Source organism: Mytilus galloprovincialis, chromosome 6 (genome assembly GCF_965363235.1).
Source record: "Mytilus galloprovincialis chromosome 6, xbMytGall1.hap1.1, whole genome shotgun sequence".
Classification (NCBI taxonomy): Eukaryota; Metazoa; Mollusca; class Bivalvia; order Mytilida; family Mytilidae; genus Mytilus; species Mytilus galloprovincialis.
The window spans coordinates 76,740,952-76,813,040 of NC_134843.1; the positions used below are offsets into that span (position 1 = coordinate 76,740,952).

At 32.0% G+C, this 72,089-nt stretch overlaps 2 protein-coding genes across 2 annotated transcripts; one reads left to right on the plus strand and one right to left on the minus strand.

Annotated features, from left to right (window-relative positions):
* Positions 1-6,793: 6,793 nt before the first annotated feature.
* LOC143080366 (zinc finger protein 341-like) lies at positions 6,794-26,746 on the plus strand. The gene is given in 12 exon segments (XM_076256183.1): positions 6,794-6,883; positions 10,709-10,789; positions 11,904-12,082; positions 13,470-13,715; positions 14,962-15,202; positions 16,248-16,504; positions 17,218-17,361; positions 18,456-18,590; positions 20,662-20,861; positions 23,293-23,453; positions 24,108-24,308; positions 25,591-26,746. Coding segments are annotated over 12 exon segments (3,000 nt in total). The 5' UTR covers positions 6,794-6,852; the 3' UTR covers positions 26,715-26,746.
* Positions 26,747-37,349: 10,603 nt separating this feature from the next.
* On the minus strand, positions 37,350-42,197 carry LOC143078329 (fibrinogen-like protein 1). The gene is made up of 5 exons (XM_076253218.1): positions 41,756-42,197; positions 41,108-41,223; positions 40,767-40,863; positions 39,518-39,682; positions 37,350-38,458 (listed from the first exon to the last, which is right to left on the minus strand). The coding sequence occupies exons 1-5, from the start codon at positions 42,042-42,044 to the stop codon at positions 38,184-38,186; spliced, it is 942 nt and encodes a 313-aa protein (XP_076109333.1). The 5' UTR covers positions 42,045-42,197; the 3' UTR covers positions 37,350-38,183.
* Positions 42,198-72,089: the final 29,892 nt, after the last annotated feature.

The following is a 72,089-nucleotide window of genomic DNA, read 5'->3' on the forward strand; positions in this document are numbered from 1 at the left end:
ATCTATCATTGGCTTGCTCTGTTATTTGGTTAAATCTATCATTGGCTTGATGTGTCATTTAGATAAAATTATCATTGACTTGCCTTGTTATTTGGTTAAATTAATCATTTCCTTGCTTGTCATTTGGTTAAATTTATCATTGATATGGTGTGTCATTTGGTTGTACATTTTTGTATTTATCATTGTCTTGCTGTGTCGTTTGGTTAAATTAATCATTTCCTTGCTTGTTATTTGGTTAAATTTATCATTGATATGGTGTGTCATTTGGTTGTACATTTTTGTATTTATCATTGTCTTGCTGTGTCAATTTGTTCAATTTATCATTAACTTGCTGTGTCATTTGGATATAATTATTATTGGCTTGCCTTATTATTTACTTATATTTATCATTTTCTTGCTTGTCATTTGGTAAAATTTACCATTGACTTGGTGTGTTATTTGGTTAAATTCATCATTGACTTGATGGGTCATTTGGTTAAATTTACCATTGACTCGATGTGTCATTTGGTTAAATTTATCATTGACTTGATGTGTCATTTGGTTAAATTTATCATTGACTTGATGTGTCATTTGGTTAAATTTATCATTTGCTTGATGTGTCATGTGGTCCACATCTGTATGGAACATATATATCTGAAATCTAGTGGAGTTGTAAAAAAGTGCCTTATGTGATTAGAACATTTAAAAGTTAAGTGACAAATGTCTACATCTGTATGGATATAAAAAAAATGAGTGGTATGATTGCAATTAGATAACTCTCCACAAGAGATTAAAATGACACAGAAAATAACAACTATAGGTCACCGTACGGCCTTCAACAATGAGCAAAGCCCATATCGTATAGTCAGCTATAAAAGGCCCCGAAATGACAATGTAAACAATTCAAACGAGAAAACTAACGGCCTTATTTATATAAACTAGAGGCTCTCAAGAGCCTGTATCGCTCACCTGACTCTACTTGGGTTTTGAAATCATATAAAAAAAAGATAAAATTTGGCTACAAAGTAACAACACTTGGCCACCACCTCATTAGGAAAGGAACATTTATGCTATGTATGATTTCATTCAATTCAGTGGTTCTCTAGAAGAAGACTTTTGTATGCATTTCCCATAGAGTCCTATGTTAAACAAAGTCACCCCACTGGCGGCCATCTTGGATGTTGGATCGGCTACAAAGTAACAACACTTGTTCAACACCTCATAAGGAACATTCATACCATGTTTGGTTTCATTCCCAGAGGCGGATTTAGAGGGGGGCCAGGGTGCCCGGGCCCCCCCCCCTTTTTGGGAAAAAATTTGGTTGCTTATATAGGGAATCATTGAAGCGTGACTGGAGCGGGCCCCCTCTGAGGTCAGTCATTGGGCCCCCACTTATGAAAATTTCTGGATCCGCCACTGATTCCATTCAGTGGTTCTCTAAAAGAAGTCATTTGTATGAATTTCCCATAGTGTCCTATGTTAAACTAAGTCCCCCGCTGGCGGCCATATTAGATGATGGATCGGCTACAAAGTTACAACACTTGGTCATCACATCATAAGGAACATTCATACTATGTTTGGTTTCATCCCATTCAGTGTATGGATTTCCCATAGGGTCCTATGTTAAACTAAGTCCCCCGCTGGCGGCCATCTTGGATGATGGATCGGCTACAAAGTAACAACACTTGGTCAGCACCTCATAAGGAACATTCATGCCATGTTTAGTTTTATGGACGCCGAATGATGAGAAAAGCTCACTGGCCCTTCGGGCCAGGTGAGCTTAAAATGAACGAAAAACAAATATGCAACAAATAAACAAACGACAACCACTGAATTACAGGCTCCTGACTTGGGACAGGCACATACATACATAATGTGGCGGGGTTAAACATGTTAGCGGGATCCAAACCCTCTCCCTAACCTGGGACAGTGGTATAACAGTACAACATACGACCGAACTATAAAAATCAGTTTGAAAAAGGGTTAACTCATCAGATGGACAAACATACAAGTGGACGTGGTCGGGTACTTGTACATCCCAACAAAAGACACTAGGTACAGATCTGAGAGTACTCGAAGTTAAGTGACAGCTAGTTCAAAGCTACTAACAACTAATAATAAAATGGCACTGGCTACGGTTACATGGAAATGTAACAATAATAAAAATATTATTGTTACATTGGGGACTAAATGCCGGAATGCATGGTTGGATAAGGAACCGATTAATTACGAATGTAACAATAATTATTGAGGCTACGGTTACATTGCGTTATTGTTACATGAAAAACAGCAATGTTCGATGGGACTAGTAATATGTACTAAATAATAAAAGTTGAAGACATTATCTTATATTTACAATACATACAGGTATAACATACAATTTTTTGATTTTTTTATAGTACGTCCTCCATGGATTCTGAAATCGGACTCGGACATCTCTTAAACTGAGATTTACTATGCGTAGTGTTGTGCGTTTGTTTTTTTTTTCTACATTGGCTAGAGGTATAGGGGAGGGTTGAGATCTCATAAACATGTTAAACCCCGCCGCAATTTTGCGCCTTTCTAAAGTCAGGAGCCTTTGCATGGCCTTTGTTAGTCTTGTATGATTTTTTAATGTTAGTTTCTTGTGTATAATTCGGAGTTCAGTATGACGTCCATTATATCACTGAACTAGTATACATATTTGTTTAGGGGCCAGCTGAAGGACGCCTCCGACGGGTGCGGGTGTTTCTCGCTACATTGAAGACCCATTGGTGACCTTCGGCTGGTGTCTGCTCTATGTTCGGGTTGTTGTCGCTTTGACACATTCCCCATTTCCATTCTCAATTTTATACATGTATACAGAAGTTCACAGTGTTAGTTCACTGTTAGCAAACTTTGCTTTTGATGTATCAATTTTTGGTAAGTGCGTTTGTATAGCTGTATGAAATTTGTGTCTTGATATTGTTTCAGTTTCGTTTCAAACGCATCCCATGCAAGTTTTAAATTTTTCACCCAAACAAAATTGGTAATAGGAATCTCTTCATCTTTTGTTCAAAGTATAATGACAGTAATACGAGTAGGTGTGCAGTTAAATAATTAAAAGTGAACTGTTTTCTTAGCCCGAGTTTTCAACAACAAACCATTGAACTATGTCAGTTTTTCGCCTTTGGCACTACTAATTTCTCGAGACTAATTTGAAGTAGTATCTTTAAGAACATCAAATCCGTTAATACCTAAAACTATTTAAACACCATTTATTGAATAATAATATTTATTATTTATTATTATAACAAGTATTATTTAGTAGACATGAATGAATTAAGCAACAAAACTATATAGAAGATTTAAATTTAATAAATCTAGCGTACATTGCTGTTTTTCATGTAACAATAACGCAATGTAACCGTAGCCTCAATAATTATTGTTACATTCGTAATTAATCAGTTCCTTACCCAACTTTGCATTCCGGCAATTAGTCTCCAATGTACCAATAATATTTTTATTATTGTTACATTTCCATGTAACCGTAGCCAGTGCCTTAAAAAAAAACATTGATCAACATTACCGTGCATACCAGAGACGTGTATATATTATTGATGTCTCTGTTTTCTTTTCGTACCTAAATATGGATAATTAGATAAGGGATAACAAGAGCTGTCAAAATGACAGTAAACCGGATTCTTTAACATTTATTTGTGTTCTGGCATTTATCAATATTACAAGGACCAAAACTCCTAATAGGAAATTTTAAAAGGTTTTGGTTGAACGGTTCATGAGTAAATGCACGGACAACATTTTTGAAACTTTCAAGAACCGTAACTCCTGAACGGTAAAAGTCAAAATCGTCATTATTGAACTTGACCTCCATTTTGTTGTCAGTAACAACATATTAAAATTTTAAAAGTTTGGTTGACTGGTTCATGAGTAAATGCACGGACACGACATTTTTTAAACTTTCAAGAACCGTAACTCCTGAACCATGTGAACGGTAAAAGTCAAAATCGTCATTATTTAACTTGACCTCCGTTATGAGGGGGGATAGGAGGGGTCTTGATCCCGAAATCCCGGACTTGAAAAAACGAAATCCCGAGGTCCCGAATTTAAATAAAGCAAATCCCGACATCCCGAAATCCGAAAAAAAAGGATCCCGGATCCCGAAAGGGTCAATCCCGAAATCCCGAGCTTAAAAACACCCGATCCCGGAGTCCCGATAAAGGTCCTATTCCCCCTCCGTTATGTTGTCAGTAACAACATATTAAAATTTTAAAAGGTTTGGTTGAACGGTTCATGAGTAAATGCACGGACACAATATTTTTTAAACTTTCAAGAACCGTAACTCCTGAACCATGTGAACGGTAAAAGTCAAAATCGTCATTATTTAACTTGACCTCCATTTTGTTGTCAGTAACAACATATTAAAATTTTAAAAGGTTTGGTTGAACGCTTCATGAGTAAATGTGTAAGACATAATAGTGTCCTGTGAAAAAGTGTCCATGTGGACACTTTTTCATAGAATTTTGGTATTCAATAATGTCCATTACCATGGAATAGTGTCCCTCAAATGGACAGATATCTACTGCAAAAAGATATGAAATAGTGTCCACCCACAGGACAAATTTTCATAGTAGTTCCTATTAAATTGTGTCCTCCAAGGGAAGTAATACAAAGGTCATTAAAAAGTTTTATTATACATGAATTATCATTAAAATATGAAGGATTGATGAGAAATTGATAAATATACAAATGTAAACAAACAAATAATGGATAGAAGTGAATATAGAGAAATTTAAGTTCTAAGAAATTTCCAGCAAATGGTGATGACAATGAAATAATAACAATAAGAAGTGTAAAATCAAATCTGAAGAACTTTACTATATTTATTATGTCAGAGAAGAAAGCAATAGAAAATAAATAATGTCCATTGCCATGAAATATTGTCTCCTAAGTGGACAGCATTCAGGGCCGTAACTAGGGTTCGAATTCAGGGGAGACAGGGGTATGGGGCCGCGGAATGAGGCCCCCAAGATAGGGGGTTGGGGGCACAGCCCCCCGCCGATTTTTGTTCCCTCAGTCATTGGCTAAAAATGACCCGTTTCCCTTCGATTTCCTTACTTTAAGAATATCAGTATTGCTTGAACCTAGAAGCAACTCAAACTTATGCAAAAACAAGCTGAGATTGCTATTCGGGGTGAGCCAAGGCTCCGTCGTGAAGGCCGTACTTTTGACGTATAATTGTTAACATTAAATATATTGTGACCGCGGATTTTTTTCTCAAATGATTTTGCTAAAAATTACCCGTTTTCCTTCGATTTCCTTACTTTAAGAAAGATCAGTTTTGCTGGATTCTTGGAGCAATTTTCATGCAAACAATTATTATCTGTATTTAAAGATATTTTTTTTAGAAACTGGTAAGTTCAAAAAACATATAAAGCAAGATAATAGAACGCAAGATAATTTTTTTGTTTTGAGGATCTTGACTCGATTTCAATTGTTGAAAGCTGAACAGACATGTATATAACTACAACCAGGGACTTTCAATACTAGTCTAGTATATACTTAGTATAGAAAGTCCCTGCTACAACGAATGGGAGTGTTTACCTACTAAGGCGTTGACCATAAATTATATTCTTGTACGATCGGGAGACTTAAAAAAAAACGATCCAACAGCTGATTCAGCCGGTAACGTATTTCCGATATCTTAAAAGATTCACAATACAAAAGGAACTTCCTCTGTTTAATTGAGCCCCCAAAGAAATGTGAATAGTTAAGTTTTTATTCAAAATTATCGAAAGCAAAGTTTCATATGTGTTCTCGTACGAATACTGACCCCCCGCAATACTGAATAACAGACGGACGGCCACACAAAAAAACAAAAAAAGTAACTGAAACGGTTCACTTTCGATCAAAAATTCGAAAAACGACAGACATACCACGTATCATGATAACACTGTTAAAACTGTAAACTTGTGTTGTTTATAATATAAATTCAATTTTTTTCGTGTACATATTGTCAATATTTTATTTTATTACTTAAAAAAAAAATTGGTGTAGAAAATTCAGGGGAGGCAGTTGCCTCCCCTGCCTCATAGGTAGTTACGGCCCTGGCATTTTACCGCAACAGTTATGACATATGGTCCATCTACAGAACAAATTTTTTTGTAGTCAATGTTATAAAATTGTGTCCTACAAGGAAAATAATACTGAACAGCATCTGATACTTATTTGTGTTTGAATTATATATGTATATAATTATATTGAAAGATATAAATATGAATATAAGGATGGTATGAGTGCCAATGAGACAACTCTATGTCAACAATGGTCAAAGTAACAACAAATTAAAGTTCGCAATTAAAGTTAAAATGTGTCCAGTAATAACAAGGCAATGGATATCATTTGATACTTTAATCATATCAAAAATTGCCCAGGCGGACACAATGTCCTGCGAAAAAACGTCCACCTGGACAATATTATGGTAGTGAATAATGTCCATGTTCATGGACACTTTTTCATACCTGAGGACATATTTTCATAGGAAATTGTGTCCAGGACACATTTAAATAAGTAAATGTTGTCCATGGACAGTATTTATTACGAAAATGTGTCCGGAGGACATTTTTTCATGGGGGACATTATTAAATCCTACAAATGCCCGCCCGGCCGCCCGCGGTACATCCCCAAATCAATAACCGACATTTTTGACACAAAAATCTGGTTAATAAAATCGCCATGGAAATTGATAATAATTTGAACTAACAATAAAAAACGCAATTTTATATACACATTGAATTTCCCGCGGAATTAAGAACATTTATTATAATTACTTCCCCTTAGAAATGTTAGACGTTTCCGCCTAATTTGCATACTGAAGTTTGCAGAGCATTATGAAAAATGGCTCATGCATTTCTAGAAACGTTCACAGGTACTCAGTTCTAATGTATAATCATGATATAGTTCAATTGGTCGTCCATAATCAAAAACACATGTGTATTTTAACGACAATCCAAAGAACAAGATTCTTGCTCTGCTCTTCCATCGTTATGTTCCGCCATCTTGTCTTTCTTGTAAAATTGGTGTTTTGAAAATTATTTTTAACCCTCCTTCGCAGATTATCAAGTTTTTATGACCATTGCAGATCAATTTTAATTATGTTTTACATAGCTGTATGATATTTCATCCGTTTGTCATGCATGTTTTCCCTTTAGCAAGCGAAGCGGTGTCCCGCCCAAGTTTCACACAAACGGGTGTTGATCAAAATGTTGGAACGGCTCACAACAATCTCACGTTTCTGAACTGTCACTCTAAAACTTGTCATTCAAACAAATTGTCCTGCTCAAATAGACATAGTTTTAGGGTGACATTATTTGGAAATTATAAAGAGACAGAAATATAATCATAATACATTTGTAATATGAAAATATATATATCTTAAGGTCAAGGATCAGTAAATAAACTAGTCCATAGATTTTTTTTAAATTTAGAACTCTATTAGATATTGAAAATATACATCAGAAAATGTAAAAAAAAGTATATGTCACCGACTTCGTTTTCAAGAAAAATCCATTTTTAAAATGGTCCCAGAGGGTACTAAATTACATTGAATATATAGGGTAAATCTATATTTTCTTCTACAATTTTCGGTTTCTGGTATAAATCAGGAGAACCGCTCCATAGAATTTTTTTTTAAATCAATACTTTTTTCTTCTTTGTCTTACGAATTAGATGATATTAAAAAAAAAAATATGGTCACTGACTTCGTTTTCCCTGTAGAAGCGACGCAAACACAACATTTTGGCAAGAAAACCCATCAAAATTCGTGACGTCGTAATTTTTATTACATAACGTCAAGTTATCATGCTTATAATTTCCAACGTTCTTCGTGTTGATTATGCACGATGATTATGTGTTTCGTATTGATAGATTCTTTTTATCATAAGAGTCTGGATAATTATAATAAATTTTTATTTAGTATTATCAATATTCTTTATTCTTTATATTTTAGCACCCCATTATACACTTTTTCTTTTTTTTTTTTCTTTTTTGCATTTTATTCTGCAATTTTTGCCCATTATTCTGTATTCCGTAAACCCCTCTTTTATGGAACATGTTAAAAAGAAATTATACGTTGTAAAAAATGTGGTACATGTGTGTTCATTATTAATATACATATCTAAAACAATTACTAATTCAGACAAAAATACGTTGTAAGTACATGAACGCAAAAATGGTAAAAACTTAAAAATAGAAATCATCAGGGTTACTGTCAACAAGTTGACGCAATAAAAGATGTAATTGAAGCTATATGTTTTTTATGCCCCCTCTAACTACCTCTGTACGTCTGTCCGTCCGTCATTCCGTCTGACCGCCCGTCCTTCCGCCCCTTTATAGTTTATAGTTATTCCGCAAAACATCTACAGTTTGAATCATGGAACGTACTTTGCTGTCTGTTTGCATGTGGTCAAGGTTTTGATCTTTTTTAATATTTGCTCTAATGAGAGACAGTTGAACTTTGTCATTTTTGGGTAACAAATTCATAAATCTCTTAGACTATCTTGTAAGTCATCTGTTTACACTTTTTATCCGTTCCGATAATGATTTGGCCACTTTTGAAAAAAAAAAAACGGATTTTTTAGCAGCAGAACTTGTAATAGCTTGTGTTTTGGTACTATATCAGTACAGAACGTGTTCTGTCCATATACTGCTGCTTAATATCGCATATATAAACAAACATTATATCAATGATTCTACAAATTCTTGAAAGAGTGTTGTGTAGTTATTAATACATTTTCAAGTTAACAAGTAAAACACGTAGACAAACTGTCATCTTTGTTATTATCTTTTTTGTTCTGTATCAAATTTATTGTATACAAGTCTACAAAAACGTTTTAAAAAGTTTACTAAATGGTTATTGTTCCATAAGTGTACATATGTATGCTCGAAGTATATATATATAGAATCAGTACATGATACGCAACATGCGACAAATAAAGGGGGGTAGTAATGACAGGAAACTGAATTAAACTAAGGCTTTGATGGATGTAAACTTTAACAAAACTGGAAGTTACATTAGGGGAACAGGAAAATAAGAATATATTGCATCACTTACAACAACCTTTAAATTGACCAGTGATTTTTTATTCATTACTGACCAGTAACACCGAGATAATCCAACGATTTTTAAGGGTCTATATGAAGTGTGTACCTAAATGTTCTTTATCTTTTAATTATTATTTTATTTTCCGTTGTTATTCTTTATAATTTTGCAAACTTTTTTGTTCAATTTTTGACATTCGCCAGTATCCGTTATTCTGCAACTCCCTTTGAGATCCAATTATATGTGACAATAAATTAATGTGCTTCTCTCTCTGAATTTCGCTTTCTCTCAAGACATTGCACGGTCTTTGTAGTACAGTGTATTTTCCAGAAAATACATCGTGTAAAAACAAATATACGGAGGTTGAGATATGACCTAAAAACAGATGTACATATTTATGTTTAATATGCCTACAAAAATACCCCCCCCCCCCCCCCCCCCCCCCCCCAAACCGAAAAAAAACAAGAAAAAAACAATCGCACACAGGCTGAGACATGACTGGTAATATTGTGTTTTGTTATTTAGTCAATCTACACAAATGAGGGGGGACCTTAAACGGGACTCCGGGATCGGGTGTTTTTAAGCATGGGATTTCGAGATTGATCCTTTCTGGATCCGGCTGTTCTTTTTTTGAATTTCGGGATGGCGGGATTGAAATTTCTATAAATTCGGAACCTAGGGATTTCATGTTTTAAAGTCCGAGATTTCGGGATCATGAAATTATTTTGTACAAAAAATTGGAAAATTATTAAAAATACTGATGTTGATAGATGATTTTTACAGAAAGTTATCTTTGCCTGTTGGATGGATCTCTGAAGTCTGACATAATTTTTACCTTATTTTGATTTGAACATAATTCTGATTCATAACCATGATATAACATTTAAAAAACAAAAGGTTAGATAATCATGATAAATCAAGACCTGAAAGATTATTTTGCTTTAACCATTAGAGCTATACAGGGGACAGATTTTCAAAAAGGAGATCTAGATAAATTTTGATTTAAAAATATTGGAAAACTTTTTAACATCATTTGAAGAGAACAATTGCTTGAAAACACACATACTAGGATTTCTGGTACTACATTGTAGTTATTTCCACCTCTAACATGTATAATGCTCAATCCAAAAATCTACCCCTATTCAATATGACTAAACTTACATTGTACCATGAAATGGCATATTGCAACTTTAAACATGTCAGATCAAAATAAAGTTCATTAGCCTTATAATCGTGCAAAAAGCAAAATTTTCTGCCATAACTTCAGTTCAGGTTAAAGTTTTCATCACAAATTTAAAAAAAAAAAGGTAATTAAAAATTTATCATTGCATTCCTCATGTTCCTGGTCATTATTACAGTAATAGGTTGTTCAGAGCAAATCTAGAGTAATTCAGAGACAGTTCAGACATAAAAGAATAAATATGTTTATGCCTAGCTATATGCTAGCAAAAAACTGTTTTGTGGATAAAGTTAAGTTTGTGTATTTATAATCATTATCATTATAATTAGTAAAATTTGCAACAAATTAGAATTATATCGTTCTTTGCATTGAAGTGAATGATGCTTTTGTTTGCCAGGTGGTAACTCTTACTCAGTTTTCTTTCTACAAATTTTTCTTTTAATTCAAAGACTATAATAAGTTTTCCATTGTAGTTGGAATGGACAGCCAGACTGCTGTAGCAGTGCAGTCATTGTTAGAGTCCCAAACCTTACCAGAGCCTATACAGGCCACAGGTACATTATGAGTGAAACTTTAGTAGTCTTTACCATTTACTACATGAATGTTTAAGCACATATATATATACAACTGGTTCCAGGTACACTGCTATAAGTCCCAAACATTACCCTACCTGACACAATTACAAATGTAACATGTAACAGTAAGGGGGACCAAGGATTTTTTAAAAGGGCATCATGCTCTCAAAATGTAATTTATACTTACACAAAATGTAGATAAAAAAGAGCTATTATGCTAAAAATCATTTCAATTGGATGAAACATCAAATTAAAAAAAAATACGGAAGTCAAAAGGGGGGGGCATAAGCCTTCTTATAATGCCCTACACTAAATCCGCTCTTGTGTATATCACCAATATCTTTTTAAATTATAACATTATAAGAGCCTTAAAATGCCATATGATCTATATGGGATGATGTTAATAAAAACATTAATACAGTACACATGATACATGTACATGATGTATATAAGCTTTTGAGGCTAAAGATATGCCATAAAAGTCCTAGACAACATCAATAACTGTTAAAGCTACAAGAAAAGAAAATCACACTGCTAACTGTAAATTAATGCTGATAATAATTATTTGTTCACTCTGAAACCACTTGTATTATTCACTAATAAAAATCATGAACATGATAAAGGGCTTCATGGCCATAGGTTGTATCATTTTCAAAATTTACTTTGGCCTGTAGATCAATGAGATACATGTAGATTTTATGAGTTTTATACAATCTTAAAGGCTGATAGCCAAGACATGACCAGAGTTTGCTTAGGCTACATGTACATTGTGCTTGTCCCAAAAATACCAAATTCTATACCGAAAACTGATAGATTTTGAAAAGGATTTATAATAGAACAAGAAAAAACTCTTGGTTAAAGACATTATATTGGTAAATTTTTATGAAAAATCTCATATTTTAAAAGTTGCATTATAATTTTGTTTAACTACATGTATAAGCTATTCAGTTTTCTTTTTTGACATTTTATTCAAACTTAAGGTCAATAAAATTTAAATAACATTTATTATCATCCTCAGTCATGTCAGTTATTTAATATCTTGATTTAAACAAATTGGAAGTCAATTAAAATATATTTTAACTTTGGCCTTTAGGAGAAGAAGAGGATGTTTTTCAATGTGGAAAATGTAAAAGACAGTTTACTACACTGGGAGCCTTCATCAATCATAAACAATCTAGATGTGTACTACAGAGACAACTTAGTGCAAGCCAGAATGTTATTAACCATAGCTCATTACTCCAAGCAGTCAACAGAGCTCCACAACTCATACAGGTTAGTACTCATAGCCAGAACTCAGTACAGCAGACCACATACATGACAGAACCCCACAGCTTGTGTGCAGGTTTGGAAGACTTCCTGTTTGAGTAAATTATCTTAACTTGTATGAATTGGTTTAATCATACATTTTGTATTTCAGGTTGCCAGAATTATATGGGATACTTTCTATTTCTACTGAATACTACACAGAACAGAAATGGGACAATTCAATCCATTGTCATAGAACACATGATCAAAGGGACAGTCAAATGAATCTCTATTCCATAGAACACATATGATCAAGCATGGGACAAGGGGGACATTCAAATGGATTTCTATTCCATAGAACACATACATGTGTATGGCCAAGCATGGGACAAGGGGGACATTCAAATGGATTTTCTATTCCATAGAACACATATGACCAAGCATGGGACAAGGGGGACATTCAAATTGATTTCTATTCCATAGAACACATATGACCAAGCATGGGACAAGGGGGACATACAAATTGATTTCTATTCCATAGAACACATATGACCAAGCATGGGACAAGGGGGACATTCAAATGGATTTCTATTCCATAGAACACATATGACCAGGCATGGGACAAGGGGGACATACAAATTGATTTCTATTCAATAGAACACATATGACCAAGCATGGGACAAGGGGGATATACAAATGGATTTCTATTCCATAGAACACATATGACCAAGCATGGGACAAGGGGGACATACAAATTGATTTCTATTCCATAGAACACATATGACCAAGCATGGGACAAGTGGGACATACAAATGGATTTCTATCCCATAGAACACATATGATCAAGCATGGGACAAGGGGACATACAAATGGATTTCTATTCCATAGAACACATATGACCAAGCATGGGACAAGGGGGACATACAAATGGATCTCTATTCCATAGAACACATCTTCAAAGGGACAGTCAAATGGATCTCTATTCCATAGAACACATATGATCAAGCATGGGACAAGGGGGACATACAAATGGATTTCTATGTCATAGAACTCTTGACCAAAGGGGCAAATAAATCCATGTCATAAAACAAGCGACCAATGCAAGGGGGCAATCAAATTCTTGTCATAGATTGCATGAACAGAGGGACAGTCAAATCCATTTCCTAGAACAAATATATACTTTTGCTACATTCTCACCTAATACAGAACATGACTACTATCCATACATGCTGCCTGACTTCATACCTATTCCACTTTGCCACTGTCTCTCCTCACCAGAACACGGTGTTTTCTGATGTTTATGTATTTATATTCAATGTTTCATCATTACAAGCTGCCAGAATTCCTGCCTATTGCTCTGTGTCACCATTTAAACAGAACATAGTTATCTGATGTTTTCTTTACTTTATTGTAGGCTCCATTCTCACAAGCTGGTACCCTACCTGCCTATGCTACTGTATCTCAATCACCTCTCACACAGAATATGGTGTTAACTGATGTTTTATTTATTATATTGTAGGCTCCATTCTCACAAGCTGGTACCCTACCTGCCTATGCTACTGTATCTCAAACACCTCTCACACAGAATATGGTGTTAACTGATGAACTCATGTCATTTGCCAGTGTCGACCAGACCCTAGGAGCTTCTACAATACAACTTGTAAGTTATACTGTCAGAGCTATTTTGAACTGTTTCCTACAGATAGGAAGATTTGTATTTACTATATATGTCAAATAAGTGTGATAGGTTACATTGAACAGTGTACGTCTTCATTTACAGATTGTAATTATGCAATCTTCTTGACCATTCACCAGGACATTGTTGAGTATCTATGCTATTCAGTGTTTTTAAACAAAGTTCACATGGCCATCCATCTAATTCACTGCTTACTTGTCAAAATTGAACTTTTTGTTAGTGAAAAAACGAATGACACAGAGTGAAAGTCTGCAATTCTGAACAGGAAAAGTGTTCAGCAATACAAAATTTATGAATAATTCAAAACAATTGAAATTATCAATCTCAATTTCACATTTTTTTAAAATTATTTTTGCTTTAAATCATTTTGAAAACTAATGGATTTATAAACAAAATATCTCTTCAGCAACACAAGATTTAGGTCCACACTGTTTCAATAAAACCCTTATGAATTGCTTGCATTATATCAGCTTGAAACATAGATGCTTGGGTTAATATGTTATATATTGCATAAAGGACAAGGTTCACTAATGGCACAGAATGGCCTAAAATATCAACTTTATCATAAAACACTAAAAAGGTCTCAATTTGGCTCGTAAATGGGTCTATTTCAAAAGTATAAATGCTAGATATATCAGTTCTTTTCATAAGACGACAAGATATTCGCCAAAGTAAGCCCATTTTGGATATTTTGTCAAAATATGATGATTTTGTGCATTTTTCAGACCTAAAAGCTTTTGAAACACCTTGGCCGCCACCTACGATCCAGAATGTGTTGAAACCAAAATATTCCAATTTTGATATAGATTTCATCAATATAAAAACTTTTTGGATCGTAGATGGAGGCCAAGGTTAATTATGCCAAAAACAATTAAAATTATGGACCAAAAATACCAAAATTTACCTTTTAATACAAATTATGCTCATTTAAGGGGTAATTGCTCCATAAATAATAAAGGAAAGTGCCAGAAAAAATATTTTTGTTTTAGTAGTATTATCACAAGTATTTCTATGTGACATTTGTAATTTTTTGCCCCAATTTAAAAAACATAAAAAAATCAGGGCCAATTTTAACCCTTCGTGAACCTTCTCCTTTCACACTTCGTGTGAAATAAGTAATATGATCATGATATGTCCTCTCCATTTTTGGAAGTTTTTGAAATCATTTTTATTATGAAGCAAAAAATAACTTTTATATTATTTGTCACAGCAACAAAGTGCAGCACTACAAGCAAGTGGGCCACTGTTGTCACAAGTTGGATCCTTCAACACCCGCACTTCTAATGTTACAATATTGAACGCCCTCAATACAACATCCACACTGCCTTCTACCTCTGCCTTTACAAGTACTGTAACAGCCAATCAGGTTCCACTACAGAATGTCATGTTTACTGCCCTACCAGAGAAACCTATAACACAAACTGTGACTAAACCAAGTCCAACAAAAGCTGGTTTGTACTAATATTCAGATTACTTAAGACAGACTACTGTACTTCTGTGAAAACAAGAGCAACCATAAAATGATAATAAATATACGAAATAAGAAGATGATATATGAATGCCTAAGAGACAATCCAAGTCACAAATTTCAAAACTAAACCATTATGGGTCAAAGTACGGTCTCTTGGCTCACACTGAACAACAAGCTATAAAACCATTCAAATGGGAAAACCAGCTAATCTATATAAAAAAAACAAGAAATGAGAAACACATAGAATTACATCAACAAAGACAACCACTGAAAATCGAGATATTTAAAACATCATGAACATGGTTAAGATCAAAATTCAAAATGCAAAGCAAAATTTTATTGCATAGAGGTTCCATTATGATTGTTAACATATAAATGAGAAAACAACCTAATAAAATAAACATACAAGTAAGGAGATGTGGTATGATTACATACGAGAAAACTATTCATAATCACAGAGTGTAGGATAGGACCTACCTCAGGTTATCATACATACAAAGAGCCTTCAGCAATGAGAAAACTATCCATAATCACAGACTGTAGGATAGGACCTACTACAGGTTATCATACATACAAAGAGCCTTCAGCAATGAGAAAACTATCCATAATCACAGACTGTAGGATAGGACCTACTACAGGTTATCATACATACAAAGAGCCTTCAGCCTTCGGTAACTGTAGAAAACATTCATTGGTTTTTGGTAGGCATCAATATTTTGGATTCCAATTTATCTACGTGAACATTGAAAACATATAACTGAAATATGAACATTTTTATTGTTTCTATAAATATTACGCAGTAAGAATCTATGCTGATTTTGAATTTTTCTATGGCCTTGAGTTTAACTTTTTAACACTTGAATTATTTATTGAGTTACTAAATGCAAAATACTCAATATGTAAATGTAAAAGTAGTTCGAAAATTGGTGACTTTCCTGAGCATACAAATAAAATTCCATGGTAGGGTTTCCTTTCATTTCTAAGTTGCATAAAAAATTACTAATTTTGACATTAACGTATTTCAGGTAGGAAATCAGCACAAGCTAGTATGGTCAATGCTTCCTCTAATGAAGATCCAGCTATTTTAAGGAGAAAAAAACCTGGCGAAACTGAAGAGAAGAAAAAGTTACGATGTCAGTACTGTGACAAAGCATTTGCTAAAAACTTTGATTTACAACAACACATTAGAGCACACACGGGAGAGAAACCATTTCAGTGTATTGTGTGTGGACGTGCCTTTGCTCAGAAATCTAATGTTAAAAAACACATGTCAACACACAAGGTATGTCAAACAATTCTGTGGTTCATGAATGGGCCTTTGCTCAGAAATCTAATGTCAAAAAACACATGTCGACTCACAAGGTATGTCAAACAATTCCATGGTTCATTAATGGGTCATTGCTCAGAAATTTAATGTAAAAAAAACACATGTCAACTCACAACGTATGTCAAACAATTCTGTGGTTCATGAATGGGCCTTTGCTCAGAAATCTAATGTCAAAAAACACATGTCACCTCACAAGGTATGTCAAACAATTCTGTGGTTCATGAATGGGCCTTTGCTCAGAAATTTAATGTAAAAAAACACATGTCACCTCACAAGGTATGTCAAACAATTCTGTGGTTCATGAATGGGCCTTTGCTCAGAAATTTAATGTAAAAATACACATGTCAACTCACAAGGTATGTCAAACAATTCTGTGGTTCATGAATGGGCCTTTGCTCAGAAATTTAATGTAAAAAAACACATGTCAACTCACAAGGTATGTCAAACAATTTTGTGGTTCATGAATGGGCCTTTGTACTTTAATTGGCCTTTGCTCAGAATTCTTATACAGATGAACCTGGATATGTTCAATAAAGTGTCCTGAACAAAGCAGTACAATCTAATGTTAAAGAAGATATAATTGATTTGAGTTGAAAAGTGTTAGTTTATAGAAGTAGGTTGGGGGTATATGCAAGTGTGCATTCAACAATTTTACAATTTTACCCAAGGTTTGGCCAACAGGTGCTGGTTCCACCTTACCTCAGCAATCACCAACTCAGGTATCACAGATAGAGGTTCCAGTAGAAGAACCGCCTCCTCCACCTCAAACCTCCGAGGTAGAACTAGAAAAAGAACTTGAGGACAATCACATGGTAAGCTTTTATGATTTGTTAATAGCTGGTTATAAGTTGAAGAGGTTAGAAGAATTAGTAAACAAAGTACTGTGCATTCATTATTGTCTAGTTGGATACCAATTTTCCAGGTTTTTGAGGGTACAGGTGAACCATGAATTCATATGTTCAACGAATAACACATTTTCAATAAGCTTTAAATGCAGAGATTGGCAAAACCATGAAATGAAATATCCATGAAAATGCTGGCTTTCCTCAATCCACAAAAAATGATACCCACAAAAAAATGAATCCACAGTAATAAGATTGATCTTAACAAAAAAAAAATCAAACAAAAATCACAAAATGCAAGGAAACCATCATTTAAAAGGAATACTGACCGATAAGATTAGCTGTTTATCTTAAGACTATTTTTCATATATGAAAAAATATTTGTTCACACAATAATGCTTTCATGAATTGTAAGACAATTGACACAAGACTTTTCTTGATTTCGTTATACAACATTTCATCCACGAGGGTATCACCAGGCTAGTTGCTACAAGAATACCTTAGTGTTGGCATGAAAATCTGGATATTTTTAACAGAAATTGTTGCTACTATGGTTAACAAATATGACAAATTAATGTCAAATGAAGGTTTATCTCTCTTATACATATATTAAGCAGTAATTCTTCCAACCTGCTTATTCTTTTTATTAGTTACTTTCTGTTAAATCAGGTCTTTATCATTTATATATACGAGGGCTGATAAAAAAAATAAATGTATGGTGGGAAGGAAGGCACTTTTTATTTGACCCCACCATGCATATATATTAAATTGGAGACAACATTTGAATGTTCAAGCAATCTTTCTTAAAAAAAGCACCACCCATCAAATTTTAATAAAAGTGCCTTCCTTCCTCTATACAATTAATTCTGGAAAAGCCTGGATGTAGGACAAGATTTAAACATTATGAATAGCCTTGATTCTTGTGACTGATCTATCTATAAATAGTTTGTCTAAATGTTAATCTGATAAAAACACTTGGTACTTTTATATAATTAAAGAAAATTTAACAGTTTTTTTTCATATTAGGTTTAGAACCAGAGATTATTCATGTGCCTTTATTTCAGATTGAGCATGTTGAAAAGGGAGACAAAAAGAACATTTTGGTGATAGATAATTCATACATATGCCAATATTGTAACGAGAAGTTCAAATCTTACTTCCAGTTAAAGACACATATGATTAAACATAAAAGTGAACAGGTAAAGAAAGGATATACCTAATATATAAATTTGTAAAGTATTTACAAAAAATTTCATCCAACATTTTATATACTTAAAAACATAAAAGTTATTTATTTAGTGCTGTCAATTTTTCATATTATTTACATACATAAAATGTATCTCTATTTAATTAAAAAAATGTAGCTTGCAGAGTTATACAGCCATATGAAACATAAAGAGACTGGCCTTGTGCCTCAAGATAATAGACATATGACCAACACTGCTGTAAAATTGTTTTAATAATAAAATGATAATTACGAAAATTTATAAAGCGCCCTATTTAAAAAATAAAAATTATTCTAAGGCACTGTGCATTCACATAGAAATTAAAACAAATCAATGACAAAAACATAAAACATAAAACATACATCGTGTCAAATTCAAATACTGAAATAAAAGGTCAATACGAAATACATGTTAAAACAAAGAATTAAAAATTAACAATATAGGCTAAAAGCATGCAAAACAAGCAAAAATCCTCAACGAAATAAAAAAAAGTAAAAAAAGCCGTAAAAGAGATAAGAATTCAATCTAATTAAAAAGCAATGCGATAAAAATGAGTTTTTAGCTGAGATTTAAAACACTCTAGGGACTTGCATTGTCTTAAACTGTTCGGGAGAATGTTCCATAAAGATGCCGCTGTCCAATCAAATTGTAGTTTGCCATAAGTTTTCGTCCTCACTTTTGGAATGGTGAGAAGTTTTGTGGAGCATGAACGCAAAGATTGGTTTGGCACCTGTAGATTATCTAGTTTCCAAATGTAAGCAGGGCCAATGTCATTCAAAGGGCAGTACATATAAGTCAGTATTTTGTATTGTGGTCTATATTGGACAGGTAACCAATGTAAATCAGCAAGTATCAGTGTAATTTGTTCATGTTTTCTTGTCCTGGTGATAAGACGAGCTGCTGTATTTTGTACTTTTTGTAATCTGTTCAATATAGTCTTGTTGATACCGTTCAGCAGAATATTCCCATAATCAAATCTGGATGTTGCTAGACTATTCACTAGTGTCTTTCAAGCAGTTGTTGTTATGGAGCTGTGAATGCGTCCAATATTACTGATGTGAAAATGATAGGATTTTACTATGGCAGAAACTTGCCGTTCCATCATAAGGTGTTGATTAAAATATACACCTAGGTTTTTCACGCAGGATACACTTCTAATAACAGTTTTGCCGACTTTGAGTTGGAGATTTGGTACACTAGCCTTCAGATGTTTCGGTGTGATTATGATAAGTAAGGTTTTATCTTGATTCAGTTTTAACATATTTGTTGACATCCCATGAACTTATGTCGGAAAGACATAGTTCAAGTATTGAAAAATAGTTCTCCCAGTTGTCTAGCAAATTGATAACCATATACACTTGTGTGTCCTCCACATAGCAGTGATATGTCATGCCATAGGGAAGGCATATTTCACCTATTGGTCTCGAGAAAAGACAGTAAAATTTCGGGCCTAGCACGGGAACTTGTGGAACACTGAATGTTAGATGAATTTCTTGGATGTAGTTGTCCAAATCACCACATGCTGATGTCTATTCGTAAAAAAATTTTTCATTTTCAATCTTGACTACTTAAAATTCAGTTCTCATATTTACCAAGGGATCATAAAGTGGGTTCTTGCAACTATCAAAATACCCTCAGCCTAAATCATATGCATGCAAAAAGCAAAGTTTCCACCATAACTTAAAATCACAAGTTCAGCTGTAAGTTTTCGTCAAAAATAAAAAATAAAATTTCATGATGATTAAAAATTTATAATTTTTTTATAATTGCCAATAAGACAACTCTCCACAAGAAACCAAATGACACAGAAATTAACAACTACAGGTCGCCATACAACCTTCAACAATTAGCAAAGCCCATACCTCATAGTCAGCTATAAAAGGCCCTGAAATGACAATGTTAAACAATTCAAACAAGAAAACCAACAACCTTATTTATGTAAAAAAAAAACAACTTTTGATATTTCTACAAGCATCATCCCACCAATGTTTGGGAAGAGGTGAACTGTTATTGTATACTACATCTGATCTATTTTCTCCTATAGGTGTACAAATGTGTACAGAAAGACTGCAGTCTCAGCTTTAAAGATTTAGATGCCTTTCTACAGCATGTTAAATCACATGAGAATGAACTACAATACAGATGTCACATGTGTAATAAATTCTTCTCATCACTTTATGAACTAGGTGTTCACCAGTACACACACAGCTTATATCCAAATCATCCAGTTAAACCGGGGCCAAGGTTTGTATACACTTAAAGTTTCATACAGCTTGTACTCAAATTACACAGTAAATCTGGTCCAATGTATGTATAGACTTGGTGTAAACACATTTGTAGATTTGTACCTACTACTTATGAATTTTACAATAATTCCAATTATATCATCTTTACCACACATATATATACATTTAAAAAAGAAACTATTGCTCTAATTTTAGAAAATATTGTTCTCTAATTTGTTTTGTACATTTTTTTATGAGGTGAAATTCATCTTCTACAGTTCTACTTCTAAAAGACACAAGGGACAAATAATTTCATCAGAAGGAGATAAAGAGAGAACTGCTTTTAAACTTTATTGACATTTTGATAGAATGTTTGGATCATTAAAAACTTTGTAATTTATTTTTAGCTCACCTGGCCCAAAGGGCCAAGTGAGCTTTTCCCATCACTTGGCGTCCGTCGTCCTGCGTCGTTAACTTTTACAAAAATCTTCTCCTCTGAAACCACTGGGTCAAATTAAACCAAACTTGGCCACAATCATCATTGGGGTATCTAGTTTTAAAAAATGTGTCCGGTGACCCGGCCAACTAACCAAGATGGCGGCCACGTCTAAAAATAGAACATAGAGGTAAAATGCAGTTTTTGGCTTATAACTCAAAAACCAAAGCATTTAGAGCAAATCTGACGGGGTAAAATTGTTTATCAGATTAAGATCTATCTGCCCTGAAATTTTCAGATGAATCAGATAACCCGTTGTTGGGTTGCTGCCCCTGAATTGTTAATTTTAAGGAAATTTTGCTGTTTTTGGTTATTATCTTGAACATTATTATAGATAGAGATAAACTGTAAACAGCAATAATGCTCAGCAAAGTAAGATTTATAAATAAGTCAACATAACCGAAATGGTCAGGTGACCCCTTTAGGAGTTATTGACCTTTATAGTCAATTTTTAACCATTTTTCGTAAATCTTAGTAATCTTTTACAAAAATCTTCTCCTCTGAAACCACTGGGCCAAATTAATCCAAACTTGGCCACAATCATCTTTGGGGTATCTAGTTTAAAATATGTGTCCGGTGACCCGGCAATCCAACCAAAATGGCCGCCATGGCTAAAATAGAACATAGGGGTTAAATGCAGTTTTTGGCTTATAACTCAAAAACCAAAGCATTTAGAGCAAATCTGACACAGGCATATTTGTTTATCAGGTCAAGATCTATCTTCCGTGAAATTTTCAGATAAATCGGACAACCTGTTGTTGGGTTGCTGCCCATAAATTGGTAATTTAAAGGAAATTTTACTGTTTTTGGTTATTATCTTGAATATTATTATAGATAGAGATAAACTGTAAACAGCAATAATGTTCAGCAAAGTTAGATTTACAAATAAGTCAACTGACCGAAATGGTCAATTTCGGTCAGTTGACCCCTTTAGGAGTTATTGCCCTTTATAGTCAATTTTTAACCATTTTTCGTAAATCTTAGTAATCTTTTACAAAAATCTTCTCCTCTGAAACTACTGGGCCAAACTAATCCAAACTTGGCCACAATCATCTTTGGGGTATCTAGTTTAAAAAATGTGTCCGGTGACCCGGCCATCCAACCAAGATGGCCACCATGGCTAAAAATAGAACATAGGGGTAAAATGCAGTTTTTGGTTTATAACTCAAAAACCAAAGCATTAAGATCAAATCTGACAAGGGTAAAATTGTTTATCAGGTCAAGATCTATCTGCCTGGAAATTTTAAGATGATTCGGACAACCTGTTGTTGGGTTGCTGCCCCTAAATTGGTAATTTTAATGAAATTTTACTGTTACTTGAATATTATTATAGATAAAGATAAACTGTAAACAGCAATAATGTACAGCAAAGTAAGATTTACAAATAAGTCAACATGACTGAAATGGTCAATTGACCCCCTAAGGAGTTATTGTCCTTTATAGTCAATTTTTAACAATTTTCATAAAATTTGTAAATTTTTACCAACATTTTCCACTGAAACTACTGGGCCAAGTTCATTATAGATAGAGATAATTGTAAGCAGCAAGAATGTTCAGTAAAGTAAGATGTACAAACACATTACCATCACCAAAACACAATTTTGTCATGAATCCATCTGCTTCCTTTGTTTAATATTCACATAGACCAAGGTGAGCGACACAGGCTCGTTAGAGCCTCTAGTTTTCCGATCACTTTTACCACAGCAAACTTATGGTAATTAATTGTTGGAAAAATATATATTGGATGTACATTTTGTTGGCAATATTATATATAGATATATTTTGTGGAAATCTTCAATGACAAAATTAGAATATGTGGACATTTGATATTTCAATATATCAGTTAAATTGATGTTCAAGTTTAATTTGGGTGAAAAAAAAAAATTGTGCTGCATTAGGAACAATTTTTGAAAAATTGAAGAAATGGTAAGGCAGTTCTTTCCCTTTATTGCAGACATTTCCAGTGTACCAAGTGCATGAACAAATATTCTTCCCCTGAGGCATTAGAACATCACATGGCTACTTCCTCACACTCTCATCCCTGTCCTTATTGTGAAAAAGTCTTCACATGTGAGAGATATCTCAGGCGACATTTACCATCTCATGGATCTGAAGGTGAGCTATTGACTTTAATTCTTATTGTGAAAAAGTTGTTACTTGTGAGAGATATCTCTGTTGACAGCATTTACCATCTAATGGATCTGGAGGTAAACTAATAACCTTATTTAGACTTTTTTTTAATTGTGAGAGATATCTCAGTCTGACAGCATTTATCATCTCATGGATCTGAAGGTAAAATGTTGACTTTGAATTCTCACTTCTCATATAAGACATTGTTTGACTTATGAGCTATACCATTTTGTCTATAGTAAAAAGGCAACATTTGGAAAAGATTAAATGTTGCCTATGTAATTGTTCAAATGGGGAACATTTCTCTTAGTGAGGTCACTATCTTCTAATCAATTAGACAGTAAATGTTATTTGCAGTATCAATAACAAGTAAACATTTTCTCAAGAAGGTCAAAGACCAAGAATTTTAAAACATACAACACCATGAACAAAAAGAATAACAAAACAAAACAGCAAGTGACAGTCTACAAAATGGTGAGCAGTAGTGTTTTCTCCACATGACACCTGTAGAGATTCTCCTGTTATAACATTGATTATACAGAACAAAAGATGGATTAACATACAAGAAATCTCTGATTGACGTAAGAAATGGTAATTTTGAACAGGTTAATGTAACACATGCATCATAATATCTTTTAGGTCAGTTCCAGTGTACTATCTGTCAGAAGAGGTTTAAAGCAGAACATTATCTTAAAATGCATCAGATGATCCACAGTGGGGAGAAACCATTTTCTTGTCAGCAGTGTGGCGCTTCATTCAACAGGAAAGACAAACTCAAACGTCACATGACTATACACGATACTGCTAAAAGGTTCAAATGTCCATTCAAAAGTTATACAGGTTTGTTACATATTGTAGTAGAAATAAGTACTTTTTTGCATCATTGACACAATTATAAAAAACATTACAAAATAGCCTATACAAGGAAGAAATATCTGTGAAATTTGTATTCAATGCATAATTTTTTAACCCACAATCAATTTTTGTTTTTTTATATAGGAATCATGGTGTCTATACCTCTGTGTGTCTCAACTTCTGTCAATCTGTCCATCTACATGTATCCATCCATCTGTCCATCTACATGTATCAATCCATCTATTTGTCCATGTGCCTTGTGAACCATTTCTTCATCAATAGCTTAACAGATATCAATTAAACTTTACACAGTTGTTGAACACTATCTGAGGGTGACCTTAAGGTGGTACCCAACACTTTCACTTAAATTAATTTGGCTCGTTTAATTTTCATAAAATTTTGTCAAAGTATTTACTTTGAGACTTTAATAAAAATATAAAAATTTAAAAATTTTTGAACCAACCGTTTTGTCAGAAAAAATACACTGGTTATATAGCAATTTGACAAACACCAATTTTGATCATTGAGAAGCTTAATATTCCTTTTACAACACAGCGTAATTAAAACGTTTAGCTGACTTTACAGAGTTATCTCCCTGTAGTGTTAGGTACCACCTTAAAGGAATATAATCCCTGTCAAATTTGTTGAAGCTATAAAGGGCCCGAAAATGTCCAGTATAAAACAATTCAAACCGGAAAACCAACGGTTTAGTCTATAAAAAATGTGAAACACTTATTAACCACATCAACAAATAACAACCACTGAACATCAGGCCTCTAACTTAGGACAGATGCATAGAAATGCAGCAGGTTTAAATGTATTTGTTTTAATCTTTCCACTGCTGAAATAAGGAAGAGATACTAGATTGCTATGAAAACTGAGAAATACCACATTGAAGTTACTTTTTAACATCAATGGATTTTTTTGGACACTTTACTCTTTACTTTTATTTTGTAACAGCAAACAATAAAACCATAGAGTACTAGTGCAGTTATGAAATTTAAAAATACATTTGTAGTATCATGTTTTAGTTTTGTATTAACTTTGTTATATTTCATTATAATTGTAACAATGTCTAGTCATTTATTTTAAAATACTAGTTATCTCTCAAACAATTCATCAGTGTTGATGATGTTGCAGGATTTCTTGATTTGCTTTATATGATACTGATACATAATTTACCACTTTTTATCACATTTACTTTTGATGTTGATATAAAACTTTTTTTCCATACGAATTTTAAAGATAATTTCATATTTATCTCCAGGTTGTGATAAAGAATTCAACAGACCTGACAAGTTAAAGGCCCACATCATTACACATAGTGGGGTTAGACCTTTTGAATGTAAAGACTGTGGAAAAACATTTAGTCGTAGACCACATCTGAGGGAACATGAACGTGGACATGCTGCAGATTACAAATTTAAGTGCGAGTCATGTGGTAAGGGATTCTGGAGACCAAAGACATTCAAAGATCACAAATGTCAGCCATTAAAACCGGGTCAGACACGTGTATATGTTTATAGACATAGAAATAGAAGGAAAGTTGGAAGGCCTAAGAAACGTATGATTACAGTAACAAAAGATTCTTTAAATAAGGCATCGGAAATAAATACAAGAAAAAGAAGAAATAGAACTGTAGTCAGTCATGATCAGAAAACGGAAGAGGAATCTCAAAGCACTGAAGCTGCTCCAGAACAGGATCAAGCTGAAATGCATGTTACACCAAGTAGAGGTAGAATTATCATTCAACCACATGAAGCTGATTTCAGTTTAAAACCCGAACAAGATTTTCAACAGCAGATGAATCCACCTGATAGATTAATGGAAGGTGACGTGTCTTCAGTGGATAAACAGGATTTCTGTGTCAAGGTCATTCCACCAGAAAATTTGCTTAATCAGCAATATGTTACAGTGCACATACAGAATCCACATGCAGGCCAATCAGAATTTCAGACTCATCTTTTACCAACATCAACAGCACAAATGTTATCTTCAAATGTAGCCTCAATGCCAATAACAATTATAGAAACCCAGAGAGGAACAATGTTACCAGTACATGTGGCATCTGTTGAAGGAGCCACCGATGGCGATGCACTGCCACTGCAAGTTACAGCTATGAGTGGCATGGGCGTGCATGGAGCCATGGTTTCTGGTGTTGGACCCTGTATATCTGTGGAAGAATTGGTTCCAGTTCAAGTGACATTACAAGATGATAATGATGCTATGGTTGAGAACGGTATAGTTGTTTCATCAGCTGGTCAGCACCACCAACAATCATATGTCAATCAACTAGAAGATTTTGTGGGCTCAGAAGGGGACCCTGTCCTTCAGGGGACAGAGAGTATACTTAAAGCCCATGCAGAGATTCTTCAGTCTGCTCATCATTAAGAAAAACAAATTAAAATAAGGTCATACTTGAATTAATAATTTTGTTTTCATTGATATGAATAAAGAATGGTGTAGGGTAAAAGTCAAATTACATAAAGGAACATTAAAAAGTGAAGACAGCTGGAATGTTTTAATGTTATATTGAATTTATATCATCTAATTGGCTATGTTTTAATTAGCTATAAGAAATACAGATAATGGAATATTCTAATTAAGATAAGGTTTATTGTGTGATACTACTTATTTATTTTATATAAATTGATATATTATTGTATGGAGAAATTAAAGCATTAACCATATATTTTTAACCAATTTTCTTGTGCATAATCAATTCTACTATATAAGTTTATGATAAGATTTGTGTACATGAATATTATATTACAGAAAAGTAATATGCTTAAAAATTCAATGTGTCATATTTTGGCTCACTGATAAATAATTACATAATTTACATTGCATGTAAGTTTCATTATGATACATTATTTTGATTGGCTGACAACAATCTTGTGCCCTTCTGAAATTAACATTCATTACACAATGAAATGTAACATGTATGATGACACAAGCTCCCACAATAGAGTGCACAGGTAAACAAAAGAAAAACTTGATAAAAATAGTGTTTTCATGATCCTAGCTAAAAAATGTAATTATAAGTATGTAATTTCATAGGGTTTTAAAAGCGTTGACCATGCCCACATTTTTAGAACGAAGTGCTCTCTCGCTTCATACTAAATTTACTTTGGTCAAAGCTTTTACACCCAAATGAATTTACAAAAAGATGAATTCAATTCTAATATAAAAAAAGGACTAAACTCTATTTACTGCAATACATTGAAGTAAACATTTTATTAGTTAACTGTAGACCAGTTTTCTCAATAATCTTGTCTGTTGCAGAAACCTTTTTGAGTAATTGTTAGATATAAGAGATTATTTATAAGTACCCCTCAAAGGTTGATTCAAGAGTTGAATTCAAATAACTTAGCAGTTAGACTAGCTGAAAATAACAAAACTACATTTTTTTGTAATTCTTGCTTTTTCTTGATAAAAAAGTGATGTGAATCTATTTGTTTTATAAAATTTATTCAGGATGTGTCCAGTTTCTATTTAGATTGAGGGCTTCCTCTTAGTATTTATTTGAAAATGAATCTCCCTTTTAAACTATGCATTTCCTTTCATTGTATCTTATTCTTTATAATGTGGACAATCTTAATATTAGAAGCACCTCAGAAATGACCTTTGTCCCGAGGAATTCTGAAATTTTGCATTTAATTGATTTGATTTTTTCACTCAAAGATTTAGGTCTAAAAATAGAAAAATATATTAAAAGTTCATTTGAAGTTGTTTAATGGAAAGAAGTGTTTCATAACAATCCCTTATCCCATTACTAGCATAATTTTAATATTAATATATATATATATATATATATTTATATATATTCAGGTTGTATATGAAATTTTAAAAATATTTCATTATTTATTCAAAAGCGAAATACATTAGGTAAAAGTTTAGGTTGGAAATAAATTGTTTGGAAAAATTAATGCATGTTATGTTCTTATTCGTAACCTCAAACGAACATAAAACATTTATCAATATAATACAAAACTCTCACATGGGAGTAGCCACTTGCAAAAGTCAAGTGCATTTTTATTCAGGTAATAAGTACACATAATTCATTTTATATCAATGAGAATTATGAAAATTGTCTCGTCTCTAACTAGCACCGCAACATCAATATTTGCGACTCTTCTTGGACTATCAACCTGTAAATAAATAATTTTCATAATTATTTATTTGGAAAAAAGCATCTAGAGCACTTGACTGCAATGACTCGAATGACTTTAATTACTATCAAACCACCCGTGCATGAAATTCTTCCTGCATACTTTATATATCCAATCAAACAGATCTTTCTATAAATAGCATAAACACATGTTCCTTACCAAACAAAACAAACTAACATCGATATATGTACAACTTTGATAAATATAAGTATTACATTATTGTCTTGTCAATTTGGATATTTTTTAAACCTAATTTTGTCGTTTTGAATATTTTTTTTTAGCCAATTTTGTCAGTTTTCCGAAAATATTTAAAACAACTGTTACACAAGTTTGATGTTATTCAGCTGTAAATCAGGTTTAACCTCTCTATTCTAGTGTCTGTACCAAGTCAGGAATATGACACTTGCTTTCCATTTGTTCTGTTGTCTGATATATTATCTCAATTTAACATTAAAAATGTAAGACTAAAAGTGTGCTGGTCCAGACAGTGTAGCTGGCCTTGAAGTAAAAAAACTTTGCTCAGTGCTCATGCACAAAAATCATGCTCGAAACATGAAATCCAGTATTTTGATTGGTTGAATTTAGAGTATTAGTACAAAAAACTTACTAGAAAGTTTTATGACTTCAAGGCCTGTTGTGGTCATTTGTTGACGGTTGTGATTAGGTTAATAATTAATATTTTCGTTTGCAGTTGTATGAGCATTGGAACATCTCATTTCAAAGGAGATATTTTTACCCAAGTCCCTCAGTCATGGTCTATTGACTTTGGAACTTTAGCATAGTTGTCAAAATTTGTTACTAGTGTTATTTTAAGAGAAATCTCATGATAAGTCAATGAAATTTTGTTTGCAATTGTATTATCATTAGCATATCTTATATCCTTGGAGAAAATTATTTTGTACGGGTTCAAAAAGTTGAATATTGTGCATATTTACATTGGAAGTATTAAAATTTTGATATCATTTTCAATTATAAACTCGAGTTTATATATATATATACAGATGAACTTTTTTTGGGGGTGCAATTTCTGTGGATTGAGTACAAATTGTATTTTTGTGCATATTTTTTTTTTATTCCAGCATCACTATTGAGTCTTTTGTAGATGAAACGCACGTCTGGCGTAAATTAAAAATTTTATACTGCAACTAGATTAAAAAAGCTATCACTTTATTCATTTAAGTTGCAGTATAAAAACAATATTAGGTCAATGTCATAAAAATATAAACTTTTTTGTACCCGACTTTTTTGTATGAGGCTGAGAAACTGGGGAAGGGTAGAACCTCGCCCTTCCCCAGTTTCGTACAAAAAAGTTTATATTTTCCTGACATTGACCTAATATTATATATTTAATCCTGGTATCTATGATAAGTTTATTTGGATATAATGGTTTTGTAAAAGACTTTCCAACTTTGGTCAAATATTATGACAGCATGTGTATGAATGCATTTGTTAGTTTTATATTTTGTTGATTTTTTTACATGATTCTGTTATGATGTCAGAACGTTACATTAGAGTTATTTGTTTGTTGATAAATCAATATAATTTCAAACATTAAAATGTTTACAGTATGTGTTGAAGTACGAACTGCTGACCAGACAAGTTATTTGTGAGGATAGCCAAAATGTCCATTTAGGATTTGTTTGTTGAAATGTTCAATCCAAGCGCTTATCAGCTTATATCAATAAATTGTCCTTGTAGGTCACATGATAACACATAAGAAACAATATGTTCATATCCACAGCTTTGATAAGCTTAAATTTTACCCTCACTTTGGATGGTTAGAAACAAGTTACATAAATCTACTTGGTACTGTAATATTGTAATTTTAATTTCAAAGAGGTTCAACAGTTGAACACAAAGCATATGTTTTCAATGCCTGTTATATTTTACAGAAAATAATTGTTAAACTATTGTAATGTATTCTGATATACAGATTAAATGAATTCAAATGAACACATAGACACATTTTTATTTTTAGAAAAAATAATTATTAAAGAAGACTGACTTTGTTTGAAATTGTTCAGTAGAATGTTAACATATATATTCATTTGTATTGTAATTGGAAGTCCTGAGGCAAATTCAATAGGAAATAAACAAAACAATAGAATATATTGAAATAAAATGGTTCTGTGTCTGTCATTATGGCATATTCACATGGGAATTAATTTGGTGCAATAAAGTTGCTGTAGTTTATGTTTTGGATTTTTTTGTAAGTCTGATGCTCTTTCGATGTTCATGTTCATTGGTTAGATATAAAAAGATGTGGCATGAGTGCCAATGAGACAACTCTCCATCCAAGTCATGATTTGTAAAAGTAAACCTTTATAGGTCAAAGTATTTGTCATTAGGAACATTCAAACTAAAACCTGAGCTTATTAACCTCAATTATTTGAAATAAACATTGTAGTATATTGCTGCAAACCTATTCCTCTAATTATCATCATTGCTACAGAATCAGATTAATTTTTAAGTAAATGTATATCCTAGAGTTTAATTCATCACACTTAGCAGTGAGACTAGAAATAACCACACTCTTTGTAATCCTTGCATTTTCTATCCAGTAAGACTAGTTTATTTCAGCCTAAGGGCTTCATTCATTCTAATATAATATTGCAAAGGAATCTCTACTATTACCTTTCTTTATCTATTTTCCTGTTAAATTTCTTTGTAATGTGAACAATTCAAGCTTTGGAACATCTCCGCAGTGACTTTTGTCCTGATGAATTCTGAAAGTTACGAGTTTATCGTCTTGTCAAAGGTTTATTGTCATTAACCTCATTTTCATGGTTCATTAATGAATGTAGAGTTTTTGTCTGTTGGTCTTTTAAACACTATAAACAGTACATTTAAAGGGGAATGTATCTGATAGTCAGTATTTATGTTCCTGGTTTTACCGCAACCGATATAAAGAATATGTCAACTATATTTGGTGTATAGAATAAATGTATTTGTACATGTCTGTCTGATAGGATTTATCTGACCATGATCGCATTGTCATTGAACTTTATAAATGTGATGTTTATGTGATACTTGTAGTTAAACCTTTATCTTTAACAAAATCAATGGTCGGTAAATCAGTCCAGACAGTTCTGCATGTGCACTTGTTAAATGGGAATGGATATGATATATTGAAAATATATTTAGAATTCAGTTTGAAGCTTTTCTATGGCCCAAAGTGCTCATAAAAATCGAATATCCCATTTATATATATTGTATCCATGTAAAGTGTAATGAGAAATTATCTTCAAATTTCAAAAACGTTCTCATAATTTATTTAAAGGAGAAATATATTGGGAATGAAATCAAATAGTGGGACAAATGCATCCAATTAAGAACATTGAATATATAATTAGATGAAGGTAATTCATTAGATGTATTTTATCCAATATCAAAATTAACAAACTGACACAATTGGCATTGATAGCTTGATTCGTATTTCAGAATAACAAATAACAAACACTAATTTTGTTTGGATATTGAATTTTCATTGCAAAAATTAAAATTCGAACAACAACATCAGCACACAACATAATTTTTTGTCGGTCAATGAAATTCTAGTGACGATTGAAGTAATCACTGTATCATAGCTTGCTGATCCAGTCAGACATACTCCACATGTAGCTGCTTTGATATCCATAGTCTGCATACAATCAAGAGAAATATATATTAACCTTCTGACTATAAATAAAAAAAGACAATCCACCAAAAATTTAACCCATGACAATTTAAGCCAAAGAAAAAAAATTATTTACAATTTATCAACATTTCAAACAATATGAATAATCAAAGATCTTGTGTATTTATCATTGAAAACAGCAACCAACTTTCGCAAAATACTCTTTTCTTTTTCTCTATTCTTTAGTGCAAACAAGATTTAGGTTTTCTGGTAGATTACACCTGATCACAAGGAAATAGAAAACAATATGGATGATTGATAAATGTTTCTAGTGATGATTGAATTTGTCTGAATATAAGACTGGATGACGGTCGTCAAAATCAAACCAAAACGGAGGTAAACACATCAACTATAAGAGGAAAACAAAAACAAACACCAACATACATAGAAACGATTTATTTGATAACAACTGCCATATTCCTGACTTGGGTACAAGGACATATTTTAAGAAAAAATGGTGGATTGAACCTGGTTTAATGGCATGCCAAACCTCCCGCTTTATGACAATGTTAACAATTATCGCCAAAACACTACATAACAGAAATACAGCACCAACACTTCTAAGAACATTCACAACAGAGAAACGCACTAACAATTAGTATAATAGTCTACACAAAATGCAAACCGCAGTACAACAAACATTCCATCAACAGGATATAAAAAAAAATTGCAATTTCGAATTTTATACAATTATTTTCTTAAAAGAGGGACGAAAGATACCAGAGGGACAGTCAAACTCATAAATCGAAAATAAACAGACAACGCCTAGCTAAAAATGAAAGAAGACAAACAGACAAGCAATAGAACACATGACACAACATAGAAAAATAAAAAATAAGCAACACGAACCCAACCAAAAACTAGGGGTGATCTCAGGTGCTCCGGAAGGGTAAGCAGATCCTGCTCCACATATGGCACCCGTCGTGTTGTTATGTTATATTGTAATCCATCAATTGGAAATACAACTTTAAAATGTTAAATTGTAATCCATCAATTGGAAATACAACTTTAAAATTTTGATGGATTCAGTCGAGGATTATGCCAGGCAATGGGCTAAGCGCGAGAAGGAAGACGTAGACACTCTTTCCGAATGGATTAAGGCAGTGAGGTCGTTGATACAAATCAGAATTAAGAAACTGAATGGGTCCATCAATGCCCATGCTACGTCAATCTTTAAAGACCCAAATGTTGCAAAACACCTATCCGACCTCCATGACAAATATGTTGTTGTTCCTGCAGATAAAGCCCCAAATAACATCGTTTTTGTGTGTAAAAGTCACTACATCAACTGCTTGATAAACGAATTAGGTATTGACAATTCACTTGGTAACTCAACATATACCCTCACGACACTTACCAAAGAGGAAATCCTGGATAATCATAGGTCTGTTCTATGTTCCTTTGGAATTTCAACCAAAGATGAAGAACTGGATCTTCCATCACTGTATTGGATACCTAAACTACATAAGTGTCCTTACAAACAACGGTATATGGCTGGGTCTTCCAAGTGCTCCACGAAACCTCTTTCTAAATTATTAACATCTATTTTATCAGCAATCAAAGACGGGCTTCAAAGTTATTGTGAAACTGCCTATTCTAGAGGTGGCGTGAATCAGATGTGGATACTTAAAAATTCAAAAGATCTTTTAGAGTACATACAATCTAACTCTCTTTCATCTTGTAACAGTATTAAAACATTTGACTTTTCTACCCTGTACACAAGTATTCCACATTCCAAACTAAAAGACAAATTGAAAGAGTTGATATTACTTTGCTTCATAAAAAAGAATGGCCAACGTAGATACAAGTATCTTGTCTTAGGGAGGGATAAATTCTACTTTGTAAAGAATCACTCTGATTCAAACAAAAAATTCTCTGAAACTGATATTATCAAGATGCTTGATTTCTTGATTGACAACATATTTGTTACGTTCGGAGGACGTGTTTTTCAACAGACTGTCGGCATTCCAATGGGAACAAACTGTGCCCCTCTACTCGCCGACTTGTTTCTTTATTATTATGAGGCTGACTTCATGCAGGAACTTCTTAGGAAGAAAGATAAGAAGTTAGCAATATCCTTTAACTCTACTTTCCGCTATATAGATGATGTTCTTTCACTAAACAATTCAAAATTTGGTGACTATGTGGAACGCATCTATCCAATCGAACTAGAGATAAAGGATACTACAGATACAGTTAAGTCGGCTTCATATCTTGACTTACATCTAGAAATTGACAATGAGGGTCGGTTGAAAACAAAACTTTACGACAAAAGAGATGATTTCAGCTTTCCAATTGTGAACTTTCCATTTCTAAGTAGCAACATTCCAGCAGCACCTGCATACGGGGTATATATCTCCCAATTGATACGATATTCCCGTGCTTGCATTTCCTATCATGATTTTCTTGATAGAGGTTTGCTGCTCACAAGGAAGCTATTAAACCAAGAGTTCCAAATGGTGAAGTTGAAATCATCCCTTCGTAAATTTTACGGACGCCATCACGAGTTGGTTGACCGTTATGGAATAACAGTTTCACAAATGATATCGGATATGTTCCTTACGTCGTAACTACAATCCCCTTTCATGAATATGACCTACCGAATTAGACTATTTACCGGATTTGTAATCACTTAAGCAACACGACGGGTGCCACATGTGGAGCAGGATCTGCTTACCCTTCCGGAGCACCTGAGATCACCCCTAGTTTTTGGTGGGGTTCGTGTTGTTTATTCTTTAGTTTTCTATGTTTTGTCGTGTGTACTATTGTTTTTCTGTTTGTCTTTTTTATTTTTAGCCATGGCGTTGTCAGTTTGTTTTAGATTTATGAGTTTGACTGTCCCTTTGGTATCTTTCGTCCCTCTTTTATAACAAATCCGGTAAATAGTCTAATTCGGTAGGCCACATTCATGAAAGGGAAGGGGATTGTAGAAACGATTATTCCATAACGGTCAACCAACTCGTGATGGCGTCCGTAAAATTTACGAAGGGATGATTTCAACTTCACCATTTGAAACTCTAGGTTTAATAGCTTCCTTGTGAGCAGCAACCCTCTATCAAGAAAATCATGATAGGAAATGCAAGCACGGGAATATCATCCAAACAATTTTCATGCCAATGATGGTATGGAAAAGAAATTTTATAATTATTTGGACTACTTTAAATCTTTCCAATTTTAATGTATTTTTTTTCATTTAGCCCTTAACATTTTTCCCATGACGTTGTCGGTTTATTTTGGAATTATGGCTTGTTTGAATATCCTTTTGGTATCTTTAGCTCTTATTTAGTTTTGTAGATAAACGTTTTTTTTTCTTTTTTTTCCTGATTTCGGTAAAAAGGAATTGTGATAGTGTAGTTTTGTATTTGGATACCAGGATGCATGTATTTTTCGTTAAAAATATATTTTTCTTTAAAAGCAATATGAAATATGTAACAATTCAATTTGTCAGGAATCTATTATTACAGTAAGAGTTTCAATTTCACAGCACCAGTTTATTTTTGAACAATTAATTACTCTTCAATGATACTTGAGGCCAGAAATTTTGAAAGTCCGACCACTAAAACAAACATAAGCAAAAGTGATCAAAGGTGTTACTCGGACAAAGTTTCGGAGATATACATGGGGGGAATACTTCTTCAATTTAAAATGGTCTTGAAAAGTTGTTATCAACACATTTAATTTCGATAAAATAACATCCAATTTTTTCATGTCGTAACTCTAGATCTTTTACAAATGTCGGGGAATTAGTCTATCATTCATCTTAATTCACATCACATTATTTAATGCAATGTATCATTCATTTAAACATGCACCCGTTTTATTGAATGCTGAAATAACTAGTTTGATGAACCAAACTTATATTTTGCATATTTACTACTAACTACTGATAACTATTATCATCAAACGCAACAATGCATGCTAAATATTCCGAAGGACAGTATTGAACTGATAAAATGAATATCTTAAAACAGAAATTTACATACGAAGTGAGACGAACAAAAGAAAGTCACAACAAAATTTGTTCTGGTCATTAATTTGGTGTATTCAATTAAAAATAATACTCTAAGAGTTTTTTTTAAAGCTGTAAATATTTCCTAGTATATTATTTTGTTGCTCGATAGTAAGTCACAACACAAGTATGGTAAACAACTGTCATATCCTTGACTCGGTACAGACACTTTCTTTTGTAGGAAATGGTTGATTACACCTTGTTTTATAGCTAGCTCAACCTCTCACTTGTATGACATTTGCATAAAATTCCATGATATAGACAGTAAAATGATGGACTCTTTGATGGACAATATATTGTTTGATTTCTTGAAATTATATTTGCCGTTATTTTGTGTATATTGATAAGAACAGAGTTCATACAAAACCTTCTCAAAGACAAAACGCTTTGCCAAGTTCTTAAATTTATTCTAAGATGTATATTTGGAATGTCATGTCACTTAGTTAACCTAATTATGTTGTGTGCTTGTATCTCTTATATAACCTTGATATTCATTTAAAGGGCACTGCAAAACTTGCAGGTCAACTTCGTACCTGTTTTCTTCAGAGACTAGGATAAGTATATCAGCTCAGCTGTAGCATTACTTTCTTAATGATATACTTAGCAATGATATGTTCAATTTTGCATTTGTATTAAGTCGAAATCGCTGCTTGTAGAATGCTAGTTCCGAAAGGAACAATCATCTCAGTATTTACTACTTCGGTACTGACATGATTCATAACAAACCATAACTTCGCAAATTCCCTCTGGCAAAGTTGACCTTAGATGACCTACAACTTTCTTTTTTTATATCCCTTTTGGTTATGACCATAGATCATCTCAAATTTGTGGTATTTATACATACTTGCATTGCAAATGTTTGGGTCAAGTTTTCTTGAAGGTAAGTCCAGAAAAAAAGCTATTTGGGGGCATGCTATTTGCAGTGTTTTTGTTATAACGTGTTGTGTGAACTTTAACTTGGTAATATGCAACACCAGCAGGGCATGTTAACAGATTGGTCTGATTTATAAGCATAGGAAAGTTTGCATCAGTTTGTCTCCAATCAATAATTGAACATGTAACATACTTTGTAACAAAAATTAACCCAAGGGTAAAACGGTTAACAAAGAAATTGAAAAGTTCTTGAAGAATTGTTTGATTTGTTTTGTTTATCTGATTACTTGGGAAGATACACCAAACAATAAATTGGTTTTCTGGAATTCGTGTTATACTTTGATTTTCGGAAAGGATAAAAATATATGTCAATGGATTGATAAGATGTGTATCAAAATAAAATGTATGATCGCCAATGAGACAGTTTGTTCTTCACCATATTACACGTGAGGTAGAAGAAAGCAACTATAGGCCACCGCACGACCTTGAACAACATTAACAATAAGCAAATATATAACACAAAACACGCCATAACAGGCTTAATATACAAATGTATTCTCTTCGCGAAAATTCTTGTTGTTGATCGTTGTATCTACATTTATTTGTTCATTTCATTTCCCTGTTACGTTATTTATACTAGGCAGACTTTATAGTAGAGCATATCAGGAAGAATGAAAAGAAATTAGCATATCCATTTGACTTCTCGTTTGTTATATAGCTGATGTCACCTCACTAGATGATTTCCACTTTGGTGACTAAGCTGAATATATTTAACCCAACGAACTTGATTTTCCTAGTATCTTGACTTGTATCAAGAAATAAATAATGATTTCGATTGACTTACACCTTTTTTCAAATAACGGCTTTGAAATTGGTTTTGATCGGAAAATACAGGTTTTATTATTAAGATTCTACGACAACAAAAGTTTAAGACACATTTTGATATACAAATAAAAAAAGAATTCCGAAGAAATAAATTTACAATACAACAAAAACTAAATAAAAATGCAGATTGCTCGAATCCCAATTACACAAATGAATAAATTGATAAATTTAGGTCAAGGTACACTTTGTAAATTCCAGTATTAAACACATTATGGCGCCAAATGAGCTGCATCAGAGCCTTTTCCTCAAGGTAGATGTTTGATCTTCATTGTAACAGATTTCATGCGATAGTAAGGTATTGAGGCATTCCATTTGTACCAGTATATACCGGAGTGGCCAGGTTCAGTTCCAAGAAAGTAAAGTCCATTCGGATTGGAATAGGTACACCATTTGTACCACCATCCACCTTTCTGTGTTAAAGCACACTGCCCACCTGTATCATCATCATTATCGCGATCTTTTGTGGAAAATCGTTGTCCGTTTAAATTTAATGGCGGATCATTATCCAACATGGAATCACCTGAATTGAACACAGACAATCTATATTATTTGTTCATCTTAGAAGTTGTCTTTTATTAGTAATTACTCATATTTCTAGAATGATTTACATCATACATGATTTTTTTTAGGAAGAAATATTACTGAATAAATTACAAAATGTTCTCACAATTGTGTTAAACGTTGTTTTGCATAACATATCGTCAAGTTATAATAGTACGAAAAATGTCAGGTTTGAATATCCACCTTCATGTCAGAAAATTGTATGCTAACTCTTGAATCGAATTCGGCAATGAAATAATTGATAACATGCTTTCTGTAATAGTCCGTTGATAAATTTAGAATCTAGAACTAGTTTCAACTCCCTCAGTCAAAGTTTTCTTAAATGCATTGATCTGTTCTTTTTAGGTGTCTTTCATATTACTCCTCGCGTATTATTTCATTTATAAGAATGTCACAAATACATTGAATAACCACTGACAAATAAATTGAACTATTTTAATAAAATTGATTAATTGATATAAAACATATGGAACACATTTCTTTATCCTGCCGAATTTATATATTCTGAAACCTCATTTAAACTATATAGATAACATATAGTTGAGAGGATTTTAAAGCAGGTCGTTACCTCGAAAAAACATTGTCAATTGTGAAGTATAACAGAATAAAAACAAATCGCATTTATTTCACAGGTATACCCTCTATTTTTTTTTGTATACATAGAAAGAACACAACTTTCAAATAAAACCACATTTGATTTAATGTTAAAAGTTCACGAATAAATTGCCAGTACTGAATTAATTGTTTGTTATACCATGATACCATTATCATGCATGGTTCTATGAAAATTTGCTACTTTATATAAGCCAATTTAAGCCAATTTAAGCAGACATTTATTTTAAACGGAATGTGGGTACACCAAATGTAACATACCCGTCGTTATCTTTAGAACCGATGTTCCATATCGGTTAACCAATTCGTAAATTTATCAGAAAGCAATACCCTGCCAACATTATAACATTCTATCGACTCGTTTGCTATACTAAACATATCATACTGATAGTAACTGTAAACTTACCAGCATCCCCACTATACCCTGCCAATGTCAATTGGTACTCTGCAGACTCATCCGCTATACTAAACGTCTCGTACTGAGCATAGCGCCGCTCTCCATACCAGTCTTCTAAGTCAAACCTTAAACTGTACGACTTCCCATTCAATATATTGGAAATTTTGTCGTTACCTGTAGATGTCAAATAAGATACAATGATAATCTATTTTCATCTTTAATTAGATTGTTATATACAGCTTCGATAAATTAGTTTTATACTTGTTGATATAAAAAAGGTCGGTACAAATACAAATGTATATATTGTTTTAAAAAGAACAATTTGTATAAAAACACTTATACTTCTAAATGGTGAAATTGGAAAATGTGATATTAAAGTTTTCGTTCGATCTGCTTTATTCTTGATCTTTAATAATTGTAACAATGTGGGTTTTAACTAACGGTAAGATATCTTTATGAATTTTCCATATTGATGAAACATCATTCGAGCAGCACATACTAATGCAATATATATCTGCGAGTTGAAATCTTCCGTTGTTTATTTATATTTGTTTTCATAAAATGTTTATCGTGAAATTGAAGTGGTCGATAGGTGTGAAATATGACCAATCACCATCGGTGTATTCGATTGTCAGTCGCGAAAATGTTTACCTATCTTTAATTCTGATATCAAATTGCAACTTTGACTGGCGTCTAGCGCAAAAGAGATTATCCGATTTAGCTTGGATCATGTTGCTCAATCACTCAATCACGCGTTTAGCGTTTAAGTGTTGTTTTACAGTTTTTGTTTTGTTTTATTATGCTATGGTTTTGTCTGTCTTTTTGATGTTTTATTTGTACTATCCTACACTCCAATGCCTTTGATATACTTGAATAATGTTTGATTTGTTTTTACTGATTCAATTTACATTGACCCAAAAGGAAGCAACGATAATAGCTGTACTACACGCATCTGACTTGGTACATGCGCATAAAGAATGTGGCGGGGTTAAGCATGTTTGTCAGCGCTCAACCCTTTCCAATAACTAGAAACAGTGGTGTAACAGCATAATATAAGAGCAAGCTATAGAAATAGGTTGCTCTTGGTTTATTACAAAAGATCTGTGCGAAACACAATTAACACTAACATAAAAAAATTTACACACCGTGACACTGACTTATGTGTACTTGCACTTACTGAAACCGATGAAGATTAGTGACTATAAACATCGAAATAAATCTGTTTTAACAAATTTAATGTAAGTAAAAATAAATTTACCAAGCCAATATTCTCCTGACAGATCACCGAACCCATTCTTATAATCCAACCAGTCTCTATAGAAATCTGTGGAACCATCCTGTCGTCTTTGTATCACCTGTAATACAGTTATCAAAGGTAAAAAAAACCTACAAAAACAAAAACAAACAAAAGCAAAAACCGCTCGCTTATCAATCAAATTGAATTGTTTGGCAATGCATCTTTCGCGTGTGAATAGAAAATTAGGTTACCGAATATGTTTTTCTATTGTGAACTAAGTTTTATCTATTATCCAAAGATATTCAATCATCGTCTTAAAAATAGGAAACCCATACTTAAACAAAACATTAAGAACAACTCACCGTCCATTTATCCACCATATCACAGTAAACATCTATACAGTCGTTGTTTACGGAAATAGTGTAGACCCCGTCGATAGTCCCATCCGGAAATTCAGAGCAATCAGACGGAATAGTCTCTAAAATTAAAAACAAATATTTATATTACAGTAATAAGATTTTGCCTTCAATAACTCTAATAAATTGTACCGAACGTACATTTGTGTCGGATTAAGCAGGGCGTCGGAATACTCAGGTTTTTTTCTGCAAGGATATGCATATTTTTGACCATGAAAATATGTCGGTTAAAGCAGGATGTCGGAATACTGAGGTGTCGGATAAGCCAGGTTTTACTGTATTTATCTAGTTGAGACGAATAAAATTAGTAAGATATCACTAAGAAAAAGAGAGACCTTTATTTGAAAGCTAAGCATGCTTTGTCCGCCTTTATCCCCTTTAAAAAGCAGAAGCCTTACGGTTGCATAAAATCTACTTACAATAAAAAAACAAGTGTCAAAAGCATTTGATGAAATTAAAACTTTACCTAGTAACGAATCCAACTGATTCGAAAAGTAAAAAAATTTAACGAAACATTTACATATACAATTGAAACAAAAACATATCTTTATAATTCAGCATGTTAGCTAAAAACAAAATAGTTAGTTGACTCACTTAATCGAATTAAAATTCCATTTTGCCAATTTTCTGTCGTTGGGTTACAGTCGGAATCCAATTTACACTGTTTTGATATATTATAATAACTTGCTGTCATGCAATCCTTGTCGCTGGTACACAGACTTGCACACGCTGTTGAAGAGGCAGTAGTTGTTGTTATTGTTGAAAGGCTTGAAACAATTCTTTTTCCCGCTTCTGTAGTAAATAATTTTTCTTTCTTTATCTGCGATATTCCATGGCATATTGGATATATTACAAAGCCATATATAATGATAATAAGAAACATGCTACTTTAACCCACCAGTAGTCAAGGTAGAATGAAAGGTATATGCGCAAAGTTATATCGTTTTACCAAACAAATCAATTAACAACCAGGACAGCGCATCATTTAATAAATAAAGTCAATACTATGAAGCTTTTATTTAAATAAAAAAATAAAACGAATCGAAAGTTACTTGCTGCATATTATAGATATTTTATGAATAGTATATCACATCATTTTAATCACATTCCTATGCATTAGTCTATTTACGAACGTTTTGTGAATTATATTTTTTTTTATAAAAGTGCACTTAGAAATCTATCAAAAACAACTGGAAGCAAATTGACACCAATGCATTTGCTTAAATCGAAATGTAACTATTTAAAATAAATTCCAGGGATCATTATTTTGTAAAGTTCTCTTCCACCATTTTAATAAAAAATACATTTACAGAACAATAACAGTTCTATAATATATCATCGTTCGTAACGTTTAAACTGCCATGCATTTGATCCTCATACCAAATGTGTTAAAAACAAAAATGTGGCCTACAAAATGATCTGCAAAATGATAAGTCTGACGACGTCCTTTTTTGTCACTAAGAGTATCACCACTCAAGACTAGAATTCCTTGTTGAAATGAAATATCACTGATTCGGTTATTTTCTGTAATTATTTTTCCAATTATAAAATGTTGAAACAATCGAAAAGCTCAGGTTTTTCTTTATATCTCTGATTTGTTACAAATTGAAAAAAAGAGAAGTGGCAGAAACATTGAATCATTCATTTCCAACAGATCACTTAAATCATGCAAAGGTGAAAGTAATTAAGCAAATAAGAGAAAAAAGCATGAGGCGAATGCATATAATCATACCAGCTATTTGCAACATTGAACACGGTACGGATGAAAAAAAATATATATGAGTAAATAACCTTGTAAATGACATTGTCTCTTCTGACATAAATAACTGAAGCCTCTGTGTTAACACTAAATTTAGGTTGGAATTGAAAACTAATGCTGATTAGATTAAATGACATGATTATGCTAGTAAACACTTGTTAATTAAATGCATCAGTGTTTACATCCTGTTTTAAAAGATATTTGATATGAGGCGGTTGCTTATCTCCATCCTATAATAACAAGTTATGTTTTTTGTTTCTATCCTTTTTCCGTTTATAGTGCATTAATGTTTCTTGATTTCCAAATGGTATATAACCTCTCGGATACAGAGGATTAAAGACCATCCATAGAACCGCTGATGTTGTATATTATCATGACTTCTTCTGTGCATGTCAAAGAGAAGTTTTCAAAAAGTACAACTTTGTAGATACAACTAAAAATGCCTATACTATCAATTTTGTTGTTGTATTTTTATGGAATAGATGTTTTCTTTTCCCCGAATGCGAACATTTATTTTCATAAGCGTTATCGTGCACACAATATCGAATCATTTGTGGAATAATTGTTTTCTATAAAACTGACATTATAGAAGCAATGTAGTTGTTAGGAAAGTTAAAATGTTTCAAGACAACATTATTTTATACGGAACAATAACATTAATATTTACGCTGTTGATAATTCATTCTTTGATTAGTATTTTTTCTCCGACATTGATCAGTAACTACAGGTTATAATAAATACCAAACGAATCATACAATAGGCAGTACAATGCAAATCCTATTTAACTTCGTACTTTATTTGAATATTCAACTCATTCTTGTTTGATCGTCTCTGTTGAGTCTTTTGTAGACGAAATGAGAGTCATGTGTACTAAATTGTCGTGGCAACTTTGATGAGCTCCCTTCAATCATTTTGTTTTCAAGATACTTTGAAAACAGCTCAAATAAATGAGATAACACATGTTTAAACACAACAGTATGCTTATGGTAAATCATAACTAAATATTTTTTGAGACAGAATTTTCTTATACTTAGCCAAAAAGAAGATTTTACTATGCTCTTTTCAAATATATAATAAAAAGTATGGGTCACCGTGCTATTTTTCAAGCTATGAGTCGTTGAAAATTGCCTAAATTTGGTTAGATTGTTCATGGAAAAACACATAAGTGTGCATAAAAAAAAAAATTATGAGATAGAATTTGAAATAAATTGTGAAAAGATAGTTTTTGTCATATATTTTAAGAAAATAAAAAGAAAAAATGATGTCACCGAACTTGTTTTCTTGCTACAAGTAAAAAGAAAAAATTTCCCTATCAGTCCAGTATAATTTTTTTACTAAAAGAGTTATCTTCCCTTAAATGGCCCATTTGAAAAAAAATGATTCTAAAAGCAAAAAAAAAAAAAAAAATGATATTTGTTTAGATATTTTGGGTTATACAATAAATTACCAAGTTTTCTTTATATTGTTAAACAGTCTAACCTTTAAATTGCAAATCTGTCTTCAAATTTGCAGATTTAGGCAAATAACTAGACTGTCTTTTTACTGTGATTGTACAAGCCAAGATGGCGGTTTACCATGTATCTACCTTAAGGATCTTTTGTAAAATAAGTTTAAATTCTGGCAAATTTCAAAAGACCTCATTTCAACATTTTTTTTTGTACTGACTTTAAAGAAAATAACACTTTTTTGACATTTTGTTGCGTCCAAAATGCTTTTCGGTATTTACTTGTTACTGGGACGTTTAAACCAAGAGCCAGAAGGCAACGTATATATAAGGACTTAAAATAACCAAATGAGAAATAGAGGCCTAATAAAAATAGCCAAACCCAACTATGTTCTCTTTTGATTAAGGGACATGGAATCTAAAATTCTGTTTTAATTCAAAATTTCTTTACAGAAAATTTAAAAAAGGTATGTTATGAATTAATTTGTATAAAAAAGAGTAAAATCTCAAAAATACGGAAATTTCTAATCAATTTGCAAAATTAAAAGCTCAAACACATCAAATTGATAACAACTGTCATATTCCTGACATGGCACAGACAAGCACTTATTTCAGAGAAAATAGTAACCTCCAAACTGTCAGTCCACCAGAACCGGTATCGACGCAGTGCTAGTGTAGATAAAAATACACTTTATAAATTGAGTTTGACCAACGCGCATTTCTTGATTTACCTTCTTCATCAACCTTCAACCAATTAAAAAATAAATAAACAGGGACTTATAAGTACGCCGCATTTGAAGACTTGAGAAGATGTATGATCAAAACGGCGAAATAAATAGACAATCTCATTTAAGGTAAACTTTGTTTTATGTTTTTGGAACCTAAGTTGTTTGATGATTTGAAAATCTATACAGGGAGAATTGAAGAGAGAAATGTAATGAAATCATATCAGTACCGCAACACTCACTACTGAGTAAATGATATAACCGTTGATTTGTCACAGAAGGACGACAATATATCGGATATGCTAAAAAAAACCCAGCCCAAATAAGGTCAACATGTTCAATAAAACATATTTACTAAATCAATCACTTCCATTAAAGTGAACCTTTTTGTTTGAGTAAGTAGTCACTAAGTAATACTAACACTTGCCTTATCCGGACATAACCATTTACTATGAATAGATGAAAAGAAGTATAAATAATAAAGAGACGACAAGTATAAATATTGATACAAATGTAACAATTTAACGGAATATCATTTTTGTGATAATACTTTCATTCCATTTTGTTAACTATAAAACACATTTACCAAATCAATCATATACATCAAAGATAAACCTTTTTGTTTGAGTAAGAAGTCAAAAAGTGATACATACACCGGAATATCATTTTTGTAATCATACTTTTTTTTCATTTTCTTTACATGAACCAACCAAGTTTTTAAGTAGTTATATTCAAATAATGACAACAGAAGCATAATGACAGTTCCTGTGAACAATTTAAGCGAAAGGTTTGTTGTTGAAAATAAGTAATATTTTTAGATACTGTATTAGTTCTAGGACTATGCTGAACAAACATATATAGAAACAAGTTTTATATTTATTTGGTCATGAAGATATTTTTTGTGATCATTATTCAAAACAATTTTCATCTTTAAAAATAATGTTGAACAATCTTCAAATTTTCTCGATAAAGAAAAAAAAGATAAGATACAGTTTTCGAAACACTCAACTGGATCATTAATAACCTATTGTCATTTTGTTTGTTTTATTTTTCTAATTGATATCTAATGAGACATTTATAAAATATCATTCCAGTTATTTGGATAAGGTTTTCGTAACTCTTTTTTTATGTGCATCTCTCGTGTTTTGTAAACCTGTTCTTCTCCTCGTCCTCTTTCGTTAGTTACTATAGCGTTATAAGTTTTTCGACTCATGAATCTTAATTTTTGGTCCTCAATGCTCTTCAACTTTGTAATTGTTTAGCTTTCTAACTATTTTGATCTGAGCGTCACTGATGAGTCTTATGTACACGAAACACGCGTTTGGAATATTCAATTATAATCCTGGTACCTGTGATAACTAATTAAAGGTTTGCTTGGTATATCTTCCATCTCATTTTATATACCCCTCTGTGGCAGAGGAGACATTATTATCTGTTCGTCCGTCCGTCTGCACGTATACGTTTGTATGCCCGAAATTTAATTTTAATACATTTGATCATTAATGTATCTAAATTACTTGTTGCATTATTTTTTTTAAAGTATACTCAGATCTTAGTACACGAAGAAGTCCTATCATTGTTCAGGATTTTATATTTCCATAACCTAGAGTTGAATCTTAATGTATCTCATGGATCTAAGATCATGATTAAGTTTCCATGATTTCATCTGTTTCTAAGATACTTTACCCAGCATTCAAAATGTTTGGTGTATTGCACTTCATTTTCTCATATGCCGTAAGCAATAAGTCAACTATATTTGATTAATAGAATGAATGTATGGTATGTCTGTCTGTCTGGTAGTGTTCATATCAACTCTTTTTAACGATTCATTGGTAAATGTTTAATTTTGTGAGTGAAAGGTCAACGGTTTTTTGATGTATTGAATGATTCTATAGTGTAATTGTTCTTCCAGCAGAGTTTTCGTAATCGTGCTCTTATTTTTATTATTACGTTTATGTGGATAGGACTGTTTCACCTATACTAAAAGAAAGGGGTAAATTAGATTTTTGGTGTATGCCATTAAAAAAATTTGAACATTCGACAATGTCTATCAGACCATGACCTCATTTACATATATCAGTGATATTGTTGCGTATATAATAACTGCATGTTTTAATTGTATTGGATTATTTTAAATGACTATTCTTACCAAACTCGAACCCAGTAGTCTTTGTTTTGGAAATGTTTTATGCATTCAAAGTTCAAATCGTATTGAATTGGATTAAGCTGCCGATAAATGTGCTTCAGGCCTAGGGCAGTGGTTTCTTATTTAGAACAATTCTTTATTTTGAAGTGTTAATAAACAGTAAAATAATCTCTTGATAAGAACATGTTTTCCAGTCGTTTTTCACAATTAAGGAACAGCAAATCCTCCACTTTCAATGGTCGAGAGTACGTTTCCATTATAAGGATAATGATATAAAAGAAGATTGTTGATAATATACAGTTCACAATATAACAACACCAGCACTTATTAGAATAAAATTAAACTAGAATTAACCGTATTCTTTTAATAGCTATATAGAAACGGATACTATGAAAAAGAACATTTAAGCAAGTTCAGGTTTGGTATAAGTATTTAGAGTTACATATAATGCAATTAATTTAGTATACGAAGGTTAAACTGCTTTCTATACCGTTGTTTATATAAAGTTGTATACATCAACAGTAAATATGGCGTCATAATTTTTCGAATAACGTCTTAAATCAAAACTTATAATTTTATTATAGATACATGTATAAGAAAGATATGGTATGAGTGTCAATGAGACAAATCTCTATCCAAGTCACAATTAGTAAAAATAAAAATAAACCATTATTGGTCAAAGTACGGTCTTTAACAAGGATCCTTGGATCAAACGAAACAACAAGCTATGAAAGGCCTTAAAATTACTTAATTTATTTTGCATAAATGTTTATTTCTCATATTTTTTTTTATGTAACATTGATTTCAAATCCACATTTGACATGCATTTGACCATAATTTTGAAAATATGGTATCCAAATATGTTGATTTGATACAAAATGATTAAAAACTTAGATTAACTACCCTCCAAAACGTTCTCAATGCCACTGCTTGCGGAGTTTTAATTCCCCGAGGATATCACGGCCTAAGTCAGCACTTCTGTGTTGACTTGAGTTAACATTGGTATGTTCATAAATATAAATTAACTGTTTAAAAAACTTTAAATTTATGATATACTAAGGCTTTTCTACCTTTGGAATAGGTTACTTTAGCTGTATTTGACAAAACATTTAAGTATTTTGGGTCCTTAATGCTCTTCAACTTCGTACTTTATTTGACTTTTTTAACATTTTTAGATTCGAGCGTCACTGATGAGTCTTTTGTAGACGAAACGTGCGTCTGGTGCAAATATAAAATTTCAATCCTGGTATCTAATATGAGTTTATTTTAATGAGATTTTTATCAAATCTAAATCTTACAAATCATCTATATTTTCAAGATGTAAATTTTTTCCGAATATCGATAGTCTTTTTCTGTATACTAATGTTCAGCATCGTCCTAGAATAGAAAGTGTCTAGAAATCTAGCATATTTTCAACAACATTTTTTTTGTTAAATTGTTTACTTATTATGACAGAAACCGTCAATACAATAAAAAAAAACTGCTGTTATTTTCTTATATATACCGATATAAAACATTTGTTAGTTTATGTAAACAAAACAGAATTAAAGGGAAGCACTAGTATAATTACGAAAAAAGACATGCCGGTAAATTACTACTTTTTGGAACAATATTTATACTGGTCGTTTCGTTTGTTGCAAATACATTGTTTCATCTATTCATATTAAATGTTTATATCCGGATAAGGCCCGTTTTGATATTATTTAATAACTTCCTACTAAATCTAAAAGGTTTATCTTTAATGGAAATGATTGATTTAGTAAATACTGTTAAATAGCTATTTTTTGGTTCAGTTTGTAACCCGGATATGTTTTCTCTCAATCGAGTTATGACTTTTGAACAGAAGAATAGATAACCTTAGCTGTATTTTGCGAAACTGTTAGGTATTTTGGTCCTTAATGCTCTTCAATTTGTTTTTTTTTATAACTTTTTTTTATTCGTGCGTTACTGACCATTCATTTGTAGAAAAAACGTTCTAATACAAAATTTCAATCCTGGTATCTATGATGTGTTTATATTCTTCTGTTGAGCGTATTCGATAGATTGCCGTCTTTCTGTTACAAATCAACTAATATATCATTCACTCAGTAGTCAGTGCTTTGGTGCTGACATTATATTATCACCTATATATCACAATTCAGTTCTCTTTTGGTAGATTTTCAAACCATCAAGCAACTTAGGTTAAAAAAACATGAACCAAGTTTACCCTAAATGAAATTGGCTATTTATCCCGCCTTTTTTATCATACATATTCTTAAGTCTACAAGTACTTATGAGTTTCTGTTAATTAATATTTTTACGGTTTGAGGATTGATGATGAAGGTTAATTCAGAAAAGGTTGTTGGTCGAACTAAATTCATAAAGAGTCTTTCTTTTTATTTACTAGCAGTGGGTTGATACCGCTTCTGGTGAACTGCCAATTTTGAGATAATAATTTTGGATACAAATTAATAAAGAAAATCTTAGGGCCCATCTCCCTGGATAAACCTGCATTGGTTGGGATATTTTTTGTAGGCCTCTCTTGGTGATTTGGCCCTTTACTCATTCAAGTCCTTATAAAACTTTTTTCTGGCTTAAATTTTGATTTGAGAGTTCTAGCTACTGGTAAATACAAAAAAAAAAGCGTTTAGGTAACAACAAATTTTAAAAAGTACTATTTTCATTTAAAGTCAGCACAAAAAAAAGTTGTATTTTGTAATTTAAAGTTTGTCCAAAAAGCAAGAATTAAAATTTATTTTACAAAATATCCTAAATCCTACTGTTCTTTTCGAATTGTGTTAATGATGACTTTGTTTTTAAAGGACTTTATATTACATTTCTTTAAGTGATTCAGTCGAATTGATAAAGACACTTCCATTAATTACAAGAACATCATTTCGCATAAATAATGTTATCCCAACTAATAAATGAAAACAACGCTTTATATAGTTCATGCGTCCAAATCACTTTCCTAGATTAATCTTCATCAGGAATGCTTAAACCGAATATTTGAAAGCCAAATATTTATGAGCACTGAAACAGTTGAAGAGGTATAAAATTAATATCCAGATCAACTTTTGCCAAGGGAGTTGAAACCTTTGTTTCTGTAGAGTTTATAAATCTATAAATTGACAATTTAAACTTAGACAAACTACCTCAAGCAAAGTTTTTTTAGACGAATTTTCGAAACTAAAGCTATCCTTTAATTATCATTTTCATTTGGTTAAGGCCGCACTTTTAAGTTGAAATTCTTATTGATACTTATTCATATTTTACAATGTATCAATATTTCAAAAACCAACTTTTTTCTAGAGGTTTCATCAGATTTCCTGATCGTTTTGAATTTACAGGCAAATGATACGTTAAAGAAATACAAAATAAATATATGATCGAAATTAAAACGAAAATGATAAGTCGTTCGAGGATATTGTAACAATGGCTTTCACATCAGGAACGTTAGGTTATTTTCAGTTTGTAACGAACAAATTGAAAGTGTTTTTAATGGAGTGTGCATTTCAGAAGAATTATATTTTATCTTAAATTCATACGTTTATAGAAGCTCTTAAATTACAAAAATAAAACAACAAAAGAATATGAAGCATCTTTCATGACGATAACAGAGGTTATTAACAACCTTTTATAATAAAACACTGCTGTAAATTTTGAATACAACGATTTAAAACCTTTGATGGTTTATGTAAACAAAAACAAAAAGATGTGAAAGTATTATTATAAAAAAGATGTTCCGTTAAAGTGGTTCTTTTTCTTAATAATATTTAGACTGGTCGTCTCCTTTTATAGCTTATACATCATTTCATCTATTCATATATAAACTAGTTATGTCAGGATAATGCCAATTTTAATATTACTTAGTGTGATTACTTACTCAAACAAAAAGGTTTATCTATGAAGGATATGATTGATTTAGTAAATAATGCTAAATAGCTATTCTTTGGATCAGTTTGTAACCTGGACATGTTTTCTCTCCATCGATTTATGACTTTTGAACAGAAGAATAGATGACCATAGCTGTATTTGGCAAAACTGTAGGTATTTTGGTCCGCAATGCTCTTCAATTTTGTTTTTTATATTTTTTTTATACAAGCGCTTCTGACCATTCATTTGTATAAAAACACGCGTCTGTTCTAATACAAAATTTCAATCCTGGTATCGATGAGGAGTTTATATACTACTGTTGATTTTATTGAGCATATTCGATATATTGCCGTATTGCTGTGACAAATCAACGACAAATTCATTCACTCAGAAGTCAGTGCTTTGGTACTGACATAATTTCAACACATATCTCTCTTCAATTCTCCCTTGGTAGATTTTCAAATCATCAAGTATTTTTGGTTCCAAAAATAAGAAGCATAGTTTACCTAAAATGAAATTCACTATTTGCTTGGTTGTTTTGATCATACATCTTCAAGTAATTAAAAGTCCCTGTTAATTTAAAATTTTTACGGTTTGAGGATTGATGATGAAGGTTAATTCAGAAAAGGGCGTTGGTTGAACTAAATTCATAAAGAGTCTTTCTTTTTGTTTACTAGCAGTGGGTTTATACCGCTTCTGGTGAACTGCCAGTTTTGAGATGATAAATTTATTCTCCCTGGATAAAAAGAAACCTTGCATGGATTTGGTAATTTTTGGTAGTCCCCTCTTGCTAATTTAAGTACTTATACATAATTTGTTTTCTGGCTTCAATTATGGTTTGAGCGTTTCAGCTACTGGTAAATACAGAAAAGGCTTTAGGTAGCAACAAAATTTTCATTGTTGTTCGTAGGATACCAATTTTCATGGATTTAGTGGGTACAGGTGAAACACGAATTTAAATGTTCAACGAATTACAAATTTTCCATAGGCTTGTATGCAGACTTTGTCAGAACCTTGAAATTAAATGTCCACATAAGTGTACGTATTGTTTGATCCACGAAAATTGGTACCCTTGAAAATAAATGAATCCACTGTATTTTAATTTAAAGTCATTACAAAAAAAAGTTGAATTTTGGAATTTGGAATTTGTTAAAAAGCTAGCTGTTAGATAACTGACGAGTACTCTCAGATCTGTTCAATGTGTCTTTTTGTGTCGGGATGTATAAGTACCCGGCCACGTCCACTTGTATTTTTGTCCATCTGATGAGTTAAGCCTTTTTTAACTGATTTTTATAGTTCGTTTTTATGTTGTACTGTTTTACCACGGTCCCAAGTTAGGGGGTGGGTTGGGATCCCGCTTACATGTTTAACCCCGCCACATTATTTATGTATGTGCCTGTCCCAAGTCAGGAGCCTGTAATTCAGTGGTTGTCGTTTGTTTACGTGTTACATATTTGTTTTTCGTTCATTTTTTTTATATAAATAAGGCCGTTAGTTTTCGCGTTTGAATTGTTTTACATTGTCTTATCGGGGACTTTTATAGCTGACTATGCGGTGTGGGCTTTGCTTATTGTTGAAGGCCGTACGGTGACCTATAGTTGTTAATGTCTGTGTCAATTTGGTCTCTTGTGGACAGTTGTCTCATTGGCAATCATACCACATTTTCTTTTTTATAGAACTTAAAATTTATTTTACAAAACATCCTAAATTCAATTGTTCTATTCATATGGTTTTTTTGTTTAAAAATGACTTTATATTACATTTCTTTAAATGATTCAGTCCAATTGGTGAGGACACTTGCAATGATTTCAAAAAATTCATTTCGCATAAATAGCGTTATCCTAACTAATAAATCAAAACAATGCTTTATAAAGTCTAAGCGTCCGAATTAACCTTCACCAGGAAGGCTGAAAAGCGAATATTTGAAAGCCAAAGAACTGAAACAATTGAAGAGCTATATAACAATAAAGGACCTAAAATTAATACCGAAATCCATTTAAGAACAGCTTTAGATTAGGGAGTTGAAACCTTAGTTTCTGTAGCGTTTATACATCTATAAACTGACCATTTAAACATAGACTAGCTGCTTCAGTCAAAGTTTCTTAGACTACCTTCTTCCGTCAAAATTCCTGAGATTAACTTATTTGGTCAAAGTTCATTAGACTAACCTTCTCAGTAAAGTTCCTTAGACTAACCTTCTCAGCCAAAGGTTCTTTGACTAACCTTCTCAGCCAAAGTGATCCTTTAATTATTATTATGGGCCGGTACTAAGCTGGTCCATTATATGATATGGGTTTGAAATTTTTGAAATATTTATGATAATGAATGTTCATTGTTTAATTATGCACATAATGCGCGACCTGTATATGGAGATTTCCCAAACCAGGTTATTTTTAGAAACAAGGTACCAAGTTCTTACAAAAACTCGTCGTCGGAACATGGAAAATGATTTATAGTTTGCGTTTTTTTTTTCTCAAACTAGTTATTTTATATTCTATTTTGATTATTATATAGTTCATTATTTAGAAAAATAACCATAATAATAATATCTTTACTTTCAACAACCTAAACGATCCTAGGAGTTTTTTTTAAGGTAATATGCATGTTTCAGTAACTAAAAGTGATTTTTAAATCTCTCAAATATCCACTTGGTATTTGTTAATACTTTGCAATTTTACTGCAACCAGCAGATTGAAATGAAAACATTTTGTCAAGGATTTGTCAGTTGTTACAAAGACAAGAATTTACTATTCTGTCTAAAGTTTTCTGATTTTAGTTGTAGTTTGTACCAGTCTGTCGTATACCCAATGAAAATATGAAGGGATATGAAGTAATTGTGCATTAATATAAATACGTGGTAAAACCCAAATATGGAATGTTTTTATTGTTGTCCTTCATTTTCAAGTCACCATGAGGCATTCAATGATGATTTTAATTTCTCATAACTGGCAGTAAGTTCAAGCTGACCCTTCACATCGGTTTGAGCAGAATTCATGGTTAAATATCAAACAAAGCTACATTCATATTTTTTATGACTGTTTGTTGATACTTTTAAATTTCACCTAAACCGAATGAAATATTATGTCTAGGATTTCTCAACCTTAACTGAGATGAAAGATTTGACATTTGTTTGCTTTCAGATTTTTATTATGTTCATTAAATGAAGTTGGGGAAGGGATGAAGTGTTTCATTTGCCCGTCATAAAGTTAAAGTTCATCTATCTGTGGAAGTATTCATAAGTCATAGTTCTTGATATTTTGTTCATAGATGCATCTTGAATAACCAAACGTCCTAATAAAAATAAGGTGATCGTGACCTACATTTGACTAATGAGATACTGATTAAAGTTTGCGTTAGAGTCTATACATTTACCTGAGATACAACTCTTAGAGAAATTTTTTGTAAGTAGATGCGTCTGTAATAGTCAGAATCGAGGTTTCTAAAAAATATGTCATCATGGCATTGAATTCTTGGACGAGTAAATGAGGTGAAAGGCTGCGTTTAAGTCAATATCTGAGATGAGGAATACAAATATTTTGTCAGTAGATGTAACTTTGATAGTCAAATGTTTCAAAATCTAGCCTTGAAAATGAATTAGATGACATTCTATTCCATCAATTGCACTTTAAAGATAAACAATTTCTGCACAATTAAGTTATATTTTATAGAATTATCATAACTTGGATTGGAACAGTTCTGGCAATTTAAAATTTAAGTCATCTCAATATAAAGATTGTTTATACAATACTTTACACTTTTTTTTTTACACCAAACGCATCCAGATTTCCGGCCCAAAAATTTGAAGCGTGCACCAATCAACTCTCTTGTTTTTATTTGGTTTTTTATTTGGTTTAAGTCGCACTTTTATCTGGAAATGCTCATGGGTACTTATCTATATTTAACGTTGTATCAATTTATTAAAAAACTATTTGTATGAAATTGCTGTAGGTTGCATCATATTTCCTACTCTTTACAAAATGAATTTGAAGGCATATAATTCGCAAATGAAATAAAAGAATTATATGAGAGAAATCTATACGAAAATGACTAGTCGTTCGAGGATGTTGTATTAATACCTTTTAAGAACGTTAGGTTATAATATTTGCAGTTTATAAAAAAAAAAAAAAAAAAAACAAATTGAAAGTGTCTTCAACGATTGTGCATTTCAAAAGATTCTAAAAATAAAAATGAATCGACCAGATTGTCATGTTCAATTTTCAATATTCATACACATTCAAATCTGCACTTTTGAAAATTTTGAGACGGAAGTAGGAAAGAAACGTGATGAAAGATGTTACATATTCAGAATATCCAATATCAACTGACAAATTGAAAGTGTCTTCAGCGAATCGTGCATTTCAAAAGATTTTAAAAATAAAAATGAATCGATCAGATTGTCATGTTCAATTTTTCAATATCTATACACATTCAAATCTGCACTTTTGAAAATTTTGAGACGGAAGTAGGAAAGAAACGTGATGAAAGATGTTACATATTAAGAATATCCAATATTGATTGACACGTTTGAATGAAAAACTAATTAACCTCAATCAGTATTAATAAATTTTAAAATTACATAATTCTTTTACTGGAAACTGTACAGACAATGTGCACAATTTAAATCGTATCAATAGCAAAACACCGACTACCGTATCGAGGTAACATTTGGAGAACTACAGGATATCAACAACTGTACCGACACAGTTGTACTTATATATTCGAATAAAATTAAGATTAAACATTTCTATACTTAATTCGTCGGTAATGGCATGATTTTAAAAATGCATTTGTTTGAAAATTGCAAGCCCATGAAATTATCTAATATGGGGACGAAGTCCCAATAACAGTAGAAAATTCAATAAAAAAAAAAAAAAAAAAAAAAAAATCGGGAAAATTTTCCCGATATTTTCATTGTACTAATGAACTCAAAATCGTTCAATTTTTTTTGTCGCGCTTTTCAATTACCGGATCTGCGCAGAAATCTACAATGTACTTCCTTTTTCCGGTCTCGTTTGTATGAAACTTTGAGTAAAATATATATTTATCAGTCTAGTATAAAATAGGAAGGGACGCAATACCAATTTCACTTTTAATAATTCTTTGATATGAAAAAAAAACGTTACCTGATGATAGCGTTTTTTGTTTACATGGCATATGACGTCATAACTTAAATAACGTCACAACTAAAATCCCTAACAACAGAACCAAAATCGGAAACGTTACGGTATTTCTGTTTCTTTTTTAACAAATATTTAAGTTACAAAAAGTTAATTCATACAGATTTCGTCCCTATTTACAGGAAATGTCTGCCTCATATTATGCTAAAACTCAAGTAGCAACTTCTTAATGTTAAATTGTTCTTAAACGGTTGTTCATGTTCTACATATTTCCGACATACGCGTCTGTTTTAACATGCACGAGCATAACTTATCAATTGATCTGTATTAAGGATGTACTTAGGTGATCTTGGTGAAATCAAATAAATCAAGAATTCAAAATTGATACTATGACGCTGGAAGTTAAGGATCAACAGAAGATAAAAATATTGATAGGTAATTGAGCTCCTTTTCGAGATATTTGATTTGTAAAATAGGGCGGGAAAAGACTGACTCGGACTTTTACCTTATATTTGCATTGGTATTATGTGTTGTCTCAAATCAAAAGAATGAAAATCAAGAATCTGGTTAAATTTTTAAAATGACATTTTATGAGCTATTAAGTCTTATATGAAAGATACATTGGTGTTATGAGGCAAAACAATATTTTACTTGTATCGTTCGGAAAATCACCAAAGAGTCCGAAAATCTGACACAAATTACAAAACCTCACCTTAGTAAATCCTTAACGCCATTTTGCTGATAAATTGGTAGTGACGTTTGGAAAGCTGGATTCGTCACGTTTGTCATAGATTCTCATTAGTCTCCAATATCGAGAATAAGATCAAGATATGAAGCAGAAATTTAAATTTCGAAAGTACCATTAATCTCTTTGTCTTTCTGATTTGATTTGATTTGATTTTTAGTGTTTAACTACACTTTTATGATGATGGAAGTGTTAAACAACCTTGAATGGCTTTACAGTCCTCGCACGGTAAGTGCCACTTTTAAGCACCACATTTAGGATATTTCGTGGCGGCTAGTTTTTATTGGGATAGGAAACCGGAGTGCCCGGCAAAAAACCACCGACCTTCGATAGGAAAACTGGCTTTGTCTTTCTGAACGTTGGGTTCATCAATTTATATGATGATGAAATTAAAGAGTTGTGAGGCTGTAACGGTTCACACTTGAAATTTAACTGTCCGTTGAAATATTAATCTACCAAACTAAAAAATATTGTATTTTAAAATGTCAAACATTTTGATAATATCAACCTTAGTGAGTTAGTTAATGCGGGGTTCACACATTGCAGATTATTGCTCCCGTTTGAGATCAGACAGCGATCCGACACGAAAAGTGAAAAAGTCGGATTACTATCCTCAATTATTTGGAATACCCTATCATTGTCTAAACGCAGTCGTTTAAGTTCGTAACAGATTCCTACGGGGCAGGATGGGTCCGAATATTCGGCGAAGCACACCGACAGTTAGGTGCGTTCCGTAACATTCGGAGAAACTCAGCCGATTATGTCTAGTCGGATTGCAATCGTGTCTATGTCGTGACAGATTCTGCTGTATCGGATCAAAATCCTAACAATGTTCTGTGTATTCTGGACGGTGTCCTGTGGAACAGGAATGATCTGGAGAAATTTTTCATTTTTGTTTTCTGCCGATTGAGTCCAGATTGCATCCTGATCTTTTGGATTGCGAACCGTTTTTGCCGAAACCGTTCCGGAACAGTCCCGTTATTAATACGAAATTCGTAAATGATACCTACGTCAGAGTCCCGACAATTATAGAATGCAATACGACTGAGATCAGACAAAGCCGTTTGCAATGTGATTGAGCGGACCGTGATAGGATTACGTTCCGACAGTACCTGATCATCCCGAGTATGCCGACAGCTTTCGAACGGATAACTTCCTTCAGCGTCGGTTTACTGTCTGGTCACTGTCTGATATCTGTCGGATTACATTCGGTAGAATAGGGACGCAGTCGTGACAGACTCGGTCGAATTTTACCAGGCGAAAGATCCTGATTGGATTAGAAGCGGATTGAAAACGGGATTATCGGGATAAATTCGCATGAAAACGGTTTAATATCGACGCTTCCTGAACACTATCTCATTTTTGTCGTGATTAAATTATTTGTTTTACAAATTTTAATTAAAGTTTGAATTTCAATCCACGATTCACAGGATCTTGATCAGACTTTTGACAAATTTAAATCGGGAATGGTCCTGTCAAGGAAGGCAGTAAAAATAGTGAATGTGTGACCCCAGCTTAACAGAATCAGTGAGTTATTTTACAAACTTTAAGTTAGATATTGTTAGATAAGTATGCTATCTTAATTTTACAAATTTTTGAATAATATTTACTAATCTTTCTTTATTATCTGTATGATAATTTAGACCGGAGACGATGCAAAATATTAGATACCTTAGTTATGCTCCATGAAATTAAACAAATACAATAAAATTTTATTTGCAAGACTAGCGATGAGAAGTTCATAAATATGCAAGTATCTTATATTATGAGTTATGTATTACAATCAGCTTTGTAAGGCGATCTATAATTATCACTGCATAACATTTAGACAAAGTAAATTAAATAAAGAAGGTTTTCAGATCACATTCATTGCCGTATCTGTATTAGTATTTATTAAAGTCCTTGGACGTAAACAAACATACACGTTGTTCTTCTATCGTACAATAGTCTGTACTTGAATAGCATATAGATAGCGTTGTGAAAAATGCAAATTACAATGATTCTGTAGAGCATTCAATTGATTCAGCGAAGCTAACTTTTAGATAGAATCTTTAGAAAATTGACATGCAAATCTTCTTTAAGCGCTCAATCTTTATTTCCGAAACTTATCAAGGACAGAAATGTTCTCACAGTTATTATTATTATTTTTTTAATTTAAAACACAAATAAACAAATTATGCAAATACTAGATCTAAGATTAATGTTACATATTTGTTTGCACCAGCTACGCAATAAATGTCTCTTCAGACTATTTTGAAAATCCAAAGTGTATTGTAAAGATGAAGAGCTTTAAACCAAAACTGACAGAAAAGTATAAGAAAAATTAGAAAAAGAACCATAACTGTGTATGAGGGATATATATTCATAAACTTCTCATGTTTTGTACAGCAAATTCTAATAACACAAAGTTCGTATTTATTAGATATTAGAAGATGTGGTAAGCGTGCCAATGAGACAAACTCCATCCAAGTCACAATTTAATAAAATAAACCATTTTAGGTCAAAAATACGGTCTTTTTTACGTAGCCTTGGCTCACACCGAACAGCAAGCTATAAAGCCTCCAAACCATGATTAGTGTAAAACTATTTAATCAGGAATACCACTGGTTACTTGGCTGGTGATACCATCGGGGAGTTATAGGCAAACAGTATTGTCATCAAAGCAGTATAAGAAATAACGTTAGCGGTATCAAATGGCTGCACCAGATGCACAGATATACAGAATGGAACGAACAAAGAATTTCTAACTGTTTGATATCAAACATTGAAATAATTCGCCTTTCCATGAAATTAAAATCTGATCTCAAATGTACCATCTTTGTAGTTCTATTTGTAAGGGTTGGTTTAGTGCTGAAACATACGTTATCTCCGCCACATGATCCTATTCATTTCCTTAGTAATAAACCTTAGTAGTGATTATCATTATAGTGATGATTGTCTGAAGGATTGTTCCTGTATGTAATTAATAACAGATTTTTATAGTCACTTATACACTTAGTATGATACCTAGCTTGATATATGGTACACAGGGTCGATGCCAATGCTGATTGGCAATAAATTCCCGGTGGAATCGTCAACTCAATTGTGAATACTTCAGTACTGACATAATTTAAAACAGTCTCTTTTTCTTTCCATTTATAAATTGTTATGAAACTAAGGTTTCAACTTCTCCATAAATCGAAGTTGAATTCAGATGGATTCGGCTATTATATAAGATCCTTTTCATTCATATAGCTCATTATTTGTATTAGTATCTTATGAACTCATGCTAATCAAAAACTGGACTTAAGATTTACTGATAAGGGTCATTCAAATGAACAAGTTCGGAAGCACAAACTTAAAAAAGGTTTAGTTTTCATAATTTTGAAAAAAAAACCCACAGTCATGTCTGTTGTGATGCAACCGTACGGCCTTTAACAATGAGAAAAAACATACCGTACAGAAGGCCATAACGTCCCAATTCATAAAAAAACGAGTTACCAAAATAAATCATGACAGACAAGAAACCTCAAGGGTCAAGTACTTAAATAATATGAAAGCGCAAATATGTATTTAGTGCCCTTCAGCTGTGCCGGTTGGATTGTTGACTCTTTGACATATTCCCAATTTCCATTTTCAAATTTTATTTAAAGTCGTTAACCCTCTCCTATACTAATACAATGGATAGTACTACATTACAAACTATAAAAAAACAGCTGAAAAGTGCTTCACTCATCAGATCAATACAAAGCAGACATTCAACTAACAAAAAACAGACCGAACGTGGCAGGGGATTTATACATTCATTATAACACAAAAGACACGAAGAAGATATCTTACAGTTCTCGAAGTTACTGACAGTTACTGACCCAATAATAGCGAAAAAAAACATTTTCAAAGACTTTTGAAATGTCAACTTGAAAAGTGATTGTTATAAAAGAATTTCTCAATAATCCTCATATACATGGCCAGGATTACGACGATTTTCCCGTTTCTATTTTTTTTTTCGTTCTTTGATAGGGATTTTTTAAAACTAAGTTTATTTGAAATACACGTACTTACATTGCCTTACCAGATATCAAATAACATGTTATTGTTAAACATAATCTTATCACACGTACAGTTATCGTTTGTAAAGTATAATCAGGAAAGTTCTAAATAAAGGCAACAGTAGTATACAGCTGTTCGAAAGTCAAAAATCGGTCGAGAGAAAACAAATCCGGGTTACAAACTAAAATTTAGATAAACACATTAAATATAAATGGAAACCAACGAAACAACAAAACCAAAACGACTATGCAACACACACAGAAACGAACTATAAGATAACAACTTCAATTTTCTTGACTTAGATCAGGACATTTAAGAAAAAATGGTGGGTTGAACCTAGTTTTGCGGCTAGCTAAACCTCGCACTTTAATGGCATGTAAAGTATAACACTTAAATGACAACATTACATGTCAGGAATACAGTACAACTAAATACTGATAAATAATAGAACAGATATTACACATCTGAATGTTTTTGAACATATTATATCAAATTTATCTTTAGAGATTGTTCTTGATGGCTATCAAATAAATAAAATCATTATTTAGTAATTCGATGACGTGTGTAACACTAGTTTGAACATGAAAAAAACAAAACATTGTCATTTCGTTTGCAATCATACATGTGAAGATCTTATATTTGTCACAGCACACGCAGGTAAACGAAAATAAATTCATACATGATTTTTTATTATGCACAAAATCATAAGTGAAAAGAAACTACATTTGACCGTGATAAGGCATACAATCCATTCCGTTTAAACTATATTACTTTGAATAGAATCCTTGTGAATTATTCTTTTTATACAACTGACCCAACAAGACTGGTTTGAATCTGACAATGGATTTTGGAGTCCCTCGGGATAAGATTACCTTGTTACAATTGAATATAATTAACATACATTTGTTTTTTATGCAATCAGTTTTGAAAAAGATTCAGGTTAAAGATTGACTTTTTATATTTTTTGAATAAAAACAACCTTCAACAATGGAAATCTTTTAATGGCAAGAAACAATATTCATTTCTCTTCATTTTGATAGCCAAACATAATATCGCATGATGGAGGCGATAGAAGCTTATCACAGTGTTGATTTCGTTTCATCGTTGTTGTCTTTAAAATAAAAGCCAGGTTGCATACTAAGCAATAAATCGTTTTTATTAACTGTAGTTTATTGAAAGTTTGTAATCAATCACATTGTATTGTTGCACATATTAGCCAGAATGCATTAGACTCTGACGCTGTGAATAATGTGATCTAATAGTAGTAACAGTAAACGTTTTTCAATATAGATATTTAAATTGAGTATCTACCACCGTATCTTTGTATGATGTAAGTGAAATGAATAAAGTTTACAATAACTTTATCAAAATAGTTTTACTTCATAAATAATGTATGTATGCTTACAAACAAATTACTTTAAATAAAAGATATTGTAGGTAAAAGATTGATTAAACAGCAATAATTATCGAGATATCCAAATTGGTAAGTAGAGATAACTAAAAGTTATTTCATAAGCTTTTTTCAGATTTTCAGATCTTCAAAATGCCTGCAATGCTTTTCATGTAGCTGAATGTTTTGATCGAAAACAAATAAATTTCGAAAAAGATACTGATTATGAATTAATTCTCAAATTTATTTGTATTGAAGCATTTCTTCCCTGTCTGGTGTGAAAAAAATGTAAAAACAAAATAAACAAAGTTGGCCTCGCGAAAAAAAATCCCACTGAGCATGGGAGATCCGGTATTGACTAGGAGACATTTGTTTGTACTTATACAGTTCAAAAAATGTGTGCGTGGCCTTTAGTCTACTTGATGAGGATACTCAAGAACCATTGTTCGTGGGATTGGAAATCGATATGATATAATATGCTTTTTGTGCATCATTTTTACAAAAAAGTCTATTCTAAACTTCACATCCGTGTTAATAGTTTTTAAAGTCCAGTCTTGAATACCGGAATATTGGAAGATAATTATATCAGCAATACTAGTTCGATTTATTCTTAAACAAACCATAGTACTTTGATTTAAATAGTCTAAAATAGACACGCTCAAATCGTCTAATGGTTGTTAACGATATATTGACACATCATAAATATTCAACAAATAATGTGCAAAAAACTTCTAGAACAACGCAATTTATATCAAACGTTTTAAACATTGAAATACTTAAAAAAAAAGATTTTTAATTTTGACAAAATGGCGTGATTAGCGATCATCAATCTGGTCATGACCAGTTCAACCCCAAAAACAAAATAATACCAAATCGAGCAAACTAACCTAAAGGTTGCATTTCTGTAAATATTGACAATGCAATTTTCCACAGGAACTCTTTTTACGGCTAAAACTGTACTACTTTTACTATGAAGTTTTGAAAAACGTAGAATGGAAAGTTCATATGCACTACTATTTTTTTCAAAGGTCAAAATAGTACTGTGCGGCATATTTTCAACATTATATGCCCCGAATTTCTAAGAGTTTACACTAACATTAATTTTCTTACCTACCCCTACTTCTACTTAAGAGTTACCACAAATTTCAATATAAACAATATACACCTGTATATTTACTGGTAACATGCACATGTTATGTATCTTTGAGATGCAACATAGAAATCGTAACTGGGAACCATTATGTAAACAAAATTAATTATCTATGAATACTCTATATCTCCCCAAAAGAGGCGTGGTTTGAGAAATAGCTATATTTACAAAGTGCTACCTATAGGAATGCTTTGTCAAACCCCTGTAAAAAAAATTATTGACAATTTATAGTGCAGTAGACTTAATGAGAAAAATAAATAAAAAAAAGTAATTTTCGAAACATAATCGAAGTCATCTGGTTGTACTTTACATCTTATGTTAAATTTTGTAACTAATTATGTTGATTATTTCTTTGAAATTAATTACGCGAGTTTCTTAATATATAATGTGCAATGCTGCATGTAAGTTATATGATATAGAGGAGCAATGCTTTCTTTCAAATATTTGATAGCCGTCTTGTTATCTATGCTATGTGTTAAACCCCAAAAATTAGCAACACACTATGAGTTTGACCTCATAATACGGTTAAAGTATTAGTAATAAGGATTATGTCAGTTATCTCATTTTAATCAGATGATTGTGTTTCCATGGTGATGGTTAAACTTTTGATTTGTTAAAATCTGGAACTTACTTTGGAAAAGCTATCTTTGTGTTAACTTTACCTCATGAGTTTTTCTGAATTCAAAACATGTTTTAATTCTAGTTACATCGCTAATTAAGAGGCGAGCCATTAAGATCGGAAGATTGTTTTAACAGTGCCTTATTATTTTCCATGAGATGATACTTTATTAACGATTACAAAATATCAATTATACTAGTCAAACACAAATCTAGCTTTGTACTTAAACAATGTGTATTGTACTTTGAAGAAACTGTTATTTCATCGATACATTATATACAAGTATCGGCCTCATAAGTATTTACAGAACCCCACATATAATACACATAATTCACCTTCAAGATATCCGTTAACACCCAAGGACTTATATTTTTTCCCCAAATGGTTTTATTTACAATGTTGAAATAGAAATGGGAAAATCTAGGATGATGGAATATTGATTTAAAAACACTTTTCATTTAATTAATATTTCATTTTTTGTTCATTTCATTAAAAAATACTTGGATTTTTTAATCATTGCAGAGCTTATTGTTTTTGTAGAATTAAAATTATTGTATATATGAACTACAAGAAAAGTAAATGTTTATTCGTGCAACACATACTAGTATTCGGATGATATACCTACGGGCTTACTGTAATACTATTTATTTGTTAAACCCCAAAAAGTTAGCAACACAAATTATGAGTTTGACTCCATAAAAACGGTTAACGTTTTTGTAACAAGGAGTTTGTTAGTTATCTCATTTGAATCAGATTATTTTGTAATCATGGTGATGAAAACCCTAAAAATGACATGAATGAGGAAACAAAAACGGGTCGAAATTTTAAAGTAAAAGAACATTTCAGCATACTGGTTTTAGTATAAAATCTTCCAAGATTTTATGTTAAATCTACGAAAGGTTTTATGTTAATGGTTAGTGAACTTTGGCAAATTATTTGGATTTCAACCAATTTTAGACTCCGAAAACCCAGATATTGAAGTTAAGACGAAATATAAACAGCACAGACAGACAAAATCTTCTGCGACGTATATGACAGACATACTAGTATCATACAAGTTTAATGATAAAAAACAACTGAACATAATGATTGACAGACACGACACAATGATGTTAAAACAGTATATGCAAAATATATATTAAAAGTATATTAAACTTTCCAAAACGACATATTTGAAAGGCCATATTTTGAGTTTATCATCCTTATCTATACTTTTTGCAGTATAAACGGATATGGTTTTATGATCCTAAATATAGATCGAAATTAAAATGTACTAGTATCGACGGTGCTCTAATTTTCGACGATTCAGTCAGTCTACACCGTTACCTCGTTTTTAATGTCCCATTCATGCTCTTGTCTAAGTGATGTGAGATAACCCAATAGGATAAACAAGTACTGAATTTTCTATTGATGGTACTAATCGTTATAATCAACCATGGTTATAAACGCACCTAAACAGTAAAAAGGCAAAAGCGATACCATTTTTCAACAACCAGAACATTCAATCATTATATCAATCTAGTTTAAAACAAGACAAGACAGAAATCACATTTAATACCTAAAATAATTTGCCACGAGAAGCATCGAAACAGTGGTGGTACAAACGCGTTTAATACACAAGGATTTTACTTTTATACATATAAAGCGCGTTAGGTGATAATAGGCACCCCCAGTGAAACATTTCGCTGATTTACTCTACCAAACCTGTCTACATTAAGGTGTATATAAACTCAACATAGATACCAGCATTGAAATTTTTTCGCCAGACGCGATTTCGCCTTCAAGAGACTCATCAAGTGATGCTCAAATCAAAAACGTTTAAAATGCCAAATAAGTTTGAGGATCCAAAATGTCGATAGGTTTTGTCAAATACAACATATGTAATGTATCTGTTATTTCGAAAGTTTTATAAACGGTTAATCTATAAAAATGATAATAATAAGGATAAAAAATTGCTCGCCAGAAACGCATTTCTATTATTTTGTTGTTTTCCTCTTATAGTTGATGTGTTTATCACGGTTTTAGTTTGTTACCCGGATTTGCTTTCTCTTAATCGATCTATGGTAGCAATACACAGTTAGAAAAAAAGTTTTAAATTGACACTCACAATTTTTAAACACCCTCTTCCCCTTCCTTTTTAACAAATAAGGCTTAATATTTGTTATGCATGTGTATATTTATAGAATGAGAATTTTCCATAGATTTGATTTCTAATGGTTATAATGGTGAAATGTGATCTCTTTTTGGTGTTACCAAGGCAACAATCGGCATTCTTTGATACAAAATATTGCAAAAAGGGGAGGGGGGGTGAAAATGTCACAAAAGTCTTCAAAATTTGGTCTAAAGGAAAATTTCAATCAATTACAGTGATGCCTTTCCTGAAACCATAGACATATATCTATCAAGACGTCCTAAAAAAACATATGCATTTCTGCTCGTTTTCCCATAAAATTGATTTGACAAGATCGAGCGTAAAAACTTTGTTGATAAACACTACAATAAAGTATGGACATATGAGCGGTAAAGATAAGAAAATACGGACTGTCGAACATAAAAATGGCCTATAAAACACGCTAAGAACAATCTAAATGTTCATATAAACCCACTTAGAAGGCTATATTATTCTTCAACTATCTAAAAGTCCATATTATTGTACAAAAACTTTTATATATAAAAAATTCACTATGGCCATAATACGAAACTAAACTTCTAACTGTGTACTGCTCCTATGACTTTCGAACAGCGGTAAACTACTATTCCCTTTATTCGTATGCAACAGATTAATCAGTGACACTCAAATCAAAACTCAAAATGAAAAAAAATCAATATAGTACGAAGTTTTAGAGCATTGAGGACCCAGGTAATCTTGTCCTTGAGTAGAACATCCTTAGTATGTTGAAAAAATGTTAAGTTTATAAACAGTTAATACATGATTTTTTTTTTTTTTTTTTTTTTTTTTAAATTATACATACTTTATTGAAAACTTTCACATTTGTTAGTTTGATACAGAAAGTACCGGTACCTTATCCCGGCCTCGTTAAACATTAGATTGTATATTTAGAAAAATTGTTAGTAATTGTTAGTACTCAAAATTATAAAATATATATACAGTATATTATTGTGTATCAATTATTTCAATATTGATCAATAAAGTGAGAATTTCATTTAAGAGAGAATGTGAGAAGAGAAGAGAAAATAATAAATAAATAAAACACAAACGAAACCAAAAAAAAAAAAAATAAATAAATAAAAACTAGAGAAAAAAAAAAATAAAAATAAAAAATAGAAAGTTCTTGAAATTTGGAATTTGGCAGCAGTATTTTTTTCTTAAGATACAACATTAAATAGATTTGGCAAAGTTGGTTTTCCATTGTAAATAATTCATACAAACACAAAACGGATATTAGAGAATGTATATGCATTTTAGGCACAAAACAAGAACAAAAGACAATAAACAATAAACAACATATAACAGTATATTATATAAAAACATATATGTTGGTGTGAGAAGGCTAAAATAAAATGCACAATAACATTACATAGGGTAATGCTAATTAAGTTGCTTAGTGTAAATTATTCTAATAATGGAAGCCAGGGGTCCCAGTAGAGGTTGGCAATGTGAAGAGGCTTTGTTTTAAAAAATATATTATTTTCTATTATTAGATTTTCTTTTAGATAGTTTTTCAGCCCTGCAAAATTTACTTGATTTTCACACAGTTTTGTTCTATAGATAAAGAATTTTGATAAAAGTATTATTAAGTTTTTTATTTTATTATTTTCTGTTTTTCCTAAATTTCCGAATAAAATTATATCCATGTTAAATGGAATAATTATTTGTGTTTGGTTATAAATCCAGTTCATGAGTCTTGTCCACAGATTTGCTATTTTATGGCATGTCCAAAATATGTGTTCAATATCTTCAGTAACTTCACTGCAGAAAGTACATTTATCGCTTTGTTTTATTTTTATCTTAAATAAAAATTTATTTGTGCCCAATATTCTGTGTATTATTCTATATTGGAACCAGTGGAGTTTTGAGCTTTTTGTGGAGTAAAAAGACATATTATGCACAGTTTTCCAATCAAAACTTTTGTTGAGTGTTAAGGACCATTTTTCTTCACATCTAAGTTTAGTATTGCTTTTTTCAAATAAAACATTATACATATCTTTCGAGCCTTTTCTTGATAAAAAAAATTTTCTTATATTATTTGGCATAATTGGTTCTAGTGTTTTATAACAATTGTTTATGGATATATAGTTTTTTAAAGCCTTTTTATATGATTTTATTAATGAAATGACCCCATTATAAGTAAGAAAGTTTGACTTAATTTTATAAATGTTTTGGAATTGTTGAAAAGTCATTAGTTTTCCCTCATCGTTTAATAAATCATTTATCAAAAAGATCCCTTTATCTATCCAGTCTTATAGAAAATGGATATTGTTCCTATTTTTATGTTTTCATTATTCCAGATCTGTGTCATCAATTTTAATTCCTTTAATTTCTTTGTTCTTTCTGATTAAAATTCCTAGAATTTCAGCACATAAAAGAAAAATATAAGGTGATAAAGGATCCCCTTGTCTACAGCCTCTTTGAATCTGAAAGAAATCTGATAAAAAACAGTTTTGGGATACTGATGAGCTTATATTTGTGTAAAAAGTCTTTATCCAAAGTTTTATAGAGGGTCCAAAATTGAAAAAGTCTAATACTTCATTTATGAATTTCCATGATACCGAATCAAAAGCTTTTTCAAAATCTATGAGAAGGAGAAGACCTGGCAAATCATTTACCTCTGTATAGAATAGAATATCATATATGAGACGAGTGTTTTCTCCAATATATCTTCCAGGAATAAAACCTGTCTGATCATTGCTAATAATAATGGGTAGAACAGATTTGATACGCTCTGCTATACAACTTGATGCTAGTTTATATGTTGTATTCAAAAGACTTATTGGTCGCCAATTTTTCATAAACTGTCTAGGTTTATCACCTTTTGGTAAACAAGTAATAATACCCTGTTTTTGAGTTATTGATAATTCCCCCCTTTTGTAACCATAAATTATAGATCTGAAAACAAATTTTCCTACATTTGTCCAAAAGAGTTTAAAGAACTCATTTGTAAAGCCATCTGACCCTGGACTTTTCTCATTTTTCATTCTACGCATAGCTGTTGTCAATTCATTATAAGTTATCTCCCCCTCTAAAGATTCTTTTAAAGTATCATTTAATTTTTTAATATCAGAATCAGGTATTTCACTATTAAGATTTACTTCACTCAAGCTTTCTGTTTTAGTATACAGTTTTTTATAGTAATTTTTGGCCTCTTCTAATATTTTATCTTGTTTACAAATTGTCTCCCCTTTTTCATTAACTAGTTTGGGGATGATACCCAAAATTGACAACAACACTTCGAATGGTCTGCAATTTTATTTGCTATGGTCTACATGTTTCGCCTGCAAGGCAGGCTTCATCAGGACAATTTTTATACAGAAATTAATCCCTGAAGTACTCAAAGTGGTGAAATTTGACGTCGTCATGGTGAGAGAAACAATGAAAAGTGAAAGTAGCAATACATAGTTATAAATTGATATAAAGATAAATATAGAAAATTAAGAAAATTAAAGTTTGTTTACAATGTAACTTGAGTTCGTTTTACTATTATATGATACATGAAATTGTTCTAAAGGCTTGGTATCTAATTGGACGAACTTCCCATGGTTCCTACCACTTCGCAAGGCTTCTCTTCCAACCTGGCCATTGTTGGAGGTTACTACTTCCTAGCGCGTCAGCAACAATAGGAAGATTATGGTCGCCGCTATGGAAAATAAAATTGTCAAAATTTGCTGCCTTGTTGTAAATTATTTGGTGACTCTATATAATTGTTGGATCGTCTGCAGTAGTTGGTCTGTTTAATGGCATGGTTATGAATTCCTAGCAAGTTCCTTTAAGATCGGCGCCCGTGGTACATTTCTTCTACTATCATTTATATCTGCTATCATTTATAGATGTTAAGGTGGTATCGGACATCTTGGTCATCTTGGTTCAGTTGTTCTTTCGTCGCAAGTATGTAATATTCCTTGGTCCATGTATACATGGTATATGCTGGTGGCCTGTAGATCGGCGCGTGTAGCAAGGCGGTTCCTTTCGGATGCAGGGGTTCACAAAAATTAATAACAAATTAAACTCCATCTGGTGAACCAACGCCTGTGTGAATCATTTCGTTAGAGTCCCTGAAGTGGATACCTTGGTATGCAGGGTTGTCAAATCATGCAAATAAATGCAACATTAAAATAATACCCAAAATTGACAACAACACTTCGAATGGTCTGCAATTTTATTTGCTATGGTCTACATGTTTCGCCTGCAAGGCAGGCTTCATCAGGACAACTAATCCCTGAAGTACTCAAAGTGGTGATTAATTTCTGTATAAAAATTGTCCTGATGAAGCTTGCCTTGCAGGCGAAACATGTAGACCATAGCAAATAAAATTGCAGACCATTCGAAGTGTTGTTGTCAATTTTGGTTGTCAAAATATTATTTTAATGTTGCATTTATTTGCATGATTTGACAACCCTGCATACCAAGGTATCCACTTCAGGGACTCTAACGAAATGATTCACACAGGCGTTGGTTCACCAGATGGAGTTTAGTTTGGGGATGGTTTTATTTATAAAATGTTAAGTTTCCATATTAAAAAAAAAAAAAACTAGATGGCTTTTCCCCTTCTTCAATCCATTGCATTTTTGACCTGATATAGTATCCCCTCATTTTTCTTTCCTTATTATTCTAAGATCAGATTTATGGTGTTCAATTTCATTTAATGTTTCCTCTGTTAAGATGCTTTCCTCTAATTTCTGGATTTTTTTCTGATAATATTTTTTCCTCTTTATCTCTTTCCTTCTTTTTATAAGATGCATAGGAAATAGTTTTTCCTCTGATTTCTGTAAGTAATATTTCTAAAAACAGTTGGTCATTTATTGTAAAGTGGATGTCTAAATCATTAATTTCTTCTAACGTTTCTCTATTATATACTAATGATGCATATTGGTCTTTTACTTTAAGTATAGTGTCTTTTATAGTTTTGGAGTATTCAATATCATGTAAAAGTGAGTTGTTAAATTTCCATAATCCTTTTCCAAGTATGAAATCATTCATCTTCAGATTTAATATTATTGGGGAGTGATCTGATCAATAGCTGTTGTGATTTTGTACATCAACTACATTTTGATTAAGGTCTTGGGATATTAAAAAGAAGTCTAATCGTGCTTGTTTTATGGGATTAGCTTTTCTCCATGTGAACTGTTTTAAATCTGGATTAATTTCCCTAAAGGGGTCTGTTAAATTATAAAGATCTTTTAAGTCTAGAACTTTCTCCTTAGCTTTTGGGTTATTAATATTTTGATAATTATATGTATCAAGACTTTGGTTTTGTACTAAATTATAGTCTCCAGTTATAACAACTGATGGATTGTTTAAAGTTTCTATCATTCCACTCAGTTTTATATAAAAATCTGGTGTATCTTTGTTTGGACCATATAAGGTTATTAGGGTCATTCTCTTTCCTTCGATTTCCATATCAATTCCTAACACATTTCCTTGATCATCTTTTTTTACTTTATGTATTTTATACTTAAAAGTTTGTTGTCAATAAAATTGCTACCCCTCTTTGATTTGTAGCAAATGAATTAAATATGCACTCTCCTCCCCATAGATTTTTTATTGATATTTCATCATTTTCTGAAAAATGTGTATCTTGTAAGGAATACATATTACAGTTTTTTGATTTAAGATAATCAAAAACATCTCTTCGCTTGTCTATTGAATTAAGACCTTGACAGTTGTATGAGAGAAATTTTATACTATTATTACTCATTTTCAAATGATATTTCTATTTTAAAAAACAAAAGTATGTATTTTGTTAAATGCATAAAAGAAAACCCAGAAAAAA

What these genes read in the sequence shown, in the direction of transcription:
- LOC143078329 (XM_076253218.1), bottom strand. Translation starts at nt 42,044, where the DNA reads ATGTTTCTTATTATCATTATATATGGCTTTGTAATATATCCAATATGC. An exon ending in ATATGGTGGATAAATGGACG is followed by an intron (nt 40,864 to 41,107) that starts GTGAGTTGTTCT and finishes ACTGTATTACAG; the next exon opens with GTGATACAAAGACGACAGGA. An exon ending in GTCAGGAGAATATTGGCTTG is followed by an intron (nt 39,683 to 40,766) that starts GTAAATTTATTT and finishes TGACATCTACAG; the next exon opens with GTAACGACAAAATTTCCAAT.